Genomic DNA, 71,829 nt, shown 5'->3' on the forward strand with positions numbered 1-71,829 from the left:
GGCTGCACACTGGTGGTGGTGGAGGGGAGTCCCCATTATCTGTAAGCTTTAAGTGGAGTGTCCAGAAAAAGAGCTACTGTATATGTGATAAGGATTATTTATTTACTCATATCCTATTCTTCAGGATGCCTCTTTTCAGCCTGAGGCCTAGTTAGATGTCACCTCTGCACAGTGTGAAAATTAACAAATGTCTGTGCGTGGTGGACCTTTGATCAACGGGAAGCTCAAGAACAAGGAATGACAAATCCGCCACCCTCATTGAGACACTGTGATTTTTTCACACTGTGAAGGCGGTACTTCTTTTTCCCTTCTTTAATTGAACTTCTTCAAAGTCTTTACATTGTAAGTACTGTATACTGGCTGTGATCAGGAAATATAACAAATCTGTGGACAGCCTTTGACTTGTCATACTTAAATAGCTTGTAAAAGGAGAATTTCATTCGTACTGAATTTCAGATGTTAATTTAATAAAACACACTGACAGATTTAGATTTTCAATCAACCAATCAATCAATGTTTATTAATCAAATACACAACAATACAGCATGCAGCAGTAATTGCTGGCAATGAAAGGTCTTTTCTGTAAGCTCACTGGGGGGAATAAAAATCACAAAATTAAAAGTTACAGAATAAAGTTACATAAAAATAGTGCAACAAAAACTGAATGACAAAAACTCAATATGAAGAGAACTGCTACATATCCAGGGTATATGCAATACATTATGTCCAAACAGTGCAATATGCAGTGTGCCAAATACAATGAAAACTGTATGTCCAGGTAGCCTGACCATTTAACAGAGACCATTAGGGTGGTTGCTGAAGGTGACTGCACCTTGGCTGTTTAGCAGTCTTATTGCCTGGAGGTAGAAGCTGTTCTGTAATCTGTTGGACTTTGACCGAATGCTTCGGTACCGTTTACCGGACGGTAGGAGGGAAAACAGTTTGTGACTGGGATGACTGGGGTCCTTGAGAATGGACCTGGCCTTCTTCAGACATCTAGCTGAGTAGATCTCCTGGATGTTTGGTAGCTCACAGCCGGTAATGAGCTGCGCTGACTTCACCACCCTCTGCAGTAGTTTGTGATCCAAGGTGGAGCAGCTCCCAAACCACGCAGTGAAGCTCCATCCATTTTCTAACTATGTATCCACTTCAGAGTGGCAGGGGAGCTGGAGCCTAACCTGGCAAGTGCACAAGGAGGGGTACACCAGTCCATCGCAGGGCACACTCTCACACGAACTCACTCCAGGGCCAATTTTCTCACACGTAAATTTACCTACCCGTGTGTCTTTTGGCTGTGGGAGGAAACCAGAGGAAAGCCATGAGTACATGGGGAGATCATACAAACTCCATGCAGACAGCAGCCCAGGTCCAGAATTGAACCCAGGGCCCCAGTGCTGCAGGCAGCAATACTAAGCACTGCTTCAGCATCCAGCTGAGATACACACTTCTTTGTTTTTAATTACTACCAAATGCCCTAGACTGGCTTAATGGCCTCCCACCCAACAGATGGAAGTTTTTTCAAAATGACAGTGATTGAAATACTGTATGCACATCAGAACTCAAAACTGAAGACAACAATAAGCTCCAAAATGACTGGTAGGGCCCCCGCTAGCTCTGTCATGGTTTTTAACCACATCAATGAATAACGGACATCCTGGTATTCTGCAATCACACTTACTTAAGAATAGAATGGGTGACCACTTTTGAAATTTGTGGTCACCAATGTTATTGTTACAGGAGAGTCAAAAGGTACCTTTCATTTGTAGGTTCTGTTCTACTCACAAAAAATCAACCTGCCGCATCCCTGTGCTCCTGCAAAAGCATCAGTATAAAAGAGTTTTAAGACATTTTGAATGTTATTTTCCTTCATTGTTGAGATTTACAGTTAAGGGGGAAACAAGCTTTTTTGTGAAGGACTGACATTAGAGCTTCGAAAGTAGGAGTCCATATGGGACTGAGAATCCAATTGCAGACGAAACTTCATATGTGCCTGCTTGTGCTTCTGATATGATTGTGGTGCGTTTACTAAAATAGTTTTCTTAGTGGTTCTTGAATCGTCTGTTTGCAACTACTGCCTTTATTCATAGAAATGTTCACGAGGGAAGAAATATATTAATTCTTGCATTTTTTTAACCACTTTATCAAATAGAGGGTTTCAGAGAAGCCATAGCCTGTCCCATCAAGCAACGGGCACTCAAACACACTCACAACACGACCAGTTTTCCCAGAAGACAATTAAACTACCAGTATGTCTTTGGGCTGTGGGAAGAAAGCAGAGCACCTGGGGGAAACATACAAACTTTATACAGACAGCACCCTGGGATTTGAACCTTAACCTAGGGCCCAGCGCTGTGAGGGAGCAGTACTAACCAGTGAACCACACAACACATTATAAAGCAACTATAAACATGCTTATCATAGAAGGAAATAGAAGAAGAAGGTAATTGTTTTTATTTCTTAAAATGAGGTAAACCTAAAAAAAAGTACTCTAATATTTGTCATGTGAACAGTGACGTTTAAAAAGAAATAAAGCTAATGATGTAATTTTGTTCACTTTCTGAGTACCGTAACAGAGTACTTTATTCTATGATATGATACCTCAGACTGAAACTCATGCACTCACATACTGTTAAGCATAATTAAAGTGTGTTTGCCGATAATGTGAGTAAGCCTTAACTAACCCCAAAGACAAATACTGAATATGTGAAAAAAGCTCTTTTTCAAAATGAATATTGGAAGCTGTGTATTCTGTGTAGTTTTTTTTTTATTCATGAGAACACTAGTTTAACTTCTGTGACCTATTTAAATAGGTCAATAAAAATACAATTTTTAAAGTCATTTCTGTTATTATCAAGCATCACGTGCCATGCTCCTCTGTTCTTCTGGGAAGAACGTATGAAGAGTGACTCATTTTCTAACGAATCAAAGCTGATATTTCCAGAAACCATTTCTTGTGCTTCACTCACAATCACGTGTGACAAAAGTGCACCTGTACTGTCATGTTTCTGGGAAAGCAGGTAGTTTGTTTCGAGTGAAAGTTGATGTGACAGAGCTTCTCTTGTCAAGGAGCTATTTATCACAAGAGCACAAGGCCACAAGAACATAAGAACAGAAGAAAGCAAGGACACAAGAAAACAAGTAGTCCAGGTGGGTAGCTGCATCAGCATGCGTAGGCTGCATAGAAACAAGTGAAAGGTTTATTCCGTGCTGAAAAGAGAAGAAAGGAAACACAGTGTTTTGGCTGTGGAGCCTTCTTCGGGTGTTTCCACAGCAAAAACATTATGTTTCCTTTCTTCTCTTTTTAACATGGAACAAACCTATTACTTGTTCCTGTCACAGATGTCGGAAAGGGCAAGGCCTATAGTGGAATGACTAGGTGAGCAGTAGAGACCCTATGCGTAGGGGTAAAAGGGGCAACACGGAGGTTAGCCCAGGCTCAGGGGGTCAGACGATGTTGGTTTAGAAACCTGTGCCCTCAGGCCACGGATGTGGGGCGACGTGGTGCTAGGCAGGTCTCAGGACATCCGTACCCTCAATGCTGAGCGAGGAGCAGAGCAGACACAGGAAGTAAATAGGCTCCACAAGAAGACACACCGGAAAGACATGAACAATCACAGGGAACTAGGAACAGGACAGAATAGTAGCACCTTCTAGGTGCACAGGGCATGACAAGGGCGGCTCCTGACACCCAAAAAAGAGCTGCACAGCACTGGGAGGGGAGGAAAAACCTCATTTAATTGAAAGGAAACCTCTGGGAGTCCATGGCTGAGAGCTACCCCCTCCACCGGGGTAAAAAAGCTTTATTGAGTAGAGGAATGGAGGACCGGACTGGGCTTCAGAGGAGCGAGACAAAAAAACAGACCAAACTAGACCAGTCTGAACAGTTAAGTGTCCAGAGAAAATCCCGTACAAACACACCTGTGGTTTGTAGAGAAATCTCCAGTTCTGACACCGATTGATTTCACTTCCTGTCTGGAACACAAAGCCAGCAGGGGCTCCCTGTCAAATATTGCTGGTGAGAGATTGCTACAGGTTTTTTTTCAAGAAGCAGGGTTAACAAACTTAAACTTAACACGCAAAGCAATGAAAGGGAATTTTTTTGCCTGGTGTAAAATTTAAAATATCTGCTTGTTGCGCATTTGGTATATTTTTAAATTTAACTTGTTAAATAGTGTTCAAAAAGGCTGCTTCCCCTCACTAAATTATCAGTGTTTTATTTATCATGAAAGTGCATTTGATTACATCGACTCAAACAAGAAACATGCAACTTCATTTTGCATTTCCAAAAAGTATCATTAATGTTCCTGAAGCTGTATCTCTGTCTATATTCATGCTCTTACATTCATGTTCTATGTGCTCTTGAAGCACATCTGAGCAAATTTAATTTGTCTTAAAGTGTAACGAGAGTGATGTTCCTACTCAGTGTTTGAATTACATGAATGCACAATGTTAGAAATCCCTTTACTATTTTCAGTGGATATTCCTATTATGAATTGTTGCTTCCTCTTTGATATTTTCATCTTGTATTATTTTCAGCAGAAGTGAACCTTCCAAATTTTTTGCAAAACAAGTTTACATGTGTAATTATTTTTCTCAGACTATCTCTATTTTGAGTATCCAATAGTGTACTAAACTACTAAATCAAAGTACTACAATTTAAAAAAGTTACAGAATTAATGAAGAAGTGAGTGGGGCCCTTTTCTCCTCCTATTCATTGTCCAAAAACTAGATTTTGTTTTCCACATGAAAAGATCATGTTCCATTACCTGAAGAACTAAAGAAAAGACAGCAAAAAAAGTTAAAATATTCAGAAACACTTATTTTTACTGGAAAATGTCTCTGCAAAGCTAAAATAATCAATGATTTCTAGGATTGCATTCTAAAGCATGATACACGCCACATTTGCTGAAAACACCTGAAATATATTGAATGTGCATATCCTGTAAGTCAGAAAGCCAGCTAATTTCTGCAAAGTCCCAGATGAAAACCCCAGTTTCTCATTTGCAGCAAGGTGACACATTGGTTACAAACTCGCATACTGTACGTTCCAAAAAGGAATTCTTCTAGAAGGGTGAGAAGTGCTTACATAGAATATCTGCCGTTCAGCTGGAAAACCCCTCTGCTCTCACAGGTCTGTCAGAGTGCCTGTATCAGAACTCACTCAGAAACAGGACCAGAGACTTTCTCTACCAAGAAATACAAACCTCTTTAACAACGTTTTCATTTCATTTGATAGCAGAGTGACCTACAGTATAGTGGATACTGTATATTTAACAATAAGGGCGGAGCGGTGGCTCTGAGGCTGTGGCTGGCAGAGGAATCTAATCTGTTGGGCCCCTGAGCAAGGCCCTTCAACCCAACTGCTCCAGAGGCGCCGTATAAATGGCTGACCCTGTGCTCTGACCCCCAGCTTCTCTCCCTGTCTGTGTGTCTCATGGAGAGCAAGCTGTGGTATGCAAAAAGACAAATTCCTAATATAAGAAATTGTATGTGGCCAATAAAGTGATCTTAATTAGTTAACTTAATTAAGTTAACTAATTAATTCGTTTTAAAGCTAGTTTTAAAGAGTTGTCTGACTAACGACATGTTAGGCGAAAAACACCGCGCATCACCACAAGAACCTCATACCAGCTGTCAAGCACGGTGATGGAGGGGTGATGATATTGGGCTTGCTTTGCAGCACAGGACCTGGATGCCTCACAGCCATTGAGCCCACCATGAATCCCTCTCTATACCAGTGCATTGTAGAGGACAATGCGAGACCATCTGTCCAACAGCTGTCCTACGGGTGAAAATCCGTAAGGCTGCAGGGCCTGATGGGATACCACCTCGCGTCCTGAGGACATGTGCAGCCCAGCTGACCACAGTGTTTACAGACATCTTTAACTCCTCCCTGTCACAGTCCATGGTCCCCACCTGCTTTAAAAAAAACACTATTGTTCCAACCCCCAAAAAGACAAAAGTGACATGCCTGAATGATTACCGCCCAGTAGCATTAACATCTGTGGTGATGAAATGCCTGGAGAAGCTGGTGTTGTCACACATCAACTCCTCCATCACAGAGTCCCTGGACCCCCTGCAGTTCGCCTACCAGAACAACAGATCAGTGGATGATGCTGTCTCCCTGGCTCTGCATACAGCCTTGGAACACCTGGACACTAAGAACTCGTATGTGAGAATGCTGTTTGTGGACTACAGTTCAGCATTCAATTCCATCATACCCAGTCAACTGGTGACAAAGCTCAGGGGATTAGGTCTGTGCAACTCTGTCTGCAACTGGCTGCTGGACTTTCTTATCGAGAGACCACAGGTGGTGCGGATAGGCAATAAAACATCAACACCACTCACCCTGAGCACTGGAACCCCACAAGGCTGCTGTCTGAGTCCAAGGTTGTACTCCCTATTTACTCACGACTGCACAGCAAGACACAGCAACAACCGCATCATCAAGTTTGCCGATGACCCCACTATAATAGGACTGATCAGCGATGATGACGAGTCCACTTACAGGGATGAAGTTGTACAGCTGCTTAGGTGGTGTCATAGCAATAACCTGGACTTGAACATAAAGAAAACGAAAGAGCTAATAGCGGACTTTCGGAGACACAGGCCACACACTCACAGCCCACTCAGTATTGATGGAACGGAAGTGGAAACAGTCACCAGCTTTAGGTTTTTGGGAATTCACATCTCTAAAGATCTAACCTGGACTGTGAACACTGACTCTATCATGAAGAAGGCTCAGCAGCGCCTTTATTTCTTGTGGTGCCTCAAGCGATGGGGGATGCCAATACATGTGTTGGTGAACTTCTACCGCTGCACTATCGAGAGCGTCCTCACCAACGGGATCACCGTGTGGTATGGCAACACCTCTTCGCGAGAAAGAAAGGCACTGCAGAGAATGGTCAATATGGCCCAGAAGATCATCGGCTGCGGTCTCACCGAGATTAAACAGGTCTATGAGGACCGCTGCCGTGGTAGAATTCTGGCCATCACAGAGGACAGTCACCACCCAGGGCATGAGCTCTTCACCCCACTGCCCTCAGGCAAGAGATATAAGAGCATACGGACACTTACCACTAGATTCTTCAATAGCTTCTATCCACAAGCAGTGAGACTGGCGAACACATTTAGCCATCCCCCTCGGACCACACCGACACCATCACCATCTACCTCATTGTAATGTATTTATTGTACGTCTCCAGTCATTGTTTACACGTCTGTATTGGTTACATTCAAACTGTCTGCATGTTTACTTGCACATTGTCTATTGTTTGTTTGTACATTGTCTTGATGCACTGTTTGCACTTTGTTTTGTTTTTTACACTTGTTTTACAATCGAGAGACTTTCTGTAAGTAAGAATTCCATTGTACCAGTACCGGTTACATATGGCAATAAAGTTCAAGTTCAAGTTAAAGCTTAGCCGAAAGTGGATCGTGCAACAGGACAATGATCCAAGACCCACCAGTAAAGCTGCAACTGAATGGCTGGAAAAGAAAATAATCAGTATTTTGCAATGGCCAAGTCAAAGTCCAGACCGCAGCCCCATTGAGACCCCATTTCTGTGGTGGGACCTAAAGAGAAGTGTGCACAAATGAATGCCCTCAAACTTCACTGAGCTAAAGCAGTTTAGTTAGGAGGAGAGGGACAGAATTCCTCCCAGGCGATGTGAGAGACTGATAAACTCTTACAGAAAACATTTACTTCAAGTTATTGCTGCTAAAGGGGGTTCCACATATGACTGAATTGAGGGGCACACTTACGTTTTCACAGAAGGCCATTAGATGTTGGCTTTTGTGTTTTACAAAATTATGACAAAGTAAAATGTATGTGTGTTATCTGTCACATAAGGTTAGAGTTATCTACTCTTAGGACTTGGTGATGACTAGATAAAGGTCAGATATATAAATATGTAAGATATGTCATAATATGTAAAACTATAGAATGGTAAAGAGATATACTTTCTTTTTCACATCACTATAGTTACGATGGGAGCTCTGTTTTGGGAAAAGAATAAATGTATTTCTTTATTTAAATCTAGTCCTGGTTAGGATCTGTTTTATGTATTAGGACAATGGTTCTCTATTTGGCTAATTAAGATCTTGTTGTCTTCAGATTATAAGGTTAGAATTCTACCCTTTCTATGTCTAAAGAAGACAGGTCTCTGATATTAATTCACTTATTATCTGTAAATAGTAATGAAATGTGTGTACAGACTTTATGTTATTTATCTTAATAAATATTATCCTGTCTACATTTGGGCCTGGCTATTACTCTATTATCAGACTGTGCTGGAGTATAAAAGACAAAGTGCTGTGAAACACTAATTCTTGTCTTTAGGGGGTGACATTATTAATCTTTATTATTTGCTTGCATATCTGAGTAGTTGAGTAACCTCCCTATTTTGTAATTTTATCACCACCCCAATCTCTAACAATAAAATGTAATATAATCAAAGTCTGCATTGTTTTTCTCTTAATTTTACACTTCATAATATATTAAGGCAAATGTAATCTAAAGATAGGCTGTTATCTTTTATAAGGAAATACATTGTGCAACTATAAAAGTGGAATACTATACTGTACTGCAGAGTAAAAAGAAATCGTACTGTACATCCACAAATCTACTGTACCCTCATTTCTAGTTTTACAACTGATAATTATTTTTAGTGACTAAAAACGTCCACAGTTCTTTCCATCCCTTCCCAAATACTTAGTCAAAGGATTGCTCTTGTTTCCAAAGAGCCAACCAGTACATAACAGTGATAACTGGAGTACCAATTCAGCAGGCTCTTATTTATAAAAGTTTCAAAGTCAGCGCAAAAACTTAGTTTTTTTTATTTTAGTGTGTTTGAAGCTATATTGAATTAAATATCTGAATTACTTGCCTCCATTTCTTCAGTCATCCAAATACACACACACACATCAGTTGAAATCACTCCTTCTAATAAATGTAATACTGTTTTTATATATTAAAGTCTCCATACCCTATTTAAAATCTTCTAAATCCTTTATAAACACTTTGCAAAAGGATGTGCATGACCGTAACTATTTAGGATGAGTGATATAGAAATTATGACATAATGTAATGTAAAATTATTTCCCACACAACATGATGCTGTCACAGAGGAACATGAGACACATTGTTGCAGCATTGCATAATCTCAGATCTGGTATCATAGATAACATTACAGTAATCATACTATAGAACCTAAAAAAAGATGGCCAGAGAACATTCATTTGTGTCACAACCTCTCCTCACACAGTCAGACAGAATGGTATGCATTGCAAAACAAAGCAAAGGAAATAAAAAATATGCTTTTACTTATTCTGTCACTATTATCCAAAGCATTACATTTAAAATGATTATTTTTTACTGGGGCAATTCTGGTTACAGTACCTTGACCAAAGGTACTGTACAATCACACTGTCTTACTTGAATAGCAACTATTTCTACAGTGTGGCTTTATTGTCTATGTTCCTTTCACAATTTGTTAAAAATAAGTTAATACAGGAAACTGCTGAAGCAAACTCTCCACTTGCATAAAAGAAACTATTTTAGTGCAATGTTTAATGTTATTTTAGTGCAACAACAAAGCACTGCCATCTTACAAAAGTGCTGTACCTTAGATAATAATGATCCAAACAGGGTCATCCACATCTGACCTCAGATTAGATATATATTTGTAAACCTCTACATTGCCCCATAAACAAGTAGAGATATCTGACCAGTAATCTGCTTCTTATGCCTTCTGCTTGTAATCCACTCTAACCACTGTAATCTGCTTGATTCATCATATCAGTTACACCACTGATGTGCTCAATGCCTGACATGGGAATTTGTTCAAAGTCTTTCCTGAGACTGTACAATACATCAACAAGTATGAACACAAGTGGTTTCTTTGCACTATGCACAATACAGTATGTACTGTACGTTTTTCAAAGTTGTACACTTTTTCAGAAAGGATTTGTCATGACTTGGACAGCAGTATTGCTTGCATAAACGCTGTGCAAAATATTTTGATTTTGATTGAGTTCTGATTTTGCTACTTTTTTAAACATTAAGCAATAGTTAAAAAACAAACACCTGTGGTGAGATACCTTGTGTTACTGGAAAGGAGTCACAGGAAACCACTAACACAAAACAAAACCTCATCACTCACAAAGCCAGCTGCTTCTTATCACCTTTAGTTTACAGACTTAAAGAGGCTCTTTTTGCATCCTTTGTTTTTAATAAAAATGAAAGCATGACATTTTGAAGAGAGAGTTTTCAAAAGCTGGCTTGCTGCGCTTCGGATTGATGGCAAATGTGCCACAAAGTTTGTTTCAATGCAAGAAAGAAATAAGTAGTTTTTAGTCACACCCTTCAAATTCCCCTTTTCCTAATGAAAAAGTAATACTGTATACTGCATGGCTTTATGATACAGATATTGTTCACCCTTTTGCAGGTACATTTTGTGTTTCCCAAAATTTCCCCAAGGGGTTTTAAGTGACAAAAGTCATATTAATCAGCAACACCGCCAATCTGCTACCCCCTATGATCTGCTTAGTAAAGGGGTTAATTTTTATCTGCTTTGTATTGTGGGGTGGGTGGTTAGGTTTCACTTTGATTTACTGCAGGGATATACTGTAATTGACTAATTCTCTGAGATCCATGGATAATCCCCTACCAGACGAAGAAGCATTGTAAGGTCATTTCGTTTTTCTTATTTATCATATGTATGTTATAATATATTACATATAATAATGGAATGTAATATAAGAGTCACATTCTGAGATGTAAAATGTGAAAAGTGTTCAAAATTAGGGATGAGGCCTACCTTGGAACTATTCTTTCATTACCCTTCTATGCTATCATTGTCAAATTAATGCTTATTCATATATACAGTACATCTGACTTTTTCATGTTTGCAGTGATTCACATACTGTAGATAAGAAAATAAGAATGTATGAACATGATAAAGGTGAACAAATGATAGGAGGCCATTCAGCCTGTCTAGCCCATGTAGTGGCTGGTAGCTAACTGATGCACAGATCTCATCTAGATGTTTTTTGAAAGAAGACAGGGCATGGGCTTCAATCACATGGCTGGTTATCGTGTTCCACTCTCTCACAACACTGAGCATTAATAAAAGCCCCCTGTTCTGAGTTTAAAATGCATGTAATGAGGTTTCCACACAGTGGGGTCATACTAGTGCATTGAACAATTTTTACATAACATTACTCGATTTAAAATGTATGCTTTTAACAGCATTTCATTTGCTTTTATTTTGCTTGCCCACATTGGCTAGAAAATGTACAGTACATATCTTTCAACATAAACACCTGTCTTCTTTTCATTATTAGCCTCTTTAACCTCACTGTTTCCCAGTCTGTATCTATAGCCTAATGTTTTGCTGCCTCCATATCATATCCTAACCTTGTCAATCAAAGTTTATGTATCAAATGCACAACAATACAGCATGCAGCAGTAGTTGCTGGCAAGGAAACGTCTTTTGCTGGCAATGAATTGTCTACATTAAAAGTCACTGTGACAGGCAGCCAACTGAAATCACTGCTGGGAGGAGACAAACGTTTGGTCCTTACGATCAGGACATCTGACAGCTGGGCTCCTCTTATTTAAACGTGTTCCCCTCCAGCAGGTGTGAGCCAGCCAGGGAGAAGGCAGTAACCCTGCTCACCAGGGAGCTGTGGGAGAGAAAGAGTCTGACAAATCTCGACAGTGTGAGAAGAACGAGCCACAGAAGGATTTTCTATTTTTCCTATTGAAAGGAAAAAAATTGTACTGAAGCTCCCTTTGATTTTGAACTTCATGCTGACACTTTTTTACCCAGCCTGTCACAGTTATCTGATAAATGTTTGCCCAAGGTTGAATTTTATGTTAAGATTTTTTCATGTTTTTTTTCCATTTGCTGCGTCTACACTGACATTAAACCCGCTTTTGATATTACCAAGTTATTTCCTGCTGGGAGAAGTGGGACATGGTTACCATAAAGAGGTTCTTCTTGCTGGTTCCAGCCCTGTCTTTTCCCCTGAACGTACGTGCCAACACTACTTATCTTCAACTGCACCTTCCTGTGCTCTTTCCTTTGGAAGAAGGGCCGAGGTTTTACAGCGAGTGGCTTGAGCTAAACGGTCATGTTTTAGAAGATGATACCCCTGGATTCTTTCACAAAACAGCTGGAAATGCTCCTCTATTCAGGACAGCAGGCACTTCTTTGCACAAAGTGATGTGAAAGCCTGGAAAATTCCACCCATCCACATTACTGAAACCGATGCCCTAACATCCTTCAAGAAATCGCTGGGTGATCAATTAGCTACTACACACCAACTACTACTTATGAGCTAGATTGGCAAAAGTTAATATTAATAATAATAATAATAATAATAATAATAATAATAATAATAATAATTGCTTACACTTATATAGCGCTTTTCTGGACACTCCACTCCATTATTATTAATATTCTTATGTCCAACACCCTGGAACAGGAAACCACACTAAAGAATGTGAGCACTGTCTTACTTTATCAGATCAAAAATGTGCAGTCTTGACATTAGGAAGTGTGACACAATCCCAGATAACAAACAGAACGGACACAACCACAAACTCAAGTAACCTGGCCTTGTAAGTAATCGTACATCTTGATTCAATTGTGCATTTGACGGTACTTGTTTCAATAATGCTGGCCTCTATACTGAATGTTTATATCACCTGAGGAAGGACTTTTATTTAAGTTAATTCTTCATTTAAGCGGTTATTTCACTGTCTCTGCAGTCCAATGGAAAGTCTGTATTCCTGGGGCAGAAGCACAGTTAATCCACCCAATTTCCACACAAATTGCAATTTAAATAGGACTGCATATTGTCTGAATGTCCTGCGGGTCTCACAAGAACAAAAGTGGCATCTCATGTCTGTTAGTGCTCTGACTGGCAGGATGGGTGAACACAGAAGGTTGACATGTGGGTGTCCGCGGGGTGATGGAAGAGTGGCCTGACGTCACTGACACAGACGTAAGCCCCTCCTCTTAAGGACCCACCAGTCCTTCCTTGTTAACTTTTGATTTTCTGCACCTACCTCCAGTTCCAGCCTTCCCTTTAAAAGTCCGACACTCCCACCATTCCGGGCTCAGCTTTGGAAGATGGACGCCAGGAAGCCCAACCAGCGAGTCCAGGAGAGGCTCGATGGCAAAGGCTTCGGAACGGCGTCCTGACAATCTGTGTCCGGGGCTGGGAGCGCCGGGCCCCGTTAACCCTTTTTATTCTCCCCTGGTCCTTCGCCGGATCCCGCTCCGGCTGTTAACTTTGTCTTGTCTTCGTCACGGATGGACCACCCGGCTCTGGACATGTGCCTTCCCATGGATTTCCTTACAGACTCCCTGGACACGCCCCCTTGAGCCCCAGCGCACCTTGGACACGCCCCCCTGCCCTTCTTCCAGCCCCTATCCAAGTTTTATTCCTGGTTTTTGTCTCACTCCCCTCCGGATTCTGCCATCTGCATCGGGTCCTGAAAAACACCTCGTGACAGTCACTGGAGCTGCCTGCCTTCAGTCGGGCAGGGTATCCAGTTACCTGCCTCCCATCGCCTGTGGGAGTTCCAGGTCTAGATTTACCCTGGATTTAGAAACCTGTGGAACGTTGAGGAAACACTCTTTGTATTTTCAAAAGTCTAAAAAAGCATTGCATTGCATTCACAGGCCTAAAACACTTTGCACCCTCGTTTCAAAAAGGAAACTTGAAAAATACATGTAATCTAGTGATACTGCATTCAAATAATTAATTTCCATGGCAATTCAACTGCTTTCATTAACATATTATTTCATGTGTATAGGACATGTAATTAAAATATGTTGAAGAATCATTTTCAAACAATCTGTCCTTTGTTAAACAGTCATTATAGAAGGATGTATTTCCTCAAAAGAAAGACCAAGTTAAACTGATTGGTAACTTAAACTGTGATATTATATCTATATCACTAGCCTATTAAGAAAAAAATTAGTATCAATAGCATGTTGATATATCCTTTCAGTCAGTGCTAGCTCATAGAAATCTATCGTGTGCTTTTGCCCTAATAAAAAGTTAAATGAGGGCATGTTTCACCTTGGATGCACAGAATGAATTTCTGCTAGCTAGCTATGGAAGAGACATCAAAGAACAGAGGTCATTGGAGCCTTACAAGAGCCCCCATGCTGAATGCCACCTGTTATTCATGAGTAACATCTTCTCTTGCTTTCCTTTCTTAAAAACACCAAGACAGTGTCATTGAACAGCTTTTGAAAAACAAAAGCACCATAAGACGTTTGATATTAGTCAGGCCAGCTCACCAATCTGGTTGATTTATTCACCTCCATAAAAAAAACTCCCCTCTGACTTTCAACACATCATTCTATTCCTAGCAATCGCAAAGAAGTTCAGAAAGGGTTAAGGCTCTCTCAATTTCCACACACTCATCCCTGTGCAACCCTTGTGATGATAATGATAACAGTAATAATCTTTTCTATCAGTTGTTGATCACTTGTGATTTATGCGGAATAATGATATTCTAAAATGTTTCAGCCTTACAAAATGAGAAATCAAAGCTGATTAATTTATGATAACGGGCATATTTAAAAAAGACATATTAAAATCTGTTGCTAACAGATCCCCATCCCTATCAAAATACATCCAACATAAACAGGACGAGAGGAATGTCAGATGTCAAATGAGACAGCCAGTATTTGGCATACCTACATTTCTTCCTTTTATGTAAGCTTTTGAGAAACTCTTCTAAGGATGATTGTGAGAAGTCATATTTTCAGACAAAGCATTGTATGTAGAAAGTTACCCAGCCATGTTCCAAAAACTCATAAGTGAAACCAACTTCTTTCAAGAATCAGCTGGATGAGACCCTTGAATCAGGTTGCTACAAAAACAAGCGTCCATTTCTTATTTTATCTGGTCTCATATTTGAATGAAAACAGTGAAGCAGAAGACCGGGGGTTTCAAAATGATATTCAAAAACCTAAAACACTCACAAACAATTTCAACGTAAGCTCCCGATAAGAAATTGGAAGAAGGGGACAGTATACTCTGAAGGAAAGTACATAATCAAAAGTGTCATCCTCTTTATTTTATCTAGTGCAGAGTGTCAGACCCAGCTCCAGGAATGAGTGCTGTCCTCTGGTTTCTCTTCCACAAAAGCCCTCAAATAGTGGGTCTAGTTATTCAATTAGCAGCACAACTTTAATATTCCTAATCAAGCTCCAATTAGTTTTATAAGTTACTAATTAAAAGAATGTTTCGTTATTAACTGTAAAATGACCTTGAGAAAAATCCTATGCATAAGAAAATGTTTAGATTATTTGATTGATTATTTGATATGATTATAAAACAAGTAAGAAACTATCAGAAACAGAAAAAGGCAAAAAAAAAAACAACAACAGTGAAAACAGATCAGACAGTAAAGCCTAATTTTACTTTTACAGGAAATGGGAATGTGAAATTATTGGAGTTAAAAATTGTGGACTGGAGGTGAAACTAAACATCTTACTGCATCGCCCTGTCTTTCTGAAGCAAAACACTCAAATTCAGCATTATGCGACTACTCTCGTTCACGTGCATCACTGTCGCTTCCGTCGACAGTCTGTATGCAAAGTACAAGGAAATCCCGAGAGAAAGGAAAAAGGACACGCTTTTAAAAATCTGGATTCAGCTGTTCCAAGGATCACAGCCTTTTCGTGCTCCTTTCCGTGACATTCGGGCTGGAGACACACGATTTCAAGGCTTTGCACTCTGTTTACAGCCGATACAGGTGTAACACATTCTGCGCGTACAGCCCCGTGCCTGAATTAAATTATACGGCTGAAACGTAAGGTGCTCAAGTGTTTATCCGGGGCGGGTGGAGGTTCTCACCAACTATGCAGTGTCTTCCGTTTTCATGAAAGAGTTTACGAATCCTGCCTTTTGTCAGAACGCCGTGACGGGTTTCTGATTTCCTGCCCTCACGCTGGGGCTGACGCTGAACAGTAGTGAAGTTGCAAGAGCACATCGTTCAGCTCATCACTCGGTCCGACAGAATTATAAAGTGCCTTCTGTTTTATACAGAATGCACCGGAAATAGACATGGTTATAATTGGTGCTCTTTCTCGGCTGTTATTGTGTGTGATGTGAGGGACTGGAGTGGGGCTTGAACACATGTAGTGTTGAATCCCAGATACATGTCTTAGGTCAGCGACTGTATTTCTCCACAGTGCAAGCTCCATTGATTTCATTTCGTCAATTACTGTATGTTTTGCATTCTAAAAAAGAACGCTACATACACTGTATACCACTTAACAGCATTTTATTATAATCATATGCATAGCAGGTCATTAATTACTTGGATTTAAGATTATTTGGATGTGATGTAAATACATGTAGAGTACTGTAACTACTGTAAATTAATATACTGTAAACTGTTGAATTCCTGTCATTCAAAGAATCATCCGCTCCAGAGTTCATGTAACCGTGTACTTTTACTGAAGTCAAGACTGCTCTCTTTTGCTGTGGCCTCTTTTCTGCAGCAGGTCAGTGATTATCCGACGCCCTAGTAGGTAAGGAAAGGGGATCGTCGGATTTTCCCGTTAACGTTTTTCTCGAAGCTTGTTTTTGTACAGTCTTTTGTGGTACCGTGAATGTCTTTACTGTGTGAAAGTGTTAAAAGCAAAGCCTGAAGTACACAAAAACACACGAACAGATTACAAGTCTTTGAGTACTGGGGGTGGCGCGTACTCGACCTGGTAGCTCTTTGATCTGCCGGATCAACCGCAGGGCATCGGCTAGAGCTTTTTGGTAACGTGTTGACGACTGACCCACAGAATACTCTAAATGAGTCAGATGAATATTCCTCATAAACATTACAATAGGTGTAAAAATAGGTTTTATTCTGAGAAGTGCGGAATTTCCGAAGCCCGCACTACCACAGCTACAAAAGCCAGTGGAATGCAGAGGGGGACGCCTTCCGCAAAGTGAAGAAAGACATGTCAGAAGTACGATTCGACAATTCATTGTGTTGCTGTGAAACGTAATAAAGGGATTCGCTGTGGTATTTGGTGCGTATTTGGTGCGCTGTGGTATGCTGCGCAGTCTTCCGACCGGCGTGTAATTTCACTGACTACAGATTTTCACGTCGCTAAAAAGTTTAAAACCAACCGCGAGAAAGTCTTGTCTCTTGTCACGCCTGTTCTGTGTGTAGCAGGAGCCGTACTTGGTGCAAAAGGAAATGCCCGAATACGGCGTGGCGATGCCTGGAGACAGCTCCCGTCTGTCTCGCAGCATCGAGTAGCGTTGGTAAAAATTCGCTGCTGCTCTTTGAATAACATTTTTATTCAAAGAGAAAAAAAAATAGCATTCGAACTCTTGTTTATTTTGCTTCGTCCTTCTCCACATTAAGATGATTATTGTACGTTACTAATTGGCGCACCGGCGCGGTGAATTGGTGTAGTCGAACCTTTTGCAATTTGGTTTTACTGTAGGGTAGTCGTGTGAATGTTTCAAAACACCCTTTTTTAAGTCTGTCTCTTCACACGTCTACTCCCTTGATTTGCAACCGCAGTTCAGGAAATCAAGATGATCTGTTTCTAGGGGCGATATCTCCCTAGCAGCGTGCGGATTTTCTATGGTTCTCGCAGAGTGCTCACAAAGTGCGCTTTGTTTTTACAGAACAGGACAGCTGTGCACCGGGGCGATTCTGTTTTTTGACTTATTTCCGCATTGAGTCATGCTGCATCATAACCTGTCTCGCTCGCAGTTTGACAGCGCATTCCTGAACATCAAAAAAGAATTCAAATCATGAATTGTGTGCGACACTCGTGACTCTGCACAGGAAGGCAGTAACGATAAACTACTGCGTGGTCTATATGGACTACCGAATAATGTTTATTCTGTTTTGTTTTGCTGCTATCCTCATCCAAAGTAGGTATTTTATTTTTTATGCATTTGTAATCTTGCATTTCTCTGTGGTTGGACATGCAACTCATCTCGGCGAGCTGCTCGCTTTCATGGTGCAGGCATTTGAGGCAAAGCTACAACAAAGAAGATCGCTTTCTTATTTAAAGTCGCATATTTAAGACGGAACAAGTAAAGGTTTATTCCGCGCTGAAATTTACTTGTTCCTTTGCAGCCTACGCATGCTGACGCTACCTACTTGAATTTATTAATTTAGATTGTAGATCGATTTGTTTTCTCTAGGTTGTTTGGACACAATCTAGATTCTATTAACCTGTTTTTTATTAGCAGTCTGTATTAAAGTATGTTTACTTTGTTGCAGAAAGTACAGTATGTCCAATTTGTACTGCCTGCGCTGTTATTCTAAGTTTCCGATGTTCAAGCAGACGGCATTAAAACAAGTCCGCGGCACTTTGCAAAACCGATAGTTGACCTTTTATAATACGTTTTTTTATTGTGGATTGTTTCGGTTAATTAAAGACTCTTCAGTTTAAAGTTCGCCACAGTTGTTTCGAGAGTCCATGTTGTTCACACTTCATCCGAGGCGCAACACAAGATATTCACTCTGGGAACTCCTAACGGAGAACTCCGTTAGACAACATGAGGACATTCTTCGAAGCGCTTAAGGTATATTGAATTGTACTTGAAGCAATGTGAGGCGAGAGAACGACTGGCCAAATTTTTCAAGTGTCAAAAATTTAAATGAGGTCTGTTAAACGCTACTTCGTGTTAACATCATTTAAGGCTATTTTATACAGGTGCTCTCCGTCGCCGTCGTTCAAAAAACAATTTGCACAGTCAACTTTTAAATAACATAAATCGCACTGTACCTTTAAGAAGAGTGAAAATCTGTTTACCCGTGAAGTCTTTACTTTTATTTTTAGGAGTAGCTAGGGAGGAAATGGTAAGCATTCACCTTTCGAAAACGTCACACTTCACCGAGCCTGAGAATAATATGTAAAGTCACAATAACGGAGCACGCGTTACAGAACCCGCAGTACAAGTTAGCAGAGCAAGCAGCTACAAATACGCCGTTTTAATTAAGTGATTATGAGGAGCGTTCTCACTTCTTTAAGAAATGCAGCTCGTAAAAAAAGGCCGGCTTACCTGACTGGCAAGATCATACAGTTGTAAGGCACGACTTATATCGCAAGCGGTTATTGTTGTTATAAATTAGGACCTTGTAATTTGCTGCCCTCGCGTGACCCGTCTGGGCACAGCTACAGTGTGCATTTTTCTCCGTGTAAGCTTTTTTTTTACACGACCACATTCTTCTTTAAAAATAAAGATCTCAGGAGTTTTATAAGTATATTGTCGCAGTCCGCACCCCCCCGGCGTCGAACCGTCCCAACGATCAGTCCCTTTTTCACGCCAGCTTCGCCCTGGCCTCGCCGTTGCAAACCGAAGAGCGATCCCGGCGCGCTCTTTCCCTCTTTCCCGTCTGCGTGCAGAGGACGCTTCCTTTCTCTCTGCCTTCCTGGGGTTTCCTGCTCCGTGACCAGCGCGCCCCACGGGCACGAACAGGGCAATAAAACCGTCAGAGAGCTTGCGGGCGGTCGGATGCCACCGCCGGCCGAAAAGGCGCCGTTCGCTGCAATAGTTTTCGAAGGGGGCAGCCCCTACTGTTACCAGAGAACGATTTTACATTTTAAAATTGAAGTGCATACCGTAGGAACATCAAGGTTACAAACAGCAGCCAGTTTGGGCCCTCTATATTTGACACGTTGCTAGTGGCTATTTGACCCATATCTTGAAACAACAGTGTACCATCTTCCACACCATGGCTGTCCTATACTCCCACCATCCTTTTTACAAAGAATTTGTCCCCTGTTCTCGGCTTTAAAAGCACTCTCATGTGTCTTCCACTTGTGTCTCTGCCTCACCTTTTACTCATTGAAAAAGGTACCATGTTTATATATAGTAACGACTGAACATAACAGGATTTGAGAAAGGTTACACATTGAAGACGGTGAGGCCTTTTCAACATTTCTTCTAGAAGTTCTTTGTATCCCCCAGAGCCAGTAGTGCGCCCACAGACCAGCACAAGATAGCAGAACTTCATACTTGCCCTTGTTATCACACTAACACTCCAAATACATCACTGTCTGACTAGAGAAAGAACACAAGGACAGAAAAGCACCCACAAGGGATGCATACCCAAAAATAAATGAGGTCCATAGTCACCATAACCCGAAATGTACTGTATCTCCCGGAAAGGAAAATGCAGTAGCTTTCCACCACACTGGAGGAAGAGATGAAACCCTGCCTATTCCTTCAGGTCTACCGCTCCCAAACAGTACGTCCCATTGTGCTCCATCCACCTGTTCCCTCTGCAGCAGATACAGGCTAGGAGAGGGGGAGAAGGTTTCTGGGGTCTTCTGCTGCTTTTTCTTTGAGTCCTCTCCTGTGTCCAGTGGTGCAATGTCCATGTCTCAAATCCTTTATTTTTCCAGTCCTCTACTGGGGAAAATTTGTATGGACACACAGCACTCCTGTACAGTTCAATAGAATGCAAACAAAAAAAAAAAGAAGAAAAGAAAAACATTGCACATTATTCTATTACAAAAAATAAGAAAAACATTGCACATCACTCTATTGCACATGTACAGTATAACACATAGCAACATGTAACATTTATAACACATCACAAAACATATTGCACTCAAGTGGGTTGTAAGAGTCAAAATTGTGTTTATCCTTGACATTTGTGTTGACAGCTTTAATGGATAGTGGAACAATGGAAGGTTTGTATCTGACTTACATTTGGGAACCCTAAAACGTTTGCCAGAAGGAAGAAGTTGGTATTCAGAGTTGAGGTTGTGGGAGGGATCTGATATAATTTTTCCTGCCTGTTTGATGAGGGATTTTTCGAAGATTGTCTGCAGGGAGGGGTGCTGTTTCACTCCCATGACCTTCAGAGCTGTCTGGATGAGGCGGGTAATTTGTGATTTTAAATCACAAACCAAACCAAACCAAACCAAACCACACTGTAATCCCATACCTGATAATGCTCTCGATTACAGCACGGTAAAAGAGTAGCATTGCTTCCTGTCGAACCCCAAACAGTCTTAGCCTTCGCAGGAAATATAAGCTCTGCTGAACTTTGGAGCAAACACTCTCAACACTCTCACTGTCTATGTGTACTCCTAAGTACTTATAAGAATCAACCTGAGTGATAAGTTTGTTGTGGATTACTACAGGATTACTACCTCCATGCATTAAGCCAAGCACAGCTGTATCATCTGAGTTGCTTTGACTACTGCTTGTACAATCATTTGTATAAAGTGTGAACAGCACTGGAGAGCTCACACAGCCCCGAGGGGCACCTGTGCTCATAGATCGTGACTCAGAAAGAGTTTTGTTGACCCTGACATACTGTGTACGATGTGTTAAAAATGAATGGTACCATCTGATAATGTTATGGTTAACAGACACTTGCTTCAACTTGCTTATCAATAGACGGGGCTGCAGTGTATTAAATGCAGAGCTGAAGTCCACAAACAGCATCTGAGCATGGGCATTGGGGTCCTCTAGGTGATAAAGAACGAGATGCATAATGCTGTTAATTGCATCTTTGTTCTGGTTTTCTGGTGATCGCTAGGGCTGGGGGGTATCAAGTGCAAGGCGCTGACAGTGTGCAGTTGAGCTGGGGCCTCCTCCCTGTCCTCGGGGCCCAGCCTGTCTCACACGTCACCATCAACTGCGTGGTAACTGAATGGCGTCCAAGGCAAATGGTGTGTCAATGCCCAGCTGTCCCCAGAAAGGCCTGGAGAACCTGATTAAAAGAGAAGGGAAGCAGACGTAAGGAAAGAGAAGCACACCAAATCTGGCCGTTACACAGTATGTGTACTCTAAAGGAACAAGTAATAGGTTTATTCCATGCTGAAAAAAAGAAGAAAGAGAACACAACGTTTCGGCCGTGGAGCCTTCTTCAGGTGTGTGAGATACAGGGCAGTAGGCAAAGGTAAAGTAGCGGGAGAACAAAGGTTGGGAGGGAGGAGGAGTGAGAGGCGGGAGCAGGGGACAGAAAGAGAGGCCAATCAAGAGGTGTGAAGTCAGAATGGGTGCAGAGAGGTGTGAAATGAAACTTCCAATGAATGGAGAAAATTTAAAAGAACAGTAATCTGTCGTTAAGGGAAGGGAGAATGTGTGATCCTAGCTGCAGAATAATTCTAGTTTCGGTGGTCTTTCTGATGTATGAGTTCGGAAACCCGTCTTTTAGAACACAGACGGAGAGATTAGAGTGGTCGTGGCCGTCAGAGGTGAAATGAGAAACAATGGGTTTGGAGAGATCTTTAATCTTCACAGCCCTGATGTGTTCTCTGAAGCGGTCTCCGAGTCTCCTTCCTGTTTCCCCAATGTAGATGGCTGGGCATTTACTGCAGGAGATACAGTAAATAAGGTTGCTGGAGGTACAAGATGCTGTCTGGGTGATCCGGAATTGTCCTGAGGGGCCTTGAATGAGTGTGGTGGTGGCTGTGTACTTGCAGGTGATACAGCGAGCTCTGTTGCAAGGGAAAGTGCCTGGTGTTGATGGTTGTTGAGGGCGGTCAAGGGAGCTGTGAACAAGGAGGTTAAACAGATTATGTGTACTCTTTAAGTCAATCTAGCCCTCAAGCGACTGCCCTACCCACAGTGGTTGTGACAGAAACAGTTTAATATATGGAGTAGGATAGACCATGGAATTTGCTCATGTGTTTTTCTGTCTTGACAGGTACAAATGAGCAACTTGAGACAGCTCAGGAGCTGCAAGGAACCCTGGGAGGTTCGATTTCAATGCCTGCCCTTCTGGACGAGGACGAGCTCGCGGGATTAATAGAATGGAATTACATAGGCAGGGATGGACAAAAAGCCCCCATTGTGACATTGTACACTACTTCTCCAAACGAACCCTTGATGTATGGCAACTACAGCAAGCGCACGTCAGCCTTTCTGAACGGCTCCATCATACTCAGAAACCTGGAGATGAGTGACGAAGGAATTTATGAAAGACTGACTACGGGTAAACGAAGCACCAGCGAATACTTTCGGCTGAACATGACAGGTAACAACACAATGAAAAAAGAAGAGGTTTCAGCCGTGATGAACAGAATTATTTTCGGAACGTAAAATATCAGATGTATTTCTATGAATACATTTTCTAGAAAGCTTAATTTACCACGTGTTTGTGACATGATGCATGGTAGACTTTTATAATATAAAAGGCTATAATGAGACACATTGGTAATACGCAACAGAGCACAATATTTCACCATTTCAGACTCAGAGTGCCAGACTCTTTATTCGCTGATTTTGTTTCTCACCCTATTTATTTGCTTTAAATCTGTTGCGTGCTGTATGCACAATCTCTTTACGATTAGGAACAAATACAGTATGTTTCAATGCTGGCTCAACCATGGACTGCAGGTCATTTGTTTGACTACACTACCACTTTTTAATATAATCATATTTGAAGAACAGAGAGAAACCATTTATGTTTAGTCATATTTTTCATATTTTTGTATGATTTCAGAAACAATGATCATGTGTCCTTCAGTTCTTCTAAAGGAATTATTTTGCAACTGCCTTTTCATTTATATGGTTTGTGCATTTTACAGTTATTTAGCACAATAACCCCCGATGTTGCTTGCATGGTTCGGCATGAGTTAAAGTTACTTCAGCCATGAAGTGCAGTCAGATATACAGGCACAGGCAGTGTGTCTAAATCAGACCTGCAAGCTTCACACTCTGTTCAGAAGATGACAGTGTTACCTGGCTGTTTCACTGTTTTAGGTCATCTTCCTGGCCCTTCGTCAATCTCAAACAATATTTCGGGGCATTACTGTAATAACACTGATGATCTGGTACGGAAAAATCTCATGTGTGAAACATACAAGTGCCTCGAGCCCACTTACAAGTCCGGGAATAATTTCCAGGGTGGAGAAGCAGAATTCAGTGAGATCAGTAAGTATTTCCTAACGTCTTTTTGATGTTTTTTTAGGACTAAAGTGTTCATTTTCATCCTTGTTTTCATTTCAGATAATATTTCTTTTTTTCTGTCTGCTTTACAATACCTGCATAACAGAGAGTCGATGCTCAACCTGTTTGTAGTAATTATTATGACTACTGCTATTGTAATACAGTTACTTGGTTATTTACTGAGACACTAAACATGAATTATTCAATTCTGCAGCTTGTGCATTAATGAAAACTTCTCTGCCTCAGTGTCTAACTTCTTTCCTGCGCAAGTTGACTTGGCTCCTCATGAATTTTAGGCTGGATTTTAAGCTTCTCCTACTAGCAGATAAGGCACTGAGCAGTCTAGCTCCACATTGCCTTTCGGCCTTTTTCCATTAGAACAGATCTGCTGGTTCAGGCCGTCTTAATGTGCTGCAGACAAGTCTCCACACAGTGGCCAACAGCACCTTCCCTTATGCCACACCGATTCTGTAGAATTCATTGCCCAAATCCATTATAGACTCTCCGATCGTTATAAAACTTGCTTAAAAGCTCATTTTTTCAACTGAAAGGGCTTTGTTTGTTCAGTTAGATTTTTTTCTCCATTGTTTTATACACACGCAGTTGTGCAGCTCTTTCATTATCATTGTGTTTTGCTGATATTGCCAATACTGTATATTATTTGGATTGTTGCTGCTGTTTTTGTCTGGCCCTAGAATTGGTTTTGAACTCCAGAAAAGAAAATGATTGATTCCACAACTTCAGTTCCCTGAAAGGAATGCTGTCAACACTTGTTGGGGAAGTGTCTCGTTGCAGAGGTCACGGTAAGACCTCTGACCAAGTGAGTGTAGTGGGGATCAGGCCTTGCATCCCATGGTCTTTCTCCTGAAACTGGACTTACAGGGGCCATATTTGTACTCAGGCAGGTCAGTTACCCCGGTGTCCTGGCCAAATTTCCCCTTAGCCTTTACCAATCATGGCCTCCTAATAATCCCCATCTATGAATTACTCTGCTCTCCTCCCCACTGATAGCTGATGTGTGGTGAGCGTTCTGGCACTCTATGGCTGCCGTCGCATCATCCAGGTGGGGCTACACACTGGTGGTGGAGGGGAGTCCCCATTACCTGCAAAGCTCTTTGAGTGGAGTTTCCAGAAAAGCGCTATATAAGTGTAAGAAATTATTATTATTAGTTGTACAGTCAACCCATCACTCCGATTTAAGAGGGAGAACAGTCATTACCAATGGGGGGGAAATGCCCATGAAGACATGAGCAGATGACCGACTGAATTAGCTACGAGCCGGTGGAGAGATGTGGGAAGTACTCTGCTCTAAAGATAAGATCACTTCATTGGCCATATACAATTTCTCGGATTAGGATTTTGTCTTTTCACATACCCCAGCTTGCTTTCCATGAGACACACAGACAGGGAGAGAGAAGCTGAGGTCAGAACACAGGCTCGGCCATTTATACAGCACCCCTGGAGCAGTTGGGGTGAAGGGCCTTGCTCAGGGGCCCAACGGAGTAGGATTCCTCGGCCAGCCGTGGGACACGAACCGGCAACCTTCCAGGCACAGGCGCAGATCCTTAGCCACAGAGCCACCGCTTAGGACTCTATTTCCACCAGTGGGGAGTGTGGATCTGCTGCAGACAGGATAAATGAGATTGAGTCACATGAGGGCAGCATCGCGAGAATCGCAGAAATGTATGCCGCACATTCTCCAGAGGAAATCAGCAAACTGGCTACACCTGGCATTGCCAGATCCCTGCTGCACATAAGCATCGACTGACGAGTCAGAGTTGGCCTAGCGAGACCCTCATGGTTACAGGGAGCAGGGAGCACTAAATATCCGAGGAAGAGAAAGTTCAGCTCTATAAAAGACGAACTACTCCGTTACTGTCTACACTAAGTTACGACTTGACCTCCTGTGCGTCAGCCGCGGTCTCTTTCCGTGTCGGGAGTCCAGTTAAAGGAAGATGGTTAATGAGCGTACTGGACCAAACAGAATCGACCTGGTGAGGGTGTTTCCTCTGCTGCGGGTTAGGGATAGTGCTGGAATATACAGGTGTAGCTGTCACGTAGCAGTTCCTTCCGGACCCTATGCGGACGACGCGATCCAGAATAGTGAAGATACAGGAGGGAGAAAGTCATGCAGGAAAGGGTCAGGATACAGGGGGGCGTGTCCAAGGTGAGCTGGTGTCCTGGGGAAGTGAGTCCGGGCGAACAAACAAAGCCAAAGTCCAAACAGGGAATCCAAACGGGAGAGAAGAGTCCAAAGCCAGGAGATCCATCCAGGGGTTAAAACCATGAGCCGGGTCGGGACCGGCGGGGCGGGGAATCAGGAACAGAAGTTTAAAACCATAACAGAGCCAGACGCAGCAGGACCCCGGGCTCTCACGATGCGGAAATCAATGAGGAACCAGGAGTGAGGTCCGCGTCTGGCTTTTAAGGGGGAGCGGAAATAGGGAACAGGTGCAGACAATGGGAGGGAACAAGGAAGGGTTGGAGCGCCCTTAAGAGGAGGGGTTAGCGATCGTGACAGTAGCGGAGCTAGTTCGGACACGGTGACACCATCGCCCTCCCTGCGATGGGAGCACGGGACTGGTAGCAGGGACCTCAACCGACTGGGCTGGGGGAGGTCTCCTTTAGCTCACTCGGCTGGTTCCCTGTTGCGGTTCGCGCCCAGGTGGAGCGGCGAGGCCATGAGCCCATGCCGAACCGCGACAGTCACACAGGCATTATGACTTTCAGGATAGGAAACAGACTCAACTCCTCTGTAGTAATTATTATGATGACCACCATTGTAATACAGTTACTGGGGTATTTACTGAGACACTAAATATGATTTATTCAATTCTGCAGCTTGTGCATTAATGAAAACTTCTCTGCCTCAGTGTCTAACTTCTTTCCTGCGGAAGTTGACTTGGCTCCTCGTGAATTTTAGGCTGGATTTTAAGCTTCTCCTACTAGCAGATAAGGCACTGAGCAGTCTAGCTCCACATTGCCTTTTGGCCTTTTTCCTTGAGAACAGATCTGCTGGTTCAGGCCGTCTTAATGTGCTGCAGACAAGTCTCCACACAGTGGCCAACAGCACCTTCCCTTATGCCACAACGATTCTGTAGAATTCATTGCCCAAATCCATTATAGACTCTGCGATTGTTATAAAACTTTCTTAAAAGCTCATTTTTTCAACTGAAACGGCTTTGTTTGTTCAGTTTGATTTTTTATTCCTCCACTGTTGTATACACGCGCAATTGTACAGCTCTTGCGCTGTTCAGTTGTTCTCCTGATGTGGTTTGGGTTCTCAGGTGTCTGACCCCCCGATACGCTACCATCTAGGGGAGACCTGTCACAGGATCCTCACTCATTCAGGTGGAAGAAGCCGGTGAATGTGCCCACTCAGGGAGGGCCACGGAAAAGTGCTTAGGAGCCGGCCAGGGCTCTGAAGGAAAGTGCCTGGAGGGACTCTGGAGGGGGGGATTGTAATGTCTTCCAAGTCAGCTGAATGCTATCCATGATCCAGTGTGCTGGACGATGCTGAAGGAGTTGTCTCTGAGGGTGACGAATAGGGAGTCACAGGGGCTAGGCGGCCCTTGAACTGGGGATTGAACCTGTTTTCTCCTCACTGGGCAGTTGTGGCTGGGTCTGTTTAAGAGGACGTCGGGGGTGAATAACTATAATAAGAATAATAGTTCCTTACACTTATACAGTATAGCGCTTTTCTGGACACTCCACTCAAAGCGCTTTACAGGTAATGGGGACTCCCCTCCACTACCAATGTGCAGGATCCACCTGGATGATAACTGTGGGTGATAGCTCTGGTGAGTGTGGGTGATCCACCCAATAACTGTGGGTGATAACTCTAGTGAGGAGGACAGCAGCCTCCGACATGCATACAGTAGACAACTTTACAAAATGATCAGGGGTGATCGTCTGCAGATGTTTCCACATTAAGAAAGCATTTTTAATGCCTGCTCCTTCACCTAGCATCTTAACACAACAAAAATAAAATATTTCATTTTCTTAATGAAAGGCTGGTTTTCTGAATTTTTACTGTAATTTACACATTTGTGAAACATACTGTGTGGCTCCTGTTAGATTTACTCGTTGGTGTGGCTGTACTGCGATCTGCACGGACACTTTTTCAGACCAAATGGCAGCTGCGTATGATGAACTAATAAGTTGTGAAAAAATAAATGATAAGAACATAAAGACGGTTACGGCACGGTTACAAATAAAGGGAGGTCATTTGGCAATAACTGACCCAAGGATCTCATCCAGCCATTTATTTTTAAGAAACCATGGTATCGGCATCAACAACAGTTTTGAATTCACTTCTGCCTCGTTTCCACTTATGTCCTGTGGTTTGTGTTTCACTGTTGACTTTGTCAGTGCCAAATCAAGAGAGAGAGAAGATCACTTTATTAGCCATATAGAATTTCTTGCATTAGGAATTTGTCTTTTCGCATACCCCAACTTGCTCTCCTGAGCAGAAGTTAGGGGTCAGAGCACAGGGTCAGCCTTTTATACAGCACCCCTGGAGCAGCTGGGGTGAAGGGCCTTGCTCAGGGGCCCAGCGGAGTAGGATTCCTCTGCTGGCCGCAGGATTTAAACCAGCAACCTTCCAGCCACAGGCGCAGATCCTGAGCCACAGAGCCACCGCTCCGTCCTAGCTGCATGTACTGTATTTAACTAACAGTCATATAAGTTGACTACAGTATGGAGTTCGAGTAGGCAGCTGCGTCAGCATGTGTAGGCTGCAAAGGAAGAAGGAAAAGTTTATTCGATGCTGAAAAGAGAAGAAAAGAAACACAACATTTTGGCTGTGGAGCCTTCTGCGGGTGTACAGCAATTTTCAATTTTCACAGATTAATCTTTCCGACAACAACATCAAAGAAGCTAAGGAATTGTTATAGCTAACAGCTCCACATCATCTTCCCTTTATAACTAGCCCCATCAGATCCCTCAACTCCAGACTTTACCCCTTCCTCACTGCAGAGAAGGATAAAAAACGAAATCATCTTTTACAGAAAAAAAAAACTCCCACTACCTCCACTAATCCTTATCTCGCACCCAAAGAAGGCTCCACGGCCGAAACATTGTGTTTCTTTTCTTCTCTTTTCAGCAGGGAAAGTAAACGTGTGTTCACTCCAGCTGTAATAAGAATATTCTTGAGCCCCTGGCGCTGGTGACTATGGTGATGTGGACCCTGCTGCTGTTAGGTGCTTTTTGGACAGTGGTGTCCTGAGGAGGTGGTAAGACGCAGAGCCCTGCACCTGGTGATGACTGGAGGGCGGCTGGTGGGTTTTCTAAAGCTAGCTGTGGCTGCAGGGGTGGTCAATGAGAAACACATGACACTGACAGTGGGCTTTGAGATTCCGGGTTGCAGGGGGGCAAATGTCATGAAGGCCTCTTCCTACACAGTCTCCTACACCGTTGTCTCGGGTCTCGCGTCCTAGAGAGCAGAGAGATGACTGCAGGCAGCGTGTCGCACCATGCCTTCTCGGAAATCATGACAAAAAAAAATACTTCTAGCATTTGAAGCTGTGGGAATAGTGTGAAAAATAAAGGGAGAAAATGAGTCAGTCCATCCAACCAGCCGGGCAGAGGCGATGAAATCTAGCTCTAAGTAGGATTAGGTTGCGACTGTGCCAATACTCCATATCTCCCTGTAACTCAACTTGCAGCTCACTGAACCTCAGCAGGTGTGATCCTGGGGAAAACTAAGGTTGCTGCTGGAAGAGGTGTTAGTGGGGCCAGCAGGGGGCGCTCACCCTGCCGTCCATGTGGGTCCTTATGCCCCAGTATAGTGAAGGGAACACTATACTGTAAACAGGCGCCGTCCTACGGATGAGATGTAAAACCGAGGTCCTGACTCTCGGTGGTCATTAAAAATCCCAGGGCGTTTCTCGAAAAGAGTAGGAGTGTTACCCCCAGCGTCCTGGCCAAATTTCCAGCTGGCCTTTACCAATCATGGCCTCCTAATGACCCCCATCTATGAATTGGCTTCATCATCATGTTCTGCTCCCCACTGAGAGCTGCCGTGTGGTGAGTGTACTGTGAGTATAGTATGGGCTGCTGTCACATCATCCAGGTGGGGCTGCACAGTGGTGGTGGTGGAGGGGAGAAACCATTACCTGTAAAGCGCTTTGAGTGGAAAGTCTAGAAAAGCGCTATATAAATTTAAAGAGTTATAAGGAAAGTACAATAAGAATGCAGATCCAAAGGTGAGTCTCATTAGCGCCAAGCTGTCCTGTCATCCCACCATCAGGAGGAGAAAAAGCCTCTAGATGACTTGGCAGGGTCCTCTTTGTATCTGGTAATTAGGTACAAGGTCTCAGTATGACCTCAGTGACAAGACACTTTCCCATCGGTCACAACAAGGGAACTTTTGGGTTCACTAGCTCTGATAGATTCAGAAGGTATTTACCTAAAAATTGATTGAATGCTCTATAGCATCATAAAATAAAACTGATGACAACTTGTTTAATAATGAATTAACCATGTTTTTGTGTGCTGTATGATGAATACGTTTTTGAAAATTTTAATTGAACTCAATTTTAATTTTATTGCAGTTAGAGATGCTTTCCTTTTTGAATTGGAAGAAAACATGTTACAATTTAAAGACAGGAACGAAACCAGTTTCAGTATTTTCCATATCGTTTTGTATGTGTTTCGAAGTTTGTGTGTATGTTGTCAATATTTTCTTTTTTTTCAGATATACATATGGCCTGGAAAGTCGGCTTTCCTCTGTGTGCTGCGTTTTTGTTTGTTCTCCTCTCATTTCTGTCCTGGGTTGCGCTGTATTGCAGATCTGAATGGCAAAGTAAGCAGTACTCGTTTGTGGAAGCACATTTAAAACTGAGCACAGGAGGTGCTTCTTTACCTAAAGAGCTGCGGGAGTGTGGAACGAGCTACCCAGCCATGTTGATGAGGCCATTAGCCTGGCTTCCTTCAAGAAACATCTGGATGATATCTTGGGATCAATTAGTCTCTAGCTACCAAATGGGCTGAATGGTCCCCTCATGTTTGTAAACAGTCTCATGCTCTTGTGTTTTTTATTGGTCTGGATCAGTGTAGTAAATCAGCAAAACATAAATGAATTAACTTAATATTGCCATCATTCCTGTAAAGACACAGATAACATGCAAGAAATATCCTGCAGCTTTATGTATAGTAACTTTTATTTTTATTTTTTTCAGTTTTACATGTTTTTCTTGCTACCACAGATGTTGTGTCCCCGATATTAACTATTATTGGAGTAGGCTTCTGGATAACTGAAGGTAATACCTTGGTTACACCACTTTACTGGGAATGAATATTTATAGCATAAGGTAGCTTAAATTAAATTTATATTTTGAGTCATATACACTTACACTGACAGGTGGGAATGAGGTAGATTTCTTAATGTTTTATGATATTTGTAGTCAGTAATAGCTTTAACTCATTTTTTTAAGAAAAAAACCTAGTGCAATTTATAATGACAATACTGAGAAAAAAATCAATTTTTATACAAACCACACCTCCATGTAGGTGAACTCTGTCTGCAGACTGAGGTAAAGACACTAATGTAGGAAGCAGGAAAATCTGTATTGCAAATACTGCCTTATAAAAACACTTAAGCGCATGTTAAAAGTCAGCTGACATCACTGTCCAACTGAATACAAAATTCTGGAAGTATATGTGTGGAATGTGGCTGGAGGATAAGTGTGTGGTGTGTTTTAACGATCTTTATCTTTTCTTCCACAGTAACTTCAGATGGTTCTCTGGCTTGTCTCTCAGTTATATTGGCAGCAGTTGCTCTCAGCCTGCTGATAAATCTGAGACATATCAAATCGGGTATGTCTGATGCATTTCATGAAAGCGATTCACATGAAAAACAGCATGGAAAATAAGAAAATCTGAACCTTGTTTTGAATTGGGGAGCTATACAGCAGTAATATAGAACATTAAAGTAAAGGTAGTAATTATTAATTCACTTGGCAGGTGGTTTTAACCACAGATCACAATGACCTAATGTGGTGGTACCCCTGTATACAGCCTGGTACCATTCACACACTCTGATGAAGTGTCATTGCTTGTGGGATTTGAGCCCATTATTCTCTCGTCAAGAGTCTACTGCCTTAATCTCTGCTCTTCATTGCCACCTGAAGGTGGAAGCAAGCTACTGTCTCCCTGGAAGGACATTGGAAACATATTTGTCGTAGTAGCTGTCCACAGTGCTGCTACAAATATTGTAGTAGCAGCAGTCCACTGTGCTACTACTAATATTTTAATTATTCTTCATTTTCTGATTCGTTTGCTGTTTACATTTCTTGCTCATCCTTCTAATAAGCATAAACCATTCGATGTAAAAAAACACTGTAGACACACAACACATTTTCACCCATAATCATGTCTGAATAACTTGTTTGAATATGCTGTAATGAGAGGCTGTGATATACCTGTAGAAAATAGCTCTTGCTTTACACTGTAAGTGTAATGTTCTTGCACAAGTACCCTGAGAGTGTGCAAATCCTACATTTGTCTTGTCTGTCAGTTTGGGTGAATGGAAGACAAAATAATACTCATCTCTATGTGGTTTGGGTCATTCCATTTAATAGCAGTCTTTCTATGTAACGTTGGATGAATTGAATCTGAAGATTGACTGGATATGTGCACTGACACTGCCAGTCTATGTCTGGCAGTTTGCAGGGTTCTGTGCAAGCGAAGAGTAGACACGCTAGGAACTCATCACTTAGACGGGTTACCTGACTTGAGTTCAATATGGGGCCCAGACTCACTCTGTCTTTATGTTTGTAGATTCAACAATGATCACAGCTAGACCCAGCCCTGATCTTGAGGAGCCGTGATCCCACAGGTCTTATAGGTCACTCTTAACCCATCAGTTTGTGAAGAGTTAGAACGCCTGTCGGTTGTGTTTTGGTCAGTTCATCGGGTCAGTAAAGTCAGGAATGGCCAGCTTTGGCCTTTTAAATGCCGCACGGTGGATTTCATGTACAATGAGAGCTGAACTCCTGTGTGTGATTGAACACTTCACTGCCCCAACCCTACCCTCAGCAGCTCCACCACTTAGGCAATCCCAGTCAGCTGGAGATGTGTCCATGGGTCAAACCCGCAACTCCTGGATCACAATGCTCAACCTGCACGTGCTGGCACCCATACCAGTGGAGCCACTTGGGAGGCTTTCTGATGCTACAGTGTATCTTCTTTCACTCAGACTTCAACAAGCCACCTTAATGAATGACCTCTTTGCGAATGTACTGTGTGATCACTGGGGTAAATAGGAAGTTAGGCAAGGAAGGAACCAAAACTGAATAAAAAAAAGAAGAGGAAATATTAATTTGCTGCTCTATGTAAACAGAAGGGTATACAAACTGAATTTTCTCAGCATCACTGGCATGGGAACTGCTGCACAAAACAGGAAGCTGTGCCATTTCATGTGACTGTCCTTGTAACTTTGCGTCTAACTCTTGATTTTATTTATTTTAACCACACAGGGTCAAGTGCATGGTGTTGCAAGCCACATTATTGCTATATCCTGAGGGTGTTACACTATCTCTCCACAGCTTCTGGGTTTATCTTTTTTCACTTGAACAGTAAGTAACAGAACTGTCTGTCTGCATTTTATGAACATATACGATTATAACACAGGTTTATGTGCACAATGTGTGGTTACGCTCACCTTCTGCTACAGGAGTTATTCCATAAGGTAAACAACTTGTTCAAATCTTTTAGGATGGTGTGCTTAGGAAACTGAAGGAGTTTTCATTTCAGGATGCTGTGGTATCTGTATTTTCCCTTTCTTAGCACAGCGTCCACTCTTTAGCTGATCCATCTCTATGCTTCTTAGACTGACTGTGGAAGTCTTGTTTCTAATATTCAGCAGCTCCTCTATGAGAAAAGATATGCTTGATTAACTTAAATCTGCCCTGCAATCTCAGTAGTTTCAAATGCTGGTCTTGTTTTAGGGCTGTCTGTGTGCTGTCCTTTGCCGCCTTTGTGTTTGAGTGGTAATTCCTGGAAAATGCTGCATTGTTTCTTCATCCTTTGTAAGAAATGTTCAGTTTCTTTGCTATAGGCATTATCACAGAGATGGTTCCAGAATTCGTACATGCATTCCCTTGACATGTCTTTGATGTTATTCAGCATTGGTTTGGGGTTTAAATTAATGCAATGCAACACCAATTAATAAATTGATTTCTTAAGACGTAATTTACTAGTTTGATAATTTTGTACTTTTTGTACAGAAATTAAAACAGTAGATAGTGTTATAAACACTGCTACAGAGATTTTACTACAGCTATTTAGAATTACTTTGCCTTCTTGTGAATATAAAATAACTTGAGGATACAGTGACAGCATTGCAGTGCATCCTATATATTTGTGTATATATTGACATATTGCATTGAAATATATACACGTGTGCTCAATTTGATTTATTCTTACAGATGAAAAATGCTGGAAATCTCTGAAAGACATTTACATCTACTCCTGTGTGCTACCAATGTCACTATTCATGCATTTTCTCATAATCTGGATCTTGAAAAGTAAGTAATCTATATACTTTGAGTTTTAGCAGAGCAGAAATGAGAAAGAAATCTCTTAACAAAGATCAACTAATTTTTTACAAAACAGGTGAACTGTGGAACTGTTAATTGTAGCCCCCACTGTCCAAAATTGTCAAAAAGAGACAACTGAATTTATTTAAATAAGAATGTACAATTGCCATGGGAGATTTTAGTTAGACATTCAATTGGTTCAAAATTAAAATGTTGTTGTAGAAAGGTGACTTCAGATGAAGGTTATAAACAATAGCACAGAAGCATTGGAGAACTTTGGAGAACTTCAGATTTACACCAAAGATTGGACCTGTAAGTGGTTTTTTTTTATAATTTTGGATTAAACATAGTAAAGCGCATTTCACTACTTGTTTGAGGGCTGCTTTGTCTTTTTAGAGGAAAAAGAAATGTGGTAGAAATGCTCAGGAAATTACTCACTTTATAGGAATTAAACCTGGAAAATCAGTGCATTTCAGAAGAAGAATCCATTCATCCATTAAATCTGTATCTGCGATGTCTTCATATGCAGCCCCAGCTTCCTCACACTTAATCTGTCTACGTAGTCCTCTCTCTTGCTTGAATCATATTGCCAAATATATTATGTGCATAATAAATATAGAACTAAGTGTAGAATATAAGTCTGCAAACGAGAGGAATCTGTAAGGTGCTCTTTAGCAGTTAAGTGAATCTAAAATTTCAGAAATTGCCAAAGAAGCCGAGAATTCAGGCTTCAACCTGTCTGTCCCAGGCATCGACTGCTGTTTGCGTAGAGAACCAGTTCTGCTTCTGCATCCTTAAATGAATTCCCTTTTGGCTTCCAAGAGTGACCCTGTGTCCGTGTTTATTGACTCTGTAATGGTCATGGAAGAATAAGAAGGTATGCAAATGAAAGAAAGCCATTTGGCACATTTAGCTTGTTTGGATTTTTGTACCTAATTGATCCAGGGATCTCATCCAGTCATTTCATGAAATAAATCAGGCTGTTACTTCATCCTATAATCTGTATATATCTTTGATTTTCTCAGTCTCTTAATTTGCAGATAAACCTTTTATAAAGTATCTCATCCAAAACGTTTTGGATGTCTAAATACTGTATATCATGTTGTACTGTATTTTTTAGTGTCATCAACTGTCCAACTACTTGTTCAATTAATGCAACTGAGTTAGTTAAATAATATTCTCCTTTCCTAAATCCTTTCTGCCAAGTCTTTTTCAAGTACAGTATTATTTTGGTTTAGGTCTATCATTTCCATAACTTTGCCAGTAAGAAATGGAAGACTGGTTGAGTGGCTCCTGATTCAGTTTATGTGAATTTGTGTTACATCTTCAGTTCTCCAGTAGCTGCCATCTTACATGAGAGTGCAAGTATCCGAACTCTGGGTCTACAAATAACTTCCCTCATTTCCTTCAGAAAATTCAGCCTGTGGTGATTTATTAAGTTAACCTGGTCCCTGTAGGAATCCAGTAACAAAATACCGATAAAGTTCTGTAACATAGGACGTTAATAACATATTCTATTTTAGAAACCTGTTTAAATGATGTTTACCATTTCTTTTTCATGTTCTGTTACTAATTACATTATCTTTTGAACTATCTACTTCTGATTTTATAATTTTTTTATCATGTTCATAGATTTGTGTTGTCTTTTCTCTTGACAAAAAGACAAAAAATGTCTTTTTGTCTTGAGCTGCAGAAATTTCACTGAGTCTTTTTTTGTCTTTAACGAAGAAGACTACGAGCAGACCTGATACATGTCTTCCTGGTGCAATGACATTGACTAAGTCAGTTTGGAGGATGGCTTCAGAACCAACACTGCCACACTAGCCAGGGTCCACAAGCGGCAACTTTAGGGAAGTGAAAACTGAGGACAGGAGGCACTGCTTTGGGCCAAGTGTGGGAGTATGGGACAAGATATCGGTTCTGAGTCCCGTGACGTGTGTTGTTAAAGACCCTATGCGTGATGGTATAATCCGGAAGAGTCTGGAGAAGGACATCAGGGGAAGACACAGCAGGGTCCGGGCAGGTTGGCAGACAGGGGGCAGTGACTGTAGTGAGCCGGTGCTCGGGGGAAAAGCAGAAGCAACCAAGTTCAGGGAGGTCCAAAAGGGTTGTCAGGGCACAGTCCATATTCCATAAACCGGGAGATCCATCTGGGACAAAGACAGTTTAAATCACCAAGAAGGGAAACACTAACAAGACACACCAGGGAATCATGGAACTGAATCAATATGAGAAATGGGTAGGAGCGCCCTCTAGAGGAGGAATGTGGAATGTAACAATATCCAGCTATATTGCTGTAGCTGGTACTCTTGTTTCTGTGATGGAGCAAGCTGAGGCTAGTTAAATTGGAACTGTAACTCTATTTTTATTTATATGTGGCGGTTAGAAAGAATCGGCATAGATGAGTGCATTTCAAACCGGATGGAAAGTCAAATGTGCATAGTAACATGTAAAACCTCCACTTTACATCACAAAATAGCAAAAATGTCCAGGTACACACAGCGCCGTATTCTGCAACTCAGAATAAGGCAACAAAACTTCCAATGACATGAAAAGGCCCAGTTACATTGTAAACAAGCAGGCTTGTCAATACATCTCTTTTAATCCCATAGAAATATTGCTCTAGACTTTGAGGCGATTTTACTGCCAAATACTGCTTGCTAACTCTGCATGCAGATAATTTCTGCTGCACAGCTTTTACTTATTCGCTTGTACTGTACCTCATATCACATTCATCATTACGGAGCCTGGTGAGCAGGAAGGGCCACATCACATCGCATTTTGCACAAACTCTTGCTCTTTCCTGTGGTGAGACCAGCAGTTCATGCCAAAATGGAGACCATAAAGTGCTTTCACAAAGTTCAGGATGTTGTGTTTAATTTGACATTTGTAAAAGCTTGCAATACTCTCAATTAATTTGTTTTGTAACCGAGAGTTAATAACCTCTGTGAAATTGGGACAGCAGTTCCCCTTTAAAGCCTTTTCCTTTTTGGGCGTAAATTGGACACACCTGCCTTGATCGATTAATTGGACTCTTGTGGAAACAGAATGGAATTCCACAGGCAGAAAATCATCTGATTGTCCGTGTGCTTAATGGGACTTTTGTCAGGAGTAGCAGGAGTCTTTATAACGGGAGTCAGCCTCTACCCTTGAGTCCTGTCGTGTCTAAGCTCCTACAGTTCAGAGTGCATGTGAGGCAAAGAATGAACTGTAGGGAGTTTAGTTAAAGTAAAGGAGTCACCAACTTTTGTTCTAAAATCAGCAGATAACTGAGTGTGCCAGGAGTCCCAGAGTAGGGATGAGACAGGTTTCCTCCTGGTAAAGGGAAGACTTATTGTGTATGGGTGTGCCCGGTTGAGTACTAGGGGTTCCAGGGCATGAAAGAAAAGAGGTATAGTTTGCAAGGAAGAGAGATGGAGAAAGTAGAGGATTTTGACAGGAATACAGTCCTACACGGGACTGAAGAGTTGTTCCACAGAAGAAGAACTGAAAATCTTTTACTGACTAATACCTCTGTGATGGACTGTTTTTCTGGGACTGAGCAGGCTTCTCTGAAAAGAAAACCACAATACATCTTAGGAGCCCGAAGGGGTTCTGCAAGCCAACAGTGACAGATCACAGAAACGCGCCCTTATAAACTGTAGATAAACTATAGTCCCGAACCAGCATGTGTCTTGGGGGGGGTCGGCATTCACTGCAGTTTCTTACAGTCATTGACTGGATGAGATCCCTTGATCAATTTACTCTTAACTACCACATGGGTTAAAAAGGCCGAATGGCCTCCTCTCTGCCCTGAAGGCCCCTTTCTTCCCTGCTCCTCCTGTATTCACTTCTATCAGACAAGTGATCTAGTTCTGAAATGCTACATTTGTGTTACACTAGAGGTCAAAAAGCCGTGTCTGAGGTTCAGAGATCTTGAGCTCAAAGTGCTCAAGCTGCTGACCGAGTCACAGATGAGCTCTCCCTGGACATCTCCTTCCAGACAGCCGAGCATACCGCAGACCACCCACTGCAATGGCCTCACGCCGCGTTTATTTTCCGGGTTTATTAAATACCCTTTAAAACTGCACAACAAAGGTTCCAAAAACAATGATTAAGTATTAAATGAATTTACTGCGCTTCAACAAATGTCATTTCTACAGCTTCAAATATGATAGTTACAAGAATAAAAGATTTTAAAAACAGTATTTGCTGAATGCTGTAGGAAAACATCTACATAAAGCACAACTAAACATAATAAAAAATAGTCTACAGAAAAACAGAAGAGAATGTTATATATTTTAATTTTGTTGTATGTAATTTATAAACCTAATGACTTGTTTTATTGTTGTTATGTGTACCTCATGATAGTAAGAGAGGGTTTAAGAATCTGCTAAGTGAAGGGTTACAAAATTAACTTTCTCTTACAAATGGGATCAGGTTTTCATTTTCGTGACAGTTCAGAAACAGGTATATCTGATGGAACATCCACAGAGGTCTAACAGGGGAATCAGTGCAACCACTTAGATGGGTTAGCCGTTCATCTGTGACTGAACTATCTGAAGTGATGTGGTCTAGCAGTTCAACTCTTATCTTTGCTCTCTCAGCTGGTGGGTGAAGTGTAGGAAAATAAAGGCATTAGGACTCAATCTGAGGTTCAGCCACGCTTCATTGGTGCGCTTGTGAGAGACATTTTGTAACGAAAAGCTTTGAAAATTACTGTGATCATTGTGAACTGAAAATTGTCTTCACCTTTAATGCCCTGAAATTAGGAGTTCAAAACCAAAGAGCTCCGAAGCCTGTGGCAGCTCTCCCTTTCGTACATAATGAGAAGATGTTTTCTTCGCAAAGGGAAATCGAGACGAGAAGAAGAGCCGGCTGCGGCGGACGAGGAGAACAACTGTGGAAGGCGTGAAATCGACCGACTGCAGGAAGATTCGAGTGACTCACAAGACCAGAAAACCACCCCATTATGAGTGTCCTGTGGTTCTTGCTGTGTTCGCTTTGTAAAAATAAACGTCAAGCACACTGCTGCTGGTTACTGCTGGTTTCGTTGAGGAAATTATTTTCTTTTTCCTAGTCCACTGATGTCTGGACCATAGAGCACACACTGCACTCCAGATGAGCCATTTGGTGGGGTGAAGACATGCTCAGAAGAGTGATGTGAACTCCGTGAGAGTGTACTTTTGAAAGGCATGTGAACAATCACAATACGGTCAACTGAGGTATAATGCTTTTGTGGTCAATATTTTGATTTCTTTAACTGTGATCCTTGCAATCTTATCTTTAAATATGTTACAGCTGGAACACCTGTCAGTGGGTCTTAAGGTGTCAGAGCCTCAGAATTTCTAAGAAGAGAAACAACTCTTTATGATCACAAAAACATAATGGTTCAAACACAGGGCCCCCCATCACACTGTACAGTATTTACAAGATCGTGGGCAAACAAAAAAAGCACAAGATGGGAGATTTCTGTCAAGATCTGGAGACCAACACCTTCACCGAGAGAGACACCGCCTTCATTTCCAAGAAGAATTGCACCAAAATCTATTTTTGCTCTATACTCAAGCAATTTGGATTTAAGATGAAAAGATGAATACGAATGTATTTCTTGGTATTTCTGTGCATATATGCTTTGTGGTTACAAAATATTGCCACTTTTTGTGTTCCATCCCCCACACCAGATGAGCAGCAAGTATTGTTGCAAATTAACTTTAGGTAAATAAAGTTAATTCATTAACAAACCAGCAGCCATATCACTCTGCAACTCACAACTGGCAACCCACTGAAACTCAGCAGGTGTGAGCCTGGTCAGTAAATGGATGGGAGACTCCTGGGAAAAACTAAGGTTGCTGCTGGAAAAGCTGTTAGTGGGGCCAGCAGGAGGTGCTCACCCTGTGGTCCATGTGGGTCCTAATGCCCCAGTATAGTGACAGGGACACTATACTGTAAACAGGTGCTGTCCTTTGGATGAGATGTAAAACCGAGGTCCTGACTCTCTGTGCTCATTAAAAATCCCAGGGTGTTTCTTGAAAAGAGTAGGGGTGTAACCTTGGCGTCTTGACCAAATTTGCCATTGGCCCTTACCAGTCATGGCCTCCTAATAATCCCCATCTATGAATTGGCTTCATTACTCTGCTCTCCTCCCCACTGAGAGCTGGTGTGTGGTGAGCGTTCTGGCGCACTATGGCTGCCGTCGCATCATCCAGGTGGGGCTGCACATTGGTGGTGGTGGAGGGGAGTCCCCATTACCTGTGAAGTGCTTTGAGTGGAGTGTCCAGAAAAGCGCTATAGAAGTGTAAGGAATTATTATTATTATTAAATTGTATTTAATTACAATAAGTTGTATGAATGTAATGAAGTACTGTAGTAAAAAAATAAAACTTGGTATTTCGTTGCAAATTCTTTGCACACAATAACTGCATCAAGCCTGCCAACCCATTGACATCACCTGGGACCCATGAAATATCACTGCATTTTGAAACCTTTCAGTGGGACACATTCTGTACATTCTGTTATTAATGCATTTATTAACCCTTTATTTAACCAGCTAGCTTAAGCTAAGACAGTTAATGGGTAGCAGGTGGCGCAGTCGTTAGCTGCCCCACAGTGGCCCTGGGCTCAATTCCCGGGGTGCTGTCTGTGTGGAGTTTGCATGATCTCCCCATGTTTGCTTGGGTTTCCTCTGGGTGCTCCAGTTTCCACCAACAGTCCGAAAACGTACTGTTTTTTCCTAGCAAAATAAACTTTATTTCAAAGAAAACGTCTCACAATAATTACACATCCTAGGAGTACGTAACACGCTAATCAAGTAAAAACGTTCTTAATCGGGTGATTGTCCGTTATCAATCACTCCATCAACCAGCGCAAGTGGAGTTGCACAACGAAACAAAAAACATAGTGGCAGGATAATTGGCTTGTGGAAGAATTGGCCCTGGTGCGAGTGTGTGCATGTTTGTGCCTGTGTATGTCCTGTGATGGACTGGCTTCCCACCCAGGGTGTGCCCTGCTTTGTTCCCCCTTCCTTGGCTTTACTCTCATTCATAGGCTCCAACTCCCCTGCAACCCTGTGCAGGATATCCCAGTTAGAAAATGGATGGACAGGCAATGAAGTAATTGTCATTAACAATGACAAACTGGAAACCCATGTGGACTGCAGTACATTTCTTACAGCGATTTGAAAGTCGCTCAGGAGAACAACAGCCGCTTTGATGCATCTGTGGGCTGAAATGTGACAGCATGACACCAACGAGAACAGGCACATGCTTGTCCACACTCGATGAGAGAACTGGGATAGAAGTCTACAAGTCGGCATTAGAACCCTGGTCCAGTGCCCGTGTCAGCTGTGTTACAGCTTGCATTGCCTCTAGCATTGGCTACTGTAATGGTAATTTACTGAGAAAAAAAGTGTATTATCCTAAAAAGGTTGTTTACGGACAGAGCTGTGCTGCAGAAGCAGCTGGATACTTAGAACAAAGTGTGATAGCACCCAGCTCGTCAAGTGCACGGGATGTTTTAATAATGTTTATCTCTGCTGCTTGAAGAAGGGAGTATGAGAAACTATTTGAATAACTGCTCTTCTTTGCTTAAAGCAAAAACCTATAAGGAATGGAAAATTACTGCTTCGCCTGATTTTGAGGTGTTGCATCAGCTTAAAAAAGATATAAAACAAGGGGATCTCCTTGCTTGCTTTTGAATTGGCATTCACTTCTCTGCACAGACCAGTGATTGCTCTTTCCCATATTGCAATATGAATAAAGACCTTACTGACTGTATGAGAACACCTCTCCTGGCTCTTCTTTGATAAAAGTCCACAACACTACACACACTACTGCCATTTGACTTTGAGCCAAATGCAGTAAATGACAAATTCTAATCAGTAAAATGAATTTATCTACTGCATGTCATACTTGTAACACACAATGTCAGTGACTGTGCTGCAAAAAAGATTGTCATTTTCCTGATAGCAACCTTGCATATTTGCTGCAGTTGTATGTAAGTGCCTGTTGATGTTCAGTATACAGACATTACAGTCTAAAAATGTTGCGATTCCAGGTTGCAGAGGATGTGAAACTGGATTTATATCCAGTTTGGACATAAATGCATTCCTAAAACAATAAATGTCATCAATAAATGAACAGGACCAGTGATGGAAGAATTATTCCTGTTTACTTCCGGGTTTAAGAGATACAGAGGAGGCTGTGATGAGGCCGTTTTGGCACAGCCTTCAGAATTATTCAGAACAGCACAGTATCAAACCACGACGTCTGAACTGTTAATCAGTCACCAACAAGTCCTTTAATACCGACACACAAAACAGATGCTGTGAAATTTGTGTTAAATGAGAAAACATTTATATAAACTTCTGGTGATCTCACAGACTAAAATACTATATTATATATGTAAAATAAACAGAGAGAAAAACACAAAGGATTTAACTGCCAAGAGCAGTGAAAGACACTTCAAATCATTGTTTCCCTAAAATGTTTGGCCAGAGGAATGCCCTGTTTTGATATTCATCATGACTCATTAATAGTGTTATTTATAATACATTAGTAACAATGAAGTTGTTGATATGAAATTGATATTAAACTGCAGTCCATTTAAATTAGTTTCTGTGTAACATATTTTTTAAGGTCATTAGACTTTCAAAATCAACCTGATTGAACTAGCTCAAACCAACTGTAACCACAGCTCGCTTCTCTTTTTCTTTTTAATTGCCATAACAGATACAAAGAACTAACGAATATAGCCTGTGGTTTTTCCTCTTAACTCAAAGAAAGTGAGAAAAACACCAGATAATTTACACCCACAGAAAAAACTTTATCAGTGCAAAAATCAGTCTTGGGTAAACAATAAAAAGCGTGCACAGAGTGTTGCAGGTTTAAAATACACTGGCATCAAAGATATTCAGAATGCACTCAAAGTCTTAATTTCGAATGTTAACAGCAGGACAGATCATTTATAACTGGTACAGCTTCGCAAAGCCTGCATGTATTGATAAACTGCTATGCCCCCTGACATGGTGCAGACTTACTGTAGCTTCTGAAGTGAGCCTGTTCCATTTGTCACCAAACTGGATACAACATATGATTGTAGAAAGTATCTGTGTTTATTAATAGAGAGACAGATCTTCTAAAATCTAAAATCTTTTTGAGATCTTTCATCTTCACTGAGAGATTTTCATTGGGAAGACATGAACCCTTGAGGAAATGAAGTCCTCTGTTAATGCTCCTTGCCCCTAAAATGCCTATACTATAGGTTATTCCTAATGCTAAATAACAGCTTTAGTCTAAGCTCATTTAATGTGCCTAGTGGAAGTTTAAGAGCTATTTTGCCTTTTATTTAGAAACAGAATGCTGGAGAACAGACTTCAGGCTCCTCAAACCTACCTACTGTTCCTGTATTTATTATATTGACTTGAGAAAGGCAATGAATTCAAACATCACAAGTTGGAAAGAAGCTTTCCAAGTTTTCTCACTGCAGATTATTTTCTGACACATCTGCACTGAACCACAGAGGTTGCAGAGAGTGCTTACTTGCCATTCTCAAGTTCAAAGGTGGTTTTGTTAAATCTCAGTCTCTTGACCAACCTGTGACATGTTTAGCTATTTGTCTTGAAAGGAAACCCCCTAGAATTTGCTCAGTGTGAATACTAGGAATTTGAATGCACACCGTTTCTTGAAAACAAATTGTTTGGCTACACCACAAATACGAATTCTTGTAACATCTGCTTAGAAAAGCACAGAGTCTGAGGTCAACCGAACTAGGTGTTTAAATTTATCACCCTATTTTTGGTAATGTTAGAAAGCTTATTTGATCACAGCTTTTCTGCAAATATTCCTGTAATATTAATCATGTAATCGATGTTTCTAACATTGATTGCTAAACTTTATCAACTACAGAAGGAAAGCAAATGTCTATAATTGGGCATAAAACTGTAATCTAGTTTCTAGTCAAATCCACAAATAATGTGTGGGACAATGAAACGCCCACATTAGCAGTAGCAAAGTGGTCTGCTGACCTCACACATGGGCACGAGCCCCTTGAAAAATGAGTAAGCTAATTATAGCAAATGTCTGCATTTACGACTGATAAAATGACTGCAAAAGTCTGCATTTTTGCATGGCTGTGTTTCAGTGCTCCTTTATGGCAGATGAGAAGAGGCCATTTGGCCTACCTGACCCAATTGAATTGTGATTGTAAGATGTTAATTGATCAGAGGACCTCATCCAGCTATTTCTTAAAAGAAGCCAGGGTATTGGCTTCAACAACATAGCTAGGTAGTTTGTTCCATGCTTTCACCACCCTATGGGTAAAGAATTGTATTTTTGTGTTTCAGTGATCCTTAGGCAACATTTGGATAAACCAAAGGTCTGTGCAAGATGGGTGGCCCCCAAACTTTAGCTCTGAAGATTAGTACAAATAGAACTAATCCACTCAGCTCCTAGAAAAGACTGGCAAGCATCCAAACAACTGTTCTGTTCAGTGACTTGCAGGAGTTGACACAAGAGTTTGGTTAGAAGTCCAAAGATCACGGTTCAAAGGGTGTCCTACTTGCTTGACTGTATTTAACTCAGAACTGCAGTGCTGTGGGAGTGTCAGGCCAGTCTGATCAAACAAAGTGAGGCAAAGTGGAAGGCAGTAGAGGAGAGAATCATGGTAAAACATGTGCTACTGCTTCATGATCATAAAGCTATAAATGTGACTGAGTTTATACATTACACATCCCACACTGCACACCAACCGCGGCAGAGAATACTGTCTGTAGTATATCTGGAGACACACCCTTTGAGCACAGCCTTTGGTATGAGGCTTCAGAATGATAAGAGTCTGAAAATATCCAGCAGGACCTGACTAGAGGACTCCCACATGCTGGTACAGTATGAAGGGTCACTAGGCGAAAGTGTATTCAATTCTGAGGTTACTATACTGCAAAATGTGATACAGAAGCCTTGTGAGTAAACCTACTTCAAATTCCTTGTACAAAGCCCTTATTGGAGAGGTTCCAGCGGGGAGCTACGTCTGATTGCATGTGGCTGTAAAGGAACAAGTAAAGATTACTTCCACACTGAAAAGTAGAAGAAAGAAACACAATCTTTCAGCTGCTGAGCCTTCTTCAGGTGACCTGTGTATTAATTCTTCAGTTTTGTCAGCTCTGGAGCAGTTGTATGTGATTATCGTGACATACTGTCACTTGTTCAGCAGATACTTTTATCGGAGGCAGCTTGTAAAAAATATACAGTACAACAATTCATAAGGTAAATACAACAAAACTCAATTAAAGAGGAAAAATACAAATGACAAGGAAGGCAGGCACTAGCTAACTAGTTAGAAGCACAGTACAAAGGTAAATTGAGTGAAAAACGATGTCTGTTTAAAAAATAATTAATGCTTCAAGATTGACCTGTTTTTAAAACTGTGTGAAGCTGGTATGAAAATGCTGATGTATTTGGTTTGGATCCAGTGATTTCTTCCTGTGACTGATTGGTTTGCTTGTGTGAATCACCACTATATTTCAGGGAGGTTTTGATTGCTTACACTGTGTCTTTAAGACATTTTGTTGAGCAATGTTTCATCACACAGTTCACTAAGATGAAGTACACATGTGTTATGACTTAAGATTTTTGAGCTACCTATACTAGAAACATATACAGTATAAAGCAACATATGGTGCTCACTAAAGCATCTAAAAATTTCATTGGTAGCTTGTTGCTACCTAATGTGATTCATAACCCATAAATTAATATTTTAACCTTTTATGATTTATAAGCAATTCAGGATTCTGCCGATTCAACTGATGTTGAGAAAATGAAGGCAATATTTCCCAATAAGATATTTGGTATGTCAATACCTATTTTTTGTAGCAGGTTAAGACGTGTTTCATCTGGGCTTCATAATAAACAATGCATTTTAAAGCTTTTCAAGCTATATCAAAAAACAAAAATATATTTGCTCTAATTTGTGTTCAGTAAACATATTGAGCAAGAATTACTAGAGAGAATTCTAATTTTTCGAAGATGTCTTGGTCATGATTTAGAAAATATGTTAAAATTTATGATTCCCACTTGATAAAACTATGTTTAATAAGTCTTAAAAACATATTTTTTCCACACCTGTGTTGTGTTCTGTTAATGCTGACTATTTTACGATTTACAAATACTTTTTAAAAGTCAGGACTATATAGTGTTTTGCAGTAGAAAATCTTTTAAAAAACACTGGAGTTTAAAACACTTTCATCTTGTGTGAGGTAATATTGTTGTCCGAATTATTCACATATAGCAGCAGTAACAGTCAGGCTTGTTAACTATTGAGCTCAGTGTCTTTCCGGTTTACTTTAACCTGGAGTGTGAAAGACTGTATGACTCTATATGAGGTCTCACACTCCTGTTTTTTTGTGAGTAAAGGGTGGTTCACTCCCTAGATGTGAAATCCCGTCCACAAAATGTATTTTAAGCGTTATGTTATTAAAATCCCAGGTCGGACAGAAATCCCCGATGAGTATTAAGTGCAGAAGAGGTCTAACGTGCATATCAGAAACAAAAGCAAAAGTGAAAATTATTTTCCGTTCTTCAAGACCTATTTAAGTCCTCATTTATAAAATCTGAAGCCAAATATAGCCTACTTAGAGAAAAAGGTATTTTTCCTTGTGCCCATTCTCAGGTTCATAATTTCCCAGATAACAGTCAAGAGTGTGGAACTTCTCATTTCTAATAAATGCATAAGTATTTGGAAGGTAATATCTACTTAACCCCTAATTGTTGTGTTTCATTTCCAGCTAACTAGGTTAACAGTACCAGGGTAGACATTATTAGCCGTTAGTTCTCTATACCTTCCATAAAGTGTTTTCTGCCATCCATTAAGAGCTTATCATCTTACAGGTACAGTAAAGTGACCGACAACTTGGAGACAGAACCAGGCCAAGATTTTATGGAAGGATTTAGTGGAATTGTACAGGATCAGCAATGTCACAGAATATAACAAAGGCTGAAAAGTTCCAGCTTGGGAACCGTAAACAAAGGGGGAGAGATTGTGCAGGTTTTTCCCTGTCAGTCTTTGCGCATCCTATCCCTGTTTCTCCCTTTGTCAAAGAGGAATTATACAGTATGGGACTCTGGGACTTGGGAACAGGCTTTAAACATGATAGGATGATGTAAATAAACACAGACTTAACGGAAATAAACAGACAAACACGCTTCCACATAAATAAAGATTGATTGACAGAAACAGAACAAAAATGAGCCTCAAAATGACCTCTTGTCCATCCTGGAATAGAACTAATTATCTTCTTGTCTGACGTGGAGGATGTATTGTCTGTCCCAGGTGGGAGTTTTCCTTTCTTCACAGTCTCATCCCTGTTAAACAGCCAGTTCATCTAATGCAAGCAATAGCCTAACAGTCCATCTACAAGTCTATGATATTCATCACATGCTGACAAATATATGTACACTTTTGCACATGTGCTGTATACATAGTTTAGTGTTGTTTAATTGGCTTACTGTTGACTGGTTTCCCCCTGTTTGCATCGGTTTCTTCCCATTGTCCATAGACAGACTGGTACTGTAGGTTCATTGGCCTGAACCTAAGTGTGAGTGTGTGTGTTTGTGTCTGTGTGAGCCCTGTGATGGACTGGCGTCCCATCCAGGGTGTATCCTGCCTTGTGCCTGTCGCTTGCCAGGATAGGCTCCAGCTCCCAAGACCCTTAATTGGAGGAAAGAATTAGAAAATAATTGGAAGGATGGATAGATGTTTTACTGGGGGTTTGGATTTAAATTTGAACATAAGAACTTGATTTTGAACTTCATTTTGGAAAATATTCTTTATCTTGTGTAGTTTGTTCAGGTGCACAAAAGAGATTTTTTAACAGAATGGTCATACACGCTATTTGTTAATAATAATGAATAACAATAATTGCTTACACTTGTATAGCGCTTTTCTGGACACTCCACTCAAAGCGCTTTACAGCTCATTGGGACTCCCCACCACCACCACCTATATGCAGCCCCACCTGGATGATGCAACGGCAGCCATAGTGTGCCAGTACGCTCCCCACACATCAGCTCTCAGTGGGGAGGAGAGCAATGAAGCCAATTCATAGATGGGGTTTATTAGCAGGCCATGATTGGTAAGGGCCAATGGGAAATTTGGTCAGGATGCCGGGGTTACACCCTACTCCTTTCAAGAATCACCCTTTGATTTTTAATGACCACAGAGAGTCAGGACCTCGGTTTTACTTCTCTCCTGAAAGACGGTCCCAGGGGTTTAGCCAGGAATTAATTTTTGGGTGGGCCTGTGCAAAAGTGGGTGGTCTGGGCTCTTATATACAATATACTCACTCTCTCACACACACAGGTAAGGAACAATTACCTAGGCTGCCAACACTACTGTGCCACAGCGGACACACACAAAAAAAAATCAGTCCCTACCTCTGTTGTGAGGTTTTGGCCTTAGAATTGAATATGTCGAATATGTCGATATTCTCGTCAATGTCTAAAGAGTCTGCAAATTCCCGTTCAAATGACAGCTAGTTTGCAAAGGTCTCTCAGATGAGGACTTTGTCTTTAGCTAAAGAAAAGCTGCAAGAGCTCATTTTCATTTGTTGCTTGTAACAGTTCTAAGTATTTCGTATGCCTGCTTTTATATTGTTCAGTAGTTTTACGAGTTACTCTGAAGTTAATATTTTATTGCAAAACACAATGAACACAACGCATAACTCAAGATTCAAAATCCGTCAGAAATATTGCATTTAAAATACCATGCAGGGTTTACCTTGCCTTTAAATATTCAGCAGACTAGACATACCAGAAGAATGTGCACGCACGTATGGGTTTCAGAGGTTGGAGTAAACGCATCGCCCCAAGGGTAATATCGAGTGAAGCGCCATGAGAATAAAAACTGCGAAGGTATTAAAATATTAAGTTCTAAAGATCTTGTTTGGTCCTTCACGATGCTTTTAAACTTGTATGAAACCCACGAAATTAGTATACTATTTTCGATGCCAAAAGACAACTACTTTGGAAATCCGTGACTTACTTCCCACAAGACTTAACACTGAATCGGTATAGTCGCATTACAGTGCTCATAGTACCTTTAATTGCAAGAATGGTCTGCTAATAAAAGCGTCAAATACATAGTTTGGATGTATTTTAGCTCTGTAAACGCCGTTCGCTTAAAAATATTGCAGGGCATTTAGAGGCGATATGAATAGTTACCTGTAAAAAACACACTCGCATCTGTCAATACTATTGTAGCACTCTCGGGTTGACGTGGGTATATGCGCCCTAGCCGCTGCCACCTCAGGTCGGCCCCCCACCGCTGGGGATTCGAACCCAGGCCTCCGGCGTCACTATTCACAGGGAAGGGCGGTGACGTCACCGCGCTGGTAAGCCGGCTCGAACAGCCTGCACTATCGTAATGTTATTCGCGCATTCTAAAACTTGTAATGTGTTTACAGGAGAAAGTTTAGAACCTCTTCTTGCTAAACTCCTGCAGGTCGAGCACGTATCGAGCTGCTACAAGCAAACGCGTGCACTGCCCCTTGCGTTCCGGAAACACTTGCATTCGGGAAGCCAGGCTGTACTCCTTAAAACCCAAGATGCATGTAGCATCTCATGTGTCTTATTTGTTTCAGGACTGGTCTGGCCATCTACACGCGGCTTTTTGAAAAACGTAGATATACTGTATTCATTTGTTTCGCCATGTTGGCTAATAAACCAAAAACCTAGCGCTAGATAGCTCTAAGAGCGTCTGACGACAACGATAGCCAATTAGGCTACGCGTGCACAGTCCCACTATATTTACATGATTTTCTTATTGGTTGCAAAAGATACAGCGAGCCCATAGCAAATTACATACGGTGAAAAAAAAATCAAACACGTAAGATTAAAAAGCAAATCATGTAACGCAAACAAGGAAAAGAAGTCTGAAGTGAACTGAAAAATGCGCATGTAAGACAAACAGGGCTCTTTAATTTAAGTGTTGTGAAGGAAAACAACAAAAAAAACACCAAACAAAACTTCAGCACCTCTCTGAGCTCCACCTACTCTTCCACAGGAGTCTATTCGCTAGATTTGCAGTAAGGCTGCTCATTTTTTCCAAAAATCTCTTCCTAAAACTCACACAGTCCCCGGAGGTTTGGGTTGGTTGTTTTGGATGGTTTGATTTCTTTCTTCCATTCTTTCTCTGATGCTGCACAAGCCGGGGGACCTGAACAGGCAGCCCCTCAACTTCTTGCTGCGTTAGGGAGCCGTCAGGCATATCTTTCTCCATCGCATGGACCTCTGGCAGCCCCGCCTTTTTTTCCTAAGACTTTTCTTCCACAACTGGCAGCAACAGACCCTTGCCAAGGCAGTGGTTCAGTATTGCTCTTTTTCATAGTCCTCTGTGCAAGCGCAGGGTCATCTCTGTCTACTTCAGGCCAGGACTGCAGTGCCCTCTACTCAGGTGTCTCTGTGCGCAGGCTCCTCCGGGGTTAGTTGTCTTCTGCTTTTCTCTGAGGGTCCCTCCTCTGGTCTGGGGTCTGGGGTCTTCTTCCTCAGGGGTGAAAGCAACTAATTTCCCCTCCTTTCTGGAGGTTCAGCCTCGGGGGACTCTTGGGTTTGAAGGCAACTCCGTCTCCCTCTGATGCCATTGGATCGAAACCCACCATTCGGTGTGATACTGCTCGTTTAGCCTGGCTGTCCTCGGCTGGCTGGCTGTACGACGGCTCCGCTAACAAGTTGTTCTGGTGTGCCAGGGATCCAACTGTTTCAGTCCCCCACCTCTACAATCGTCCTTTAAAAAAGTCATCCGTTTTAGATGGAAGAGTCCCGAAATCTGCCCCAAGTCTCCTCTGCTTCTTCTAGTTTCACCGTCAGGTCCAGTCATTCTGTGAGCTCCATGAAGTTGTCCTCCCTACAGGCGTCACTAATGATGAAACCCACTGCATCCGTTAGTGCTGCGTTTGTGTCGGTTTGTACCGTTGAAAGCATTTGTACTGCTTTCATTACCGAGATATAGCGCCTTGCTGTTTCGCGTAGTAACATGACTGTCTACAAGGAAGCTTAAAAGTACCAACACACTCGGTACTTTTAATTACTCTACGTGATGAAACCAACGGGTGCAATGTTTCGGTGCGATCTTCTTCTTGTGAATTGCACTTATGATCTATATTCACAACTGTAACAATATTTTTCAAGTTTCACTGGCACGTGCAACGATCATTATAACGTTCTCAACAAATGAAGCTTTCAAAGAGGTCTTTGCTGGAGATGCAGAAGCTCTAAACGCTGGGGTCAACTTATGAAAGATCTGGTGGTCGTGATCCTTTTGTATTTGCTTCATACACCAAAAAGGGAGGCGCTATATTGAAATGCAAAACATACCAGACTCAAATTGCACAAAATGCAAACCCGTTGTTTTCATTACATCAAGTAATTAAAAGTACCTGTGTTGGTAACGTCTGAGGTCTGTATGTGTGAGATGGTGGAGTTTCCAATGTTGTTTTGCAGTTGAGTTATGAACTACCCAGGTCAACCGATTACTTCTTCAGATTTTTAAAAAGGGACACAGCTATGAAATATTGAGACGTGCTCGTTAATACCTCTTTGTAGGAACATGCAGTTGCTTGCTAATATTCGCCTTTTAAGGCTACATCCACAACTCTTCCGATTAGGGTATAATATTGGAGACAAACTAAAATTTTCCTGTTCACACAAACGCACAGAAGATACTGGTATTATATAATGAAAAACATGTCAACATGTCAGGCATTGAATTGTGGAAGTGACAAGATTTCACAAGAGGGAACTGTGATGACTGTGAACCACATCCCGGGTTACACAACACTTGGAAAAAACAAAAGAAATGTGTCCAATCTTTGAGATGACTTGATTCGGAATATTAGTGACAAGAATTAAAATCTCAGTTTGATGGAGGATGAACATCTGTACTGTGTCAGAGAAGCAGAAATTCTGAATTTTTATATTAACGGTACAGGTAAGACTTGGGTCAATAACATTTAATGTTTAATTGCATCTGTGAAGAAGATAAAGAATTTTAGAAATTACAGTCCTTTCTTTTCCTAGTGCTTAAAATGACGTTAACACTGGTGTGACTTATTCATTTTTTATTATTAGTTCAATGCAAATAAAGATGTTAAGATTAAGTGTTAATTAGGTATTGTATAACAGATGACAGGCTAAGATATTAATAGTGAAGTGTTTCGGAAGATTATATGTTGAAATAGTTTGAAATCATTGGAAAATATTACCACTTCATTCTATGTATAATACCTTGAAACTTTATTATCAGTTAATCTAAAGTTTTACTAAACTAAAACAATTGTAATTCTTGATCTGAAAGTTAAAAATAAGGTAGCAATGCAATTTGATCACCATGAACTGGATTGTACCCCTCTACTTCCTCATGTGCGTTTTTTTGTAGAAACCTGACACACGTGTTCTAGAACACTCCCTGAGGCCAGAAGCTTCTAGAACATTCTTAGATGCCCAAAGCTTTTCAGACAGTCGATTCAATTTCAATTTAAAATGGGCCCGTGCGTATTCCTCTGCCTTACCCATCACATCTCCTCTGCTTCATCGCATCTTCCTGAAGATAACAACACTCAGTAACTGTACTGATACATACTTTATATATATATATTTACAAATTCCTTTCTATTATAGATTACTGTACAGCATCTTGTTCAGTCTTTAGAAGCAACATTCTCTAGAGACGTCTATGCTGTTCATATCTAATATTTTTGTCTTGAGCTTTACAAAACCTTTCTTTTGAGAATCTGACCCTTTTCTATACTTGATTTGATTAGAGAGGAAATGAAACTGGCATTATTCCCAGAGCAATGATATCTAAGCAGAAAGTGAGACAACCATGGAGACATTTGTAATGGTTACATATGATAATATAATTATAATTATATAATTATTTAGAATGAACAGGCAAGTTAGTAAAGTGTAATTTTCAGAAACACAATTACTATGCTGATATTACATGGGAGCTGTACAGGCAGAAAGGGTAATGGAGAGAATTCACTAGCATGAGGTTTCTCCATTATTGAGGAACTACAACATTATAGTTATAACAGAAGCAAAACATGGCTTGAGGAGGATAATGTGCAAAAACAGGCTAGACAGACGTTGTGGTAAAGCTGGTCAATCAAAATAACCTGCTAGCTAGAAAACAGAAGCAATAGGGTAAAGGCAATTTACAATCTATACTCCTTAAACTAAAAAGTAGATATTCTAATGGATTAACATTGGGCATATGCGAGTATGGTATAGGAAAATGCACTGTAGCAAACATTTTGCTGGGAAATTACAACTTTCTACACAAACTGGGACATTGTGATGGGCAATACAGAAGCTAAAATCAATGGTTGCTTAATAGATGGTTATTGATTTCTTTTTAATCTGGTTTGCAAAGGTACTTATCAAACTAGTTTTTTTTCAACCAACAAGGATATAAATAAGGTACAGAAAATAAAGCCACTGTACATTGCAACCACAATCTGGTATCCTTTAATGAATATTTTAAAAGTTAAATGAAGAATTTAGAATTTCAGAAAAGGAGGTTATAAAGGAATGAGGCTCAGTTTACCATCAGTAAACTGGGAGCAGATGGATTCAGAGTCAAATGTGGGGTTCCCTTCAAAGATCTGGTGTTAAAGAGTCAAACATGTATCCCTAAAAAAGTTCGATTGAATGAGTATGTGAAGTGGCTTAATGGAGAGATTAGAAACAAAAGTGCACTTTACTGACTACATTAAAACATTCAAGATTTGAAGATAGACAGTAAGGTGCAGTGTGGTGTAACAGGATCTTTTAATACTAGGTGGATATCAGAACAGTACTGTAGATACTGAAAGGCAGTTGCAAGATGAAAAATAGAGCTTATACAGTGAGAAGAAATAAACCACCAACACCACAAAAATTCCCCAAGCTCTATCCTAGTTGTCTTTAGTGTCCTCTGTATAAACACAGACAAGCAGGTAAGCTGCTTACTGTCTTCACTACAAGATTAATCTGAAACTCTTCCAAAAACCTCCAAAAATTGCACTACACTCTTCAATCACATCTATCACTTCAATCATTTCTCCCTTCTTCCTCTGGTGCAGCACAGATGCTCACAGATGCTCTGCTAGCCTCCCAGTACACAGAGCTCAACAGCCAGCCTGGAAATCCTAGCTTCCTTGTTTTAAAAGACATCCCACCAATTGGTCAGGTCACTGAGGGTGGCAGATGCATTGCTCTCTGAGGAATGTGATTCAGACAAGCACCTCCATCTTGTCTTTGCCTACTGCCTTCTTACAGAGTATACAAGTAAATTCAAAGCATTTTATTCAGTACTGAAGATTAGAACAACTGGAAAAGTCAGATAAAATAGGTTATGAGATAAATGAGCAAAAACAGAAGATCAGGAAAAGAATGTTAAAATAATATTTCATGCAGGTTTTAGAAGACATTGAGAGCTTCCCCTCATTTTTGTTATGGCCACTCCCAACCTCTCGCAGACGACCCTGCATTGTTCCCAATCAGACTTCAGGGCTTTCCAATTCCAACAAACGTCGCCGTAATAATCAATCCACTAACCAGGTCTTCCGTCCATCGCCACACCCTCCACTTCATGGATTACTTAAGCCCTCATCCAAGTTCCAAGCTCCAAGTTTCAAGTTTATTGTCATTACACTCATATACATGGTATATGGTATAACGAAATGCTATTTAGCTAGCTCTCGGACATAAATAGTACAAAGAGAAAAAACAACAACAACAACAACAACAACAATACAATTGTGTAGCAAAAGAAAGAGACAACAGGCAGTGTGCAAAAAACAACAAAAGACTGTGCAAAAAAACAACAACAGGCAATGTGCAAAAAACAACAACAGGCAATGTGCAAAACAACAAAAAGGTAACAGGTTATGTGCAAAAATATGTGTCAACATAATAAAATAAAGGGATAGAAATTATGGGGAGTGAGCTTTTGACGTATGGTAGAGGTAGATTTTCAATGTGTGTTTGTGTTTTTGGTAAGAAAGAAAGGAAGAAGGCACTGTGAGGTTCAGATCACAGGTGAGAGGTGAGGTGAGAGTGAGAGAGGCTGGGAGTTTAACAGTTTGATAGTGTGGGGGTAAAACGCTCAGGATTGGTTTTCGCCTTTGATGTACGATTCGGATACGTACAGTACGCTTGGATTCTCTTTTCTTCTCCACACCCCCTTTACTTTTCGATCAGCTACGCGAAGGGTCCTAAAATCCATCCGGCAAGTAGTGTAACAATTTTATAGAATACGCTTCATCTGTTTTGGATAATTTTAGCATAACTGTTGGATTTAAGACCACTAAAAACTATGAATTTGCCATTTTCCGAGTTAAAGTGATGTAAATGATGAATGCTATTCATAGGCCCCTAGCAACTCTCACGTTGAATACGAATGAAAAAGCAACAGTGAGATATATTTAGTGTCAGATAAAGTCCCTCATAAAATATATTGAAATGTATCATTCATTATTAAAATTAAAAGCCAAAGTAATGTTCTCTCAGAAATAGAGAGCTGGTTAACAAGCAGGAAAGACAGGAAATGGAGAAGAAAATGGAGTTCACTTTTACATTGTCTCAATAACATTTTTATTGTATTTTCTAAGGTTTTGATGTGTCCGCAAATAGGAAGTGAAATTATATTGAAGAACTTGTTTTAGAGGCCATGCAATCTGGTGAGTATAGAAATTTTTAACATGGGTAAACAGCTGTGGTTTTGTTTTCAGATGATTTTTAAAATTTGAATAAGCCTATATATTTTTTAATCTTAACATTTATTTGCAAGGTACAAAGAAAATTAAGTTTCAGAATTTTAAACAACTGTTTGCTTTATTGGCATACCAAATAGCAATCGGAGTTGAAATGTTTAGATAAATGTCTATAGGTGTGCAATTCATAATAAACATACCACCTTCTCCCACGCGAGGGGATCTATCTTTTGTTCCTGTAAAAACAAGTGCTAATTTTTTATTACCTCTTCCATTTCATGGTCACTCCTGCTTTTCATTTGCTAAATGTGTAACTGCCTCTCGTTGGGCCTTCGTGTTTACTTTAAATGTGATTTTTGTGAGCACAAAAGTTTTCATACCATGTATTTTTCTCCTCTTTGGTGTGCCACGCATTTTGTAGTACAGGATCGCTGCAGGGATAAAGGATGCCTTAACTACTTGATGACTCCTGCCCAGTGGAAATGGAGTTCTGCCTTGCTGCATTCTCTATTGCTGTTTTTGCACCACTTAAGACTTGTTATACGATCACCTTCCAAGTCAAAGCTCTGCATGCTCTTGGTACTCTCAAAGACTGCAGCATCACTTACCACACTTGTAGCCCGATTCTCACTTCATGACCTTCATGACAGCTGGGAATTGTTCAAATACTCCTCCTGTTGTAAATGCTTGCAGTGCAGTGCCGTGTTGTTGTTTTTTAGGTGATAAAGGCTGTTCTTCTATGGAATTGCACTCCTCAGCTAATGCCAGGGATGGAGCCACTGTCATCGCGCCAGTCGTTCAAGGGCAGAGCATCACTAATTTAACTATCAATATTGCAAGCACACTGAACGAGAGTGCAGGTAATTTCTCTTATAAAATCTGTTAAGTAAATTAAACAAAGGAACAATTTGGTTATTTTCTCCATTGTTTCAAATTTAGGCTGACTGATAGTAACTGACATGCTTTCTATTTCAGGCTCATACACTGAGGTGGGAGATATGAGGAATATTATTACATCCTTCAAGACTTTAGTTAATGAGACATTTCTCTTGTAGACTGAAACAGCAACACAGTTAGGCTACCACGTGCCCCTTAATATGAGCTGTACAGAGAAAATGTGTAAAAAAGGCAGACACATGATTTAGCTCTGATTGGCATAGTAGCTTGCTGTGGATGGTAGTTCTGAACCAATAATTGCAGAAAAAAGCTTTAGATCTTATTGGGAAATGAACACAATTCAATATGTTTCTGTCTGTTTTCATTGTACTTGTTGGCATTAAACATTATAAAGGGGAAATTCAGAAATAAGAGCAGAGAGGTTTTAAAAGGTTGTTGTAGAATAAACCATGTCAACCTTTGAGTCCTGGAATGGCTAGTTTTCCTGGTAGGATTAGAGGTTGGGGCAAGATTAAGGTTTAGGGTAGGATTAGGAAATGTCAGTGTACAGTATTTAGGCTTTGTGAGTAAATCATAGTGGTGCTGACCTAACTACATGATGTATGACAGTGTCCACCTGCCCTATAATTATTAATTAGATGAAAGAGAACTATATATATATGTTTTTCAATAAAGCGCTTTGAGAAGCCACTTTTAAAAGGAGCTATACATTATTATTATTATTATTATTATTATTATTATTATTATTAGTAGTAGTAGTAGTAGTAGTAGTAGTAGTAGTAGTAGTAGTATATACACAATATATCATTTATATGAAGACAGTAATTCAATGTCTTGGAAGTCTCCAAAAGACACATTACTTTTAACATTTCAACTTCAAAAAGGTAATATTTTAAAGTTACATGCCTCACATGCACAATATATCCTTTTTAGATTTTTTTCAGCATCAAAAAAGAGATAATAGTACTGTTTGTCTTAGCTTTTTTTATGGTTAATTCAGTACTCTTAACTTTATAGTTATGAACACAATGCCTACAGACGTCAGGTTATCCTTTACCTTTTAATTGATTTTATGACTTCAAGAATCAAGTTTGTTTCCCCTTTCTGTAAAAAAATATCTATCCTAGGTCTGTGTTCTAAGGCAAAAGTCTCTCTATATTCTGGGCAGGTGAAACTGGGTTTAATTAAAGATTCATGCAGAATAGACATTCTGTTCATATTATGTATTCACTTTTTTACTGTGCAGAATGTTACCTTTTATATTATTTATGTCTGAACACGTGTTGTAATTATCATTTATTCAGGAACAATTCCTTCCAAAAATGAAGGCACTGTATCAGCATGTAAGATTTATCAATCATTTTGTTGTCTTTCAGATGAACAACAACTGACGATTTCAGGTAATAACCAGTCTGGTTTCAGATAAATAAATCACTGAAGCCTCTGTTGTTATTGAATGCATTAATGCTACATAACTATCTTTTCTGTAGGCAGGCCACATAATGATGAATTCAGGATTTAATGGAAACAGTAGTAGGGGCAAAAGAAATATATTGTATATTAATTGTATGCAGGCTGTGAATCCATGTGCATGTTTAAGGTTAAGGTTCTAAAAGAAAACATTTTTCTGAGCTTCTTAAATTGAACAGCTAACAGGTATACAAATGACCTCTGCACAAGTCCTCTGCTTGGACTTATATCTATACAGCTGCCACTTTTATCAAAAGCAACTTATGGTACATCTACACTCATTTATACAGTTGGGGGTTTTACTGGAACTATTTCGGTGAAGAGCTTTGCTCAAGGTGCAATAGCAGGATCTCATCTGAAATTTGAACCCACAACTTTAATCAGTTCTCCATTTTTTATATGTACAGTAAAGTGACTTAAGTAATGATTGGTGTATTGTGAAAAGGTACAGTCCCTCTTTGCATAGTATACTTCTGGGACAGGGTTCATGTAATATGACCCTAAAATGTATTACTTGTAAGTAGTAGAAATACATAATAATGACAGCCCCATAGTTGTCTCGCAGTCATGTAGCAGAGAACTAACACTAGGGGTCCTTCTAAAACCCAACAGAGTGAGAGTAAAACTAGACATGTTATAGAACATTTTAATACCCATGTGTAACTTGAAAAATAAACAGTAATATAAAAGTTATTTTACAAGTACTACAACTGTAAGCTCTGCTAATAACTATCATACTGTACTGTCCGTACTTTTAAAAGTACTGCTACTTCTCAGCTTGCTCTACAGTTTTTTTAAAGTAATAAATGTTTTCATTTCTTAATTTCAGATAAGCTCCTTGAGGATTTGAAAGACGTTCACAAATCTGCGCTCATAAACAAATTCGAACACGTATCTGATTGCATTGCTAAATACGGGAAACAGCCCCTTCTCAAAGACTTGTTCACCGATGTTCTGGTGACTGAAAGTGGAAGTGGCGATGAGACATTAGAAAGGAAAACGTCCTGTTCCTTAAAGCGCAATGAAATTTTCAAATCTGAGTGTGAAAGGAAAAATGTTAGGACTGTACTGACAAAGGGGATAGCAGGGATTGGTAAAACTGTCTATGTGCAGAAATTCATTTTTGACTGGGCCTCTGGAGAGAGCAACCAGGAGTTTGACTTTGTATGTGTCTTTCCTTTCCGTGAGCTCAACCTGCTCAGGAAAGAAATTAGCCTCGTCGAGCTCATGCAACAGTACTACCCACACATGAAAAGGTGTGAAAATATTTTGTCTGACGGCGTGATCAAATTCCTGTTTGTCTTTGACGGATTGGACGAGAGCAGACATCAGTTGGATTTTTATAAATGTCCGCCATTGGAAGATGAGAGGAAAGCCGCCTCTATGGATGTTTTGCTTACAAACATAATTCGGGGGAACCTGCTTTCTCAGGCATCCATCTGGATAACCTCCAGGTCTTCTGCAGCAAACCAGATTCCTGCTAATGTCATCAACAGGGTGACGGAGATACAAGGGTTCGATGACAAGGAGAGAGAAGAGTACTTCAGGAAGAAGTGCAAAAACACAATTTTGGCAGCCGAAATAGTGGCACACATAAAGGCACACAGGAGTCTGTATCTAATGTGCTATGTGCCTTCTTTCTGCTGGGTGCTAGCCTGTGTTTTTGAACAAACCCTTGCCAGAGATGGCAACAGTTACCTTCCAAGAACTTTGGCAGAAATATATACAAAGTTTTTGATAGTTGTTCTGACTTTCCAGAATCAGAAATACGACGATCAGAGAAGATGGACAGATTACAGCTTACTGGAGTCTAACAGAGATGCCATTCTTAATTTAGGAAGGCTGGCATTTGAACATCTGGAAAAAAGTAATGTCATTTTTTATGAGCAGGATCTGATCAAATATGGCATTCTTATGAGCCAGCCATCAGTATTTACTGGGGTGTGCAAAGAAATATTTCTTGAAAACTCGGTATCATTGCAGGAAAGCGTCTACTCATTTGCACATCTGACACTCCAAGAATATTTTGCGGCCCTGTATGTGTTCATCAGTTATCAAAATAAAAAGCTAAATGTGCTTAGAAAGACCAGAGATTACACTTTCAGCTGTGTTGCTGGACAGCCTAGTTTACGGGATGTGTTTAGAATAGGACTGAAAAAGTCTCTCCTCAGTAAAAGTGGTCATCTTGATGTCTTTGTCAGGTTTCTGTTAGGCGTCAGTACAGAACACAGCCAAAATCTATTAAATGGACTTTTATTAAACACAGAAGACAATTCTGATGTCATTAGTCAGACCACCGAATACATCAAGGATTTAATTAGGAGCGACATCTCTCCTGAAAGATGCATCAATCTTTTTCATTGCCTGAATGAGCTAAATGACAACTTTCTTGTGGAGGAGCTGAAAACGTCCTTAAACTCAGGACAGCTTTCAAAGGCAAAGCTTTCACCATCGCAGTACTCAGCGCTTGCCTACATCTTCCAGATGTCCCCAGGTGAAACTGATGAACTCAACTTGCGCAAATACCGCCTTCACGAAGAAGGTGTTATCCGAATGTTACCCGTTGCAAAGCTTTACAAGAGACTAAGGTAAGTTTTGCTCCCGAACCAGAAATGAATGCAAGTATTGTGCATGTAATTCCAGATACAGGTAAACATTTTTCATTAATGGATAACTGCTGGATCAGGGATCATTATTTTGAGCTGCTGTTTGTAGTACAGAACTGCTCCAAGCTCACATACATACATTTAGTGTTTCGAAACTGAATGTCTGGAGTCATCCAAATGTATTGCATGATGAGAGGTCAGAGATTCACAAACCGGATACAAAGCCATTTAGAACAAGCAAAATTATATTCTAGTATAGCAAAAGTATAGTTAAATATTATAGTATAGCGAAATTATAGTATTTTATATGATAAAGTTATATTTATGCCAGCAGCCATATCACCCTACAACTCACAACTGGTGGCCCACTGAAGCTCAGCAGGTGTGAGCCTGGTCAGTACCTGGATGGGAGACTCCTGGTAAAAACTAAGGTTGCTGCTGAAAGAGGTGTTAGTGGGGCCAGTTAGGGGCGCTCACCCTGCGGTCTATGTGGGTCCTAATGCTCCAGTATAGTGACGGGGACACTCTACTGTAAACAGGTGCCGTCCTTCGGAAGAGACGTAAAACCGAGGTCCTGACTCTCTGTGGTCATTAAAAATCCCAGGGTGTTTCTGAAAAAGTAGGGGTGCTATTCTGGTGTCCTGACCAAGTTTCCCTTTGGCCTTTACCAGTCATGGCCTCCTAGGGGTCATGGCCTCCTAATTGGCTTCATCACACTCCTCTCCTCCCCACTGATAGCTGCTGTGTGGAGAGAGTACTGTGAGTGCAGTATGGGCTGCTGTCACATCATCCAGGTGGGGCTGCATGTTGGTGGTGGTGGAGGGGAGAAACTGTTACCTGTAAAGCGCTTTGAATGGAGTGTCCAGAAAAGCATTATATAAATGTTAGGATTATTATTATATTCCAGTCTGTGTCTGTGAGTCTTTACAAGGGTATAAATAATATACTGTAAGGGTCTCAACCCTTCCGAAGTATGTACATTTTGCTGTTGTGAGCTTGGGTACTGTCGAGACGGCAGTAGCAGTTAATTCACGTTAAAAAGGAGACCATATCTGCACAGCAGACGTCAGCCTAAACCTCATGAGCAAACGGCAAATGTTGCAAGTGTTACTAGAGACAATTAATCCGCCTGTGTTTTCCCACGCGGCCCGTGCAGTGTGGAACAGTGTTGCCTCACGGCCAGAAGCTGCGTGGATCTGGCCTTCGTCCTCAGATCCCACCAGTCGCGGCTCAGACAGCTGGAGCTGGGCTGGAATATCCTGCAGGACGCTGGCGTGAAGCTGCTGTGTGCTGGGCTGGCGGATCCAAGCTGCAAGTTACGAAGACTGGGGCGAGTATATGGAGCAGGCTGGAGATGCGATCTCGGCTGTTTGCTATTCATATAATTACTAATGGATGCGGACAGATTTTATTACCTCTTTTGCACCTCTCACTTTCCATTTCATATTAATCCTGTGCTTAGCTTTTAGCTCAAATACCTTTACTAGTGATTGAAGAGGTGCAAGGTCTTTTCACAGATAACATCTGTTCATCGTATGAGGAGTGAAGCAGGTTGAAATGAACGAAATTTCAATTTTTTATGTTTAGCCTCACGTATGTATTTGAGATTAATTTCATGATTAACATAGTGTACTTTTCCAAGCCCTAGGGGTGGAGGATGAAAATGTAAAAATCCCAGGAAAATATGCAGCACTTGGGGATTGGTTTGCTTTCTGTTGCAATACCATTTTATTTGATTCTCTAAATAAATTACATTTCAGTCAAAGCTTGGACATTAGTAACATACAGTATTTGTGAGTTGCAGACCTAACAAACCACAAGGGCACCAAATTTCATTTCCTGTTCTGTCTTCAAAATAAAATTACGTACACAAGGGTATGCTCTGCTTTACACTTATTCAGATGATTCATTTAAAAACTTTTCAATCAAAATGCAACTAATCAGAGTAAATTTGAGAAGGAACCTTACTTTAAATCTGTTTAAAACAAAAGCCTAGAATCGAAGTCCTGAAATGACGCTTTACCTAGACCTGTATTTGAAACAATTGCACAATCCCTGCAGGCTAAAGCAATGTGGTCTGACGAAAGTGAGCTGTGAATATCTTGCGTCCGTTCTCTGTACAAACCATGCAAGTCTGAGGGAGCTGGAACTCATGATGAATCAAATAGAAGACGATGGTTTAAAGAAACTGTCTACTGGTCTGACACATCCCAATTGCAAATTACAGAAACTGGGGTGAGTATCAGTGCTCGAGGCTGACTCGGTCAATTCTTTGTTAATGTGTAGCAAATCAAAGCACAAAGCAGCTCTTCCAGATCACAGCCAAAGGTATTTAAAAAATACTTTTCTAGACTTTTCTAGACTGCCTGAAATCAGATCAAGGGCAGGTGCAACCAGGCAGTATACATTAAAAGGATCATATCAACATGTACTCTCAATATAACTCAAGGCACACTTTGTTCTCTGGACCTCCTAGGAGGGTAGAGCATGCAGAGAAAAATGTTGTTCTTGTATTTAGACAAAACAAGAGCATTACTAAGCTAAAGAACTTATAATTGTTCACAATTGTATTAATATCCAGTATTTGCTTTGAGGTAGTGTAGATATTCCACTGATCTGAAGCTGTGAAATACAGAAGAGTGTCTGCTGTTGACATTTTTAAAGGTGTCTTTGAAATTGCTCATTGTTTTAATTGAAATTCAGCTTTGTAGAAACACTATTTCTGATTTATTGATTATGATTTATATATGAAGTATATATTTTTCACTTCGTTTCATTTAACTATTCCTTTAAGTAATTGGTAGTGTTTTCATGGTGATCTAGTAACCCCAACTGCAGTCTTTATGATATAATTAAATAATCAAATTAGTCAAAAGCTCCATTTATTTACCTGCTTTACCCTTAGAAGGGTGGTGATCCTTAGAGACTAACCAGGAAGACACAGGGCTGAATGGAAGGGCTCAAAGCGCCCACCCATTGCAGGCAACCTGCACTGGAGTCTGTTACTGGACTGAGTCAGTTAACCTGGAAAGCACCTCTGAAGACTAAGGGAGGAAACCTGAGGTGCCAGAGAAAACTCCAGCTGAGTTAATAAATACAAGGGGAACATGCAGAATCCACCCACTAAGAGACAATTATGAATGTAATATCCTGGAGCTATAAAGTGTCAGTGTAACCCACAGCACCACCCAATACCCATATCACCATTCATTTACATGATTAGTACATAGCACATGGACATTGTACACATGTCAGGTTTATATTAATAAACTAATACAAATTTTCATTTAGAATCATTTGCTGTGAGCTCTAAATAGTCCCACGAATTGCAGAGGTTATGATTAATGCGTTTAATGTCATACTCAGAGAATGCATCAGCATTTTCTCTCTTTGAAATGTAGCCGTGGTTTGAAGATTATAAAGAGAGACATTCTGAGCTCTTTCCTTGTTTCTCCAGGTTAAGGCACTGTGGTCTTACTGCTGGCAGCTGTCAGTATCTGTCCAGCAGTCTCTGCAGAGTCCAGTCCAGTCTGAGGGAGTTAGTGCTTAGCAGGAACACTGTGGGGGATGATGGAGTAAAGATCCTGTCAGAGGGACTGAAGGACCCACAGTGTCAGCTACAAACACTGAAGTAAGGGGGTGAGACTTTATTTCCTAAAAACAGTAAATACCAATGTCCCAATATTACGACTTGGGAAACTGTGCTATTGGTGGAGCTGTATATCAGGTAAGACAAGGTTCTTTCTTAGCCATTGAAGATTCCATGGCAGAGCTTTTAAGAGTGAAAGTGTTAAATCTGAATTTCCACACTGGGCTTACACAATCTGGCCTCAATCTGTGATTCAATAGGGGAAGCAATTTCTCACTTCTTTACTTGACCTGCTGTGTTGTAGGACATCTGGCACATACAGTAATGGCTGCTGCACATCACTCAGGTGGGTGCACGACTTCAGTGAAGAATGAGTCAGTCCCCTTTCGTAGGTACTGTAAAGGTATTTAGAATAAAGCAACATTAAATCCATTTAAGATCTGCTTAAACTTCACAATACTCCAGTAAAACCACATTAAGAATATAATGTTCAATTGTGTTCATTATCATAAAGAAACAATATTCATTTTTGATAACCATTCATAATATTTATAGTCTCAGAGGGTTATTGTATCTGTACAGCTTAACAGACCAAAAATTATTCAACACAGAATGAAAGGAAGAGAGTTAATTCAAGTATGTAGAATCCTATATAAAGTATAGGGTGTATTAAAAGGGTGTATTAAAAGAATAGGCTCAGGGGACTATTTCACACTCAGTAATAACTGATACAGACACCAGGACACAGCTGGAAACTAAAAGTTAATCTATTTTAGATGGGGGATAAGAAAAAATCCTTCAGACAAAGAAGGGCAGGCACCTTTTAAGAAACAGTAGCTGATACACTTTTAAAAAAGATGAGACGAATGACCTCCCCTCACTTGCCAAGCTTCTTATTCTTTAACTGGATTTCTGCAGTGGCTAGACACTCCTGCCCCAACCAGAAAACATGAACCTCATCATTTACTGCTCTGTTTACACAAGACGTAGCTCATCACTCTGTAGCTACATGTTGCCTCTTGATTGCTACTCACCATCATGGGCTTGAGTTTCACAGGTACCGTATGCTGTGACACTCAGATTTACTTGCAGATTGATGGTAAAACATACAGTATATGCACAGAACATTTTTAGAATGTACAGTACTGTGATGAGACTGAGACTATAATTATAAGCTCGTAACATCAAGTTCCCAGTTTGTAAGTATAGCGTTGTTATTCTATTCCAAAACTGAACCTTTGATGGAGGTTTTGACAGAGCTTTCTTGTTTTTCTGCATAACATTGCTTAGGGAACATCCTGGATCTGTGTGAAGTGTTACAGGCATTTATTCAATAATAAGTAATATTAATTGCTTACACTTATGTAGCTCTTTACTGGACACTCCACTCAAAGCGCTTTACAGGTAATGGGGACTCCCCTCCAGTCCCCAGCCCCCACCTGGATGATGTGACAGTGCGCCAGTACACTCACCACACGTCAGCTATCAGTGGGGAGAAGAATAGAGTGATGAAGCCAATTCAGTGATTAGACTACTGCAATGGCTTTCCTACTGAAGTATCTGCTGAGGTACTAAATATCCCTCAATATGAACAGATTTCTGTGGGTCACTTTTTAAAAAAAAGAACTTAGTATCGGCACATAACTGTCTTCCTTTTCTGCATATACTGTAGCTCCAATCCTTTGTAAATGGTATTGACCTCTTTAATTTCAAGTGGATGTTTCACTGCTCACATACAGTATTAGGCTCTATTAGTCAAGCTATGATTATCAGATTTTAGCTCCACTAGAGTCTAAGACTCATTCATTACTGTGTTGACAACCAGGCTGCTGTACAATGCATTGAGAACTCATTGCCCAGATCCTTTGTAGCCTCTGTGATTGTCATTTTTTGATGACTCTCTTAAATACATTTCCACTGCTGCTTTTATTATATAATGTCATTCTACTCTTGGCTTCATTGATCAGTTTATTGTGATCTTTTTGTTCTATTTAATTTTACGTCTGTTCTGTCACTAGTGAGCTGCTATCCTGCTTCATGAGGAATCCCGATCGCAGTCAGCTCGTGACAGATATTAATGTAATTACTTCTGTATTATAGTGCTCATAGCCTGTGCGCAGATTGCTTATAATCTATTTCATTGTTCAAGCAAAAAGGAATTCCAAATACCCAGCTGTTTCACAAATCTAAGTCATATCATTGTAATCGGGTAGTTATACTTTGATAAATATTGCGAACTGTAACTTATCGTTCTGTCGTGAGGCAGTTTTATGTTCAGAAATACTGTAAATGCTTATGATGCATAATGACTTACTCCTGTTTCTCCAGGTTAGAGGGATGTGGGCTCACCCCTGCATGTTGTGAAGACATTGCCTCAGTTTTCTGCACAAACCATTCAAGCTTGACAGAGCTGGATCTTAAAATAAATGGGTTGGAAGATTCAGGACTGGATATTTTGTGTTGGGGACTCAGGAATCCCAACTGTAAAATAAAGAACCTGGGGTAAAGAGCAATAAATAATAATGATTAATTGATGTTAGATATTGTTGTCAAACAGCAACAATACAGTACATACATGCAACATACATACAGTACAACATCTAACAATGGCACTGCCCAGAGTTAGGCCTGAATCATTTTCCAGTATCACCGAACAACATCTTAGTGCTTTAGCCATAGAGGAAAAAGTTCTGTTTATTCAGACAATAATGATGACTATTCACCTTACTGTAACACTTTATAACAGTATAGAAGGTATAACAGTGGTAGAAGACAGGCTGTAGTATTTTCTACTCTTCCTTATTCATTAAAAATGAGCACTTCTACTACCAATGAAAAATCCTGAGGGTAAGGGGTAACTACTTTTGCCATGAGCTGCACAAAGTACTGCCTAGTGAATGTCCTGTTGCTGCCACAGTAGTCTCTTTCAGCAGCAGGGACAGAGGAACGAAGCAGTTAAACCTTTAACTTTTCAGGATTTAACAGCCCACAGTATATTGCAGCATGCAGTTTTGCAGTATATTGGAAAAATACTGAAGATCACACATGTTAGCTAGTATGGAACCAGGGGTTTGTAACCCTCATTGCGTGGGATCAGTCAGGCAAAGTTTCTCACCCCTAATGAGAAAGCCGCAATGTTGGGTATCTAGTAAATGTCTTATTGGAATGTACTTTGGTACATTATTCCAATATGGAATAATTTGATATTATGCAATATCTTTTGTCATCAGCACCGCCATGATAGTCATTTGCAGTAGAAGTGATTATTAGATGAATGCCCTTTGAGGGTCCTGGCTGACTAATTTTGATGTGCAGGACAGCAACGGTTAATGCACTATATGGTATGCTCTCTGCAGGTTAGAATTCTGCAGATTAACAGCCAGGAGCTGTGAGTCTCTAGTTTGTGCTCTTAGTGCCACCCAGTCAAATCTGCAAGAGCTGGACCTGAATGCAAACAACCTGGGGGATTCTGGAGTGGAGTTTTTGTCTGCTGGACTGAAGAACCCTAACTGTAGACTACAGACACTTAGGTAAGGATTGCATTTCTTCTGCTGTAAGCCAAACCATTGATTAGAATGAGTTACAATGGGACTATTGCATTTTTAAGTTGTCCATCTGGACAGAACCCGACTCTCACTGCAATGTGTTGACATCTTCAAGACCCACGTAAAAAAGAGATAAAAAAACATGCGGTACTGCTAGTAGATGCCCGGCCTGTTGCTTATTGCTTTTGTTTTCCAGATTGAGGAGTTGTGGTCTGACTTCCAGAAGCTGTAAATATCTTGCCCTGGCTGTTGGCATGTTTGCCTCCACGCTGAAAGAGCTGGACCTCAGTGATAATGAGATGGGGGATGACGTGGTGGAGTTTCTGGCTGTGGCAATGAAGAACCCAAACTGCAAGTTACAGCAGGTCTGGTAGGTATGGTTATTGAATGTCTCTTTTAGAAAGGGAAACTGACTAATTTTAAGATCTAATTGAAGAGTTTTGAGTGGGGAGCTGCGTCAGCAAGCGTTGGCTGCAAAAGAAAAAGTAATGGTTAATTCCACACTGAAAAGTCCAAAGAAGAAACCCAATGCTTCATCTGTTGAGCCTCCTTCTGGTGTTGCATTTCTAATACTTTAATTAACCTTTAATTATTTCCTATTTTCAAATCTGAATTACACTTATAAGTGTGATTTTTAGGTAATATAAAGAAATTAATATAAAATTGAAGAGATTTAATTGAGAAACAGGGGGTGGCATGATGGTGGAGGGGTTATCATTGCTGCTTGCAGGGGTGGGGTCCTGGTCCAATTCCTGGGGTGCTGTGTGTGTGATGTTTGTGCCTTTGCTGTGCTGTGTAAAGCAATGTTGTGTGTGTGTGCATTCAGGGTGCAGAGGAAGGGAGATTGGAATAATAAATTCCTTATTGGCACATCCGACTGCATCACACTCAATGAGCCCCTGGAGCTAATTTGTACTGAAACTATTTTTTGGAGAGGAAATAATTAAGCTGTTGGAAACAGATAGCAGGATGTGAAACAAGTTAATATTGAAGGAAGAAGCACACTCATACTGTGACTGGATAGGGGCTTCTGATTGTTGTCTAAAAATGAAAAATGATTCAATTTGCATTTTAAGGCAAACAAGGGAATACCCTGAGAGTGTTGGCAAACACTGCTCAGACATGACAGTAGAAATCGAAAACCAGATTAAGATTAAACTCATTGCTTCCTTTTTGGTTCTCGACAACATACAGTAGGTGTTCTTAGTTTAATTAGTTAGTTGGATTGGTATTAACAGACACAGCATTGCAGAAACTGAGACTGATAATACAAACTGCTCCTTAATGTCTGCTTTGAGAGGTAGTGAGCAGTCATACTGTACCTCTCATTGATTGGTATTGAGAGGTCAGGTATTGAGGCCAAAATGTTTTTCAGCTGCAATATACAATCAACTAAGGTCATGGAATGTACATATTTGTATGAGCTTGTTTGTTTCTGGATCCACTAAGTGGATTGTGTACATGTGTTTTACAGTGATGATAGAGGTATAAATCGGTATAAACATGAAATTCCAGTCACTTTGTAACGGTCCTCTCACTCCAGCATCTTCACTTCAGTCTCGCAGGAAGTCAAATCAGCTGGGCCCTGAAAGGAGACATTGTTTAAGAACTGAACAATTGTGAAGCAGAACAAATAACTCTGAAACACAATTACCACAAAAATAAAAATATAAATCACTTCAGCGCATATAAAATCCAAATACTGTAGAGTTTTTACAAGGCTTATCCTACGGAATGGGCACATACTGTATAAACAGTTTACAATTCAAATCTTTGAGGTTTGTGGTACAGTATCTTTTTTAAGAGATAGCAGTCACTGTGAATTATGGAAATTATTATTAATTTTTGGAGTTAGCGGTCTGTGTCAAAGCAGAATTAGAGGTCTGAGACACGTTCCAGCATGGTGAGAAAATGACATCTTAAAGACACTGAGCATTGCTGATATGAAGGAATGTCAAACCTGACAGCCTCCTTCTAAGCCACCTGTCTAGCAGATTAGTGTGTCTGGTGAATGTTTGTGTTAAATAGCCTACACAATTACATACTGATGAAACTATTTTAAAACAGATAAGAAAAATAAATGATGAAACCGTTTTGTGAATACTTTCCCACAAGGGACATTCAAAATGAAGTTGAGTTATTTGTAAGATGTTAGCTATTGATGAATGTGACAGATTAAATCACTTTTACAATCTAATAGAAAAGCACTACAGCATGTTATGACATGTAAATTGATCCTGATCAAAACACAATTACTGCTGTTAAAGGTTCAATTTAACAGCCCAAATGTTCAAGTAGGTATCTCCGTCACCGTGCATAGGCAGCAAAGCAAGAAGAAAGGTTTTATTCCATGCTGAAAAAAAAACAAAGTTTCGGCTGACCTGAAGAAGGCTTCACAGTCGATATATTATTTCTCTTTCACTTCAGCATGGAATAAAACACCTACGCCGATATGTAAACGTTTTGTAATACATTTTTATCATGAATGTTTCTGTGGATTTTTTACATGCACTTCTTAAAAGTGCCTACCTTTCTGAGAGTCACTGGGGCCGCACGGTGTGTTGGAGCTGTTTTTTCCTGATCGCCTCATCCCTACCCCACTGCTCTGAGAATGCCAGCCACAGGAGGAGGGGAAGCCTCCTTCTGACAAGCCTCACTATTCACCTTGTTTATACCATATGGCAATATCATACAGTCACAAACACTGACAGGCAGAGGAGCTGGTTTTCTTGCTGCACTGCATTCAGATAGCATCGCATACAGAAAACAGGTTAAAAGCACCGTGCTCTTTTTAACGTCCCCTCAAGCTTAATATAAGAATGTGATGTAGAACAGTGGCTCTGTTGTGGGTTCGAATCCCAGCTGTTATACCTGGAGTAAGGTACGTCCCTCAGACTCCTCCAGTTAATGACCTGCTGTGCAAGTGGGTTGTCTTTGGGGTGTCACTGGAAACCAGAATGTATCCTCAATTGACCTGATTAATGAAAGGATATGTTTGACTAAAAATTGAATTGTACAGATACATTTAATAAACATTTTGAAATGCAGGATCAATAAAACATTGCTCCATTCAAGTCATCTCACAAGTGTCCATGATTGTCATGAGCCTCACTGTATCGTGTATCATACTGCATGCATACATATTATATCAGTATCATGATATTATTGCACTATTAACTTGGTAAGGTGTCTCTGTACAGCAACATCTGCAGATGAATACGTTTACAAGGTAGCTCTATGCTGAAGAACAAATATAATGAAGTCAGATGGCATGATGCGTAAGGTACTTCAATTGGCAGCTGTGATCTGTGATCTGTGAGTGACTAATGTGGAGCTCCTTGCGGTTCCCCACTAAAAACCAACAGCAAGCTGAATGCTCCTAACCACTCACACCACAGAGAACCAGAACTTCACTGAGCTGGTTCTTAAGGCTTTCTTTTTTTAACTGCATCTGAACCTGAAACTTATAACCCGTTATCGCCTGTTGAGATTGGAAAGTACTGCCTGGTGAAAAAAACAACTATAAACTCAGAAA

At 40.6% G+C, this 71,829-nt stretch overlaps 2 protein-coding genes and 1 long non-coding RNA gene across 13 annotated transcripts in view; 2 read left to right on the forward strand and 1 right to left on the reverse strand.

The window, feature by feature from the left end:
* Positions 1 to 485: 485 nt before the first annotated feature.
* LOC148678987 (uncharacterized) lies at positions 486 to 19,412 on the reverse strand. The gene is made up of 3 exons (XR_015939954.1): positions 19,072 to 19,412; positions 13,079 to 13,507; positions 486 to 1,292 (listed from the first exon to the last, which is right to left on the reverse strand). It is a non-coding gene; the product is annotated as an uncharacterized LOC148678987 (long non-coding RNA).
* On the forward strand, positions 16,440 to 39,489 carry LOC148678988 (uncharacterized). Of its 9 annotated transcripts, XR_015939952.1 has the most exons (11): positions 17,325 to 17,931; positions 22,679 to 23,008; positions 23,737 to 23,907; positions 30,620 to 30,727; positions 31,104 to 31,184; positions 31,651 to 31,740; positions 33,402 to 33,500; positions 34,353 to 34,451; positions 34,686 to 34,775; positions 35,212 to 35,340; positions 36,192 to 39,208. XR_015939952.1 is itself a non-coding variant. In XM_088638218.1 (9 exons), exons 2-9 carry the CDS (start codon positions 22,741 to 22,743, stop codon positions 39,355 to 39,357), a joined length of 1,059 nt encoding a protein of 352 aa, XP_088494344.1. In that variant the 5' UTR covers positions 16,440 to 16,571; positions 22,679 to 22,740; the 3' UTR covers positions 39,358 to 39,489. The 9 variants fall into 9 exon arrangements, 4 of the variants coding, with proteins under 4 accessions (XP_088494344.1, XP_088494342.1, XP_088494343.1 ...); XR_015939950.1 differs by lacking the exons at positions 35,212 to 35,340; positions 36,192 to 39,208 and adding an exon at positions 39,294 to 39,489; XR_015939951.1 differs by lacking the exons at positions 35,212 to 35,340; positions 36,192 to 39,208 and adding an exon at positions 39,215 to 39,350.
* A 5,718-nt stretch (positions 39,490 to 45,207) lies between these two features.
* LOC148678989 (NACHT, LRR and PYD domains-containing protein 12-like) overlaps positions 45,208 to 71,829 on the forward strand; it is a 29,512-nt gene continuing 2,890 nt past the window's right edge. Inside the window, exons 1-12 of one of the 3 annotated variants that reach the window (XM_088638222.1) lie at positions 45,208 to 45,565; positions 56,086 to 56,154; positions 56,907 to 57,047; positions 58,461 to 58,484; positions 59,384 to 61,142; positions 62,317 to 62,490; positions 63,222 to 63,395; positions 64,618 to 64,791; positions 67,078 to 67,251; positions 68,106 to 68,279; positions 68,491 to 68,664; positions 69,852 to 71,829. The exon at positions 69,852 to 71,829 is cut by the window's right edge and continues 2,890 nt beyond it. In XM_088638222.1, coding sequence (XP_088494348.1) covers positions 56,145 to 56,154; positions 56,907 to 57,047; positions 58,461 to 58,484; positions 59,384 to 61,142; positions 62,317 to 62,490; positions 63,222 to 63,395; positions 64,618 to 64,791; positions 67,078 to 67,251; positions 68,106 to 68,279; positions 68,491 to 68,664; positions 69,852 to 69,900 — 3,027 coding nt within the window. In that variant the 5' untranslated portion in view covers positions 45,208 to 45,565; positions 56,086 to 56,144 and the 3' untranslated portion in view covers positions 69,901 to 71,829. Of the gene's footprint in view, positions 45,566 to 52,281; positions 52,419 to 56,085; positions 56,155 to 56,906; positions 57,048 to 58,460; positions 58,485 to 59,383; positions 61,143 to 62,316; positions 62,491 to 63,221; positions 63,396 to 64,617; positions 64,792 to 67,077; positions 67,252 to 68,105; positions 68,280 to 68,490; positions 68,665 to 69,837 lie in introns of those variants that run through there. The other 2 variants (XM_088638221.1, XM_088638223.1) reach the window with 2 other exon arrangements.

Source organism: Lepisosteus platostomus, chromosome 1 (assembly GCF_059453375.1).
Source record: "Lepisosteus platostomus isolate fLepPlt1 chromosome 1, fLepPlt1.hap1, whole genome shotgun sequence".
NCBI lineage: Eukaryota > Metazoa > Chordata > Actinopteri > Semionotiformes > Lepisosteidae > Lepisosteus > Lepisosteus platostomus.

Coding starts and splice junctions, on each gene's coding strand:
- LOC148678988 (XM_088638216.1), top strand. CDS start 17,877: ATGGACTACCGAATAATGTTTATTCTGTTTTGTTTTGCTGCTATCCTC. Junction 23,009..23,736: donor CTTTCGGCTGAACATGACAG/GTAACAACACAA, acceptor TCACTGTTTTAG/GTCATCTTCCTGGCCCTTCG. Junction 23,908..30,619: donor AGCAGAATTCAGTGAGATCA/GTAAGTATTTCC, acceptor CTTTTTTTTCAG/ATATACATATGGCCTGGAAA.